Raw genomic sequence first — 72089 nt, forward strand, 5'->3', positions numbered from 1 at the left:
TAAGAGGGATGGCCGAGCAGACAGGTAGACGAAGCTCCCATAATCCAGCTTTGATCGGACTATGGACCGATACAAGCGAAGCAGGACAGTGCGATCCCCTCCCCAAGATGAACCACTAAGAACTCTGAGGACATTAAGGGAACGTGTACAACGGGCCGCCAAATAAGAGACGTGCGGAGAGCAACAAAGTTTCCTGTCCAATGTGAGCCCTAGAAACTTAGTTGTTTCCACAAATGGGAGAACAACGGGACCGAGATGTAAGGATGGCAGAAGGAATGCTTTATATCGCCAAAAGTTGATACAAACCGTCTTCTCTTCAGAGAACCGGAAGCCATTTGCCACGATCCATGAGTATAGGCTGTCTAGACAACGCTGAAGGCAGCGCTCCAGGAGGCATGTTCTCTGGGCACTGCTGTAGATCGTGAAGTCATCGACAAAGAGAGAACCTCAGACATTAGGTGGAATGCAATCCATAATTGGATTGATCGCTATGGCAAAAAGGGCTACGCTCAAGATGGAGCCCTGAGGCACTCCGTTCCCCTGGAGGAAGACGTCTGACAATACGGAACCAACACGTACCCTAAACTTTCGATCTGTTAAAAAGGAATCAATAAAAAGGGGCAGGCGACCGCATAGACCCCACCTGTGCATAGTGCGGAGGATACCTCCTCTCCAACAGGTATCACAAGCCTTCTCCAAATCGAAGAACACGGCTACCGCTTGGCGCTTTCGCAAAAAGTTGTTCATGATGAATGTCGGCAAGGTCACAACATGGTCAACAGCGGAGCGGCGGCGATGAAAGCTGCATTGAACCTTGGTAAGTAGCCGTCGAGTTTCAAGAATCCAGACTAACTGAGCATTAACCATGCGCTCCATCACCTTACAGACACAGCTTGTAAGAGAAATGGGGCGGTAACTAGAAGGAAGGTGTCTATCCTTCCCGGGTTTGGGTATAGGAACAACGACGGCGTCACGCCAACGCATGGGGACCTGACCTTCGGTCCAGACGCGATTGTAGGTACGAAGAAGGGAGGTTTTGCCCGCCGGAGAAAGTTGTGCCAGCATCTGAACGTGAATGACATCTGGCCCCGGAGCAGAGGACAGGGACAGTGCAAGCGCACGTTCGCGTTCCCGCATAGTAAAGGGGGCATTATAAGTTTCCAGATTCAGCGAGTGGGAGGAAGGTTGCCGAGCCTCTTCTGCCTCTTTCCTGGAAAGGAAGGCAGAGTGGTAATGGGCGGAGCTTGAAACCTCCGCGAAAAACCGGCCGAAGGCGTTGGAGACAGCCACAGGATTAACAACGACCTCATTACCTGAGGTCAGGCCAGGTACCGAGGAGTGTGCCTTAATGCCCGACAGCCGGCGCAGGCCACCCCAAACGACAGAAGAGTGAGTAAAACTGTTAAAGGAGCTGGTGAAAGAGGCCCAATAAGCTTTTTTCCTGTCTTTGATGACTCTACGGCATTGCGCTCAGAGTCGTTTGTATCCAATACAATTCGCCAACGTAGGATGGCGGCGAAAGGTGCGTAAAGCACGTCGTCGAGCACAGATAACGTCTCTACAAGCCTCATTCCGCCAAGGGGACGGAAACGCGACGTGAAAAAGAGGTAGTATGAGGAATGGAACGTTCGGCAGCATTGATGATAACAGCCGTGAGGTATTCGACCTGACTGTCACAACTGAGAAAATCGTGGTCCGGAAAAGTCGCCAGGGAGGAGTAAATTCCCCTGTCAGCTTTCGGTATGTTCCAGCTCGAAGGACGTGGGCATGGGGTGTGGTGCAGGAGAGGAACGACACAGGGGAAGTGGTCGCTCAAATAGGTATCAGAAGGGACATACCACTCGAACTGATGGGCAAGAGTGGTAGAACAGATCGAAAGGTCCAAGTGGGAGTAGGTATGAGTAGTGTCCGAGAGGAAAGTCGGGGCGCCAGTATTGAGGCAGACAAGATTGAGATGGTTGAAGGCATCCTCCAAGAGGGAGCCTCTTTGACAGGATGCAGGAGAGCCCCAAAGGGGATGATGGGCCTTGAAGTCGCCAAACAATAAAAACGGCGGTGGAAGCTGAACGATCAGGTGCATCATGTCAGCCCACCTAACTGCGGATGACGATGGAGTGTAGACAGTGCAAACAGAAAAAGTAAAGGCAGAAAGAGTAATATGGACAGCTATTGCTTGGAGTGGGGTGGTCAATGGGATGGGATGGTAATAGAAATCGTCCCGAACGAGCAACATCATCCCAGCTGGTATACCATCCACAGGGGTGAGGTCATACCACTCCGAGGTATAGTGGGTAAAGGCAATACGGTCAGTTGGGCGCAACTTGGTTTCCTGGGGACCAAGGACGAGTGGACAGTGCAGGCGGAGGAGCAGTTGTAATTCGTCCCAATTAGATTGAATACCTCTTATGTTCCAATGTAATAAGGCCATTGCTAGTCAGAAAAAAGGGGGGAACGAGATCACGGAAGAGCTGGTCACCTCGACGGCCGCGGAGGGCCAGGTTTCGAGGGAGCAACGGATCCTGTTCCATCAAGTCGTCGCCAGCTGCGGCTGCTGTCCGGGTTGCATAGGAGGGGCAGCATCATTTGCCGACTAGAGGCCAGCTGAGCACCCGGCAGCAGAGCATCCCGGCGAAACCGAGGACGGCCGGGAGCAGCGACTCACAGATGGAGCATCAGACGAAACGCGCCGGGGTGGAGAGGGGGATAGAGACTACTTCTTAGAGGCCTTCATGGAAGTCCAAGGAGGCATGGGGATGGTTGGCTGGACCCAAAGAAGGTCCTCACACGCGGGGTCCGTTTTGGAACGCCGGACCTCGGAACCCGGGATCCGGAACGTTTCCCCGATGGATGCCTGAGAAGAGGATCGCTTCTCAGGCGGCAGGGGGGGGGGGAGGAGGGGGAGGAGGAGGAGGAGGAGGAGGAGGAGGAGGAGGAGGAGGAAGGGTGGCCCCTGGGGCAGAGGGGATGGGGGCCGCGGGGGAGGAGGATTTGGAAGGGAGGGATTTGGGAGGCAGAAGCATAGACCCCGGATGGGGGGAGGAGGTGGAGGGGGGACAGGATAGGGGTGAGGATACTGTGGAAGGAGTTGACACGACTGAGGCAAACGAAGTTGTCAATGTCACGGGATGGAGGCGGTCATATTTCTTCTCGGCCTCAGAATAAGAGAGACGATCCAAAGTTTTGAGTTCTTGAATCTTCTTCTCCTTCTGATATGTGGGGCAGTCTAAAGATCTAGGCGAGTGGATGCCAGGACAATTAAGGCACCGAGGTGGGGTGCATGTATGTTCTTCATGATGAGGATGTCCACAATCGCCACAAAGGGGCTCAGCCTCACACCGTGACGACATGTGCCCAAAGCGCAAACACCGAAAGCAGCGCACAGGAGGCGGGACGTAAGGTTGCACGTCGCACCGGTAGCACATCACCTTTACCTTCTCCGGGATAACGGCCTCCTCGTAGGCGAGGATAAAGGCCCCGGTGTCGATGTGACGGTCTTTGGGGCCGCAGTGGACCCGCCGGATGAAGTGCACGCCTTGGCACTCCAGGTTGGCCCTGAGCTCCTCATCAGATTGCAGCAGGAGGTCCCGATGAAAAATAATCCCTGCGTCCTATTCAGTGCCAGATGCGGGACAATGGACACTGGGATGTCTCCTAGTCGGTCGCACGCCTGGAGCACCGCCGAATGTGTGGCGGAGGTGGTCTTTATAAGAACGGACCCCGAACGCATTTTGCTGAGAGCCTCGATTTCCCTAAAGATGTCCTCGATGTGCTGAACAAAGAACATAGGCTTGGAGGTTGCGAACGTCCCCCCCCCCCCCCCCCCATCAATCCGAGAACAGACCAAATAGCGGGGGAAGTACTTGGCCCCAAGCCATAGTGCCTGTCCTTCATCCCATGGCGTGGCCAAGGGGGAAAGGGCAGGAGAACCAGAACCGGAGAGAGTACCTTTCTTTTTAAAAAACTCAGCCGCAGAGCGACCTGATACATGTTGACGTTTCATCTGTGAAACGTCCGCCCCGATACCACCCACTCCGACCAGGGGCTCTCCCCACGGGTGCCACCCACCCTCAGCAAGGGCCACCTGGCAGGATGACCATTGACGGGAGTCCTGATGCCCCAAGGTGACAGGCATCTACTCCTTGGCCGACGTGGGGAGGGTGCAGCTCAGTTATCAGCCGTACGATCCCTGTGTTGTCAGGGGGCTACAAGCTAGAGGGTACATGACGACCCCACCACAACGGGCTGGCTACCGTGCTGGATTTCGGGTGCCATGGAAAGTCCATCATGATCGTAGGTGCAGATGGGGATGCACTATGGGCGTAACTTGTACAACCCATCAGGCATTTAGGCCCAATTTGAGGAATAGTGGGTATGGTTACAACACTGTTACAATGCTGAGTGCCAAGGTCTTAGTGCACAGAGGACCAGGGTACAGCACGTGAGGCGTACTTCCCCAAAAGGCTCGTACTTCTGTAGAATTTTGAAAAATGGAGGTCAAACCCCATGGGGGACCATCACATGGAAGGCCAAAATGATTGAAACTCCTTTTAGTCGCCTCTTACGATAGGCAGGAATACCTCGGGCCTATTCTTACCCGCAGGGGGGAGGGGGTACTCGTATGCTGCTAATGAAACTCACCATTAGTGCTTCTCTTTCTTCTTGTCGTCCCCTGTGAACACCAGTCTCCTCCATAACTGGTATTGTGGGTCCTGGTTGTCAGGAAGAAAGATCAATTTAAAGTTACTGTCAAAATTTAGGCACAAATATAAGACAACTATAATACACGTGAAAGAGGGACAAAGGGTTTTTAATCATGGAATGAAAATGGCGCAAATTAAACAATAGAAAACCCAGGTTGGAATATTAACAATATTATGAAAATAATAGATTTATACTCACCATAAAGATGACATGTTGAGCTGCAGACAGGCATGAGCAAAAGACTATTGTGTCAGGTTGCATGAACTTACGAACATGTATGCCTGTGCATGTGGGGGGACTTACATCCATTTCAAGAGTCACCAGGTGCATTTTCTTTGGGATTTTCCATGCATTAGTGATACTGAGCCATAGATGCCACCATAAAGAAGTATTTCTTGTGGGACTAGTCAAAAGTGTAGTTCCTTAAAAGGGCACAGCATCCTTTTCAGTAGCACATAAATAAGCCACTATAAGTAACTGATGTGGCCTTGTGACAACTTAAATGGTCTTTCTGTGCTGATACAGCGAACATCTCAAAGCAAGAGGAAACTACAGCCATTATCTATCAAGGACATGAAGCTCTACTGTTTGGTTAAATGATGGTATCCTCTTTAGGAAGAGACTCCAGAGCTAAAAATGATCCCCCATTTGGATTTCCAGGGAAGGACAACTCAGGAGTTTGTTGCCATATCAGGAGAAACAAAACTGGAATCATACAAGTCTGAGCTGGTAAATTGTATCATTTAATCTTTCAGGGACCCTAGAAAATGTATAAAGGGAAATGTACAGGTTGAAGTTAGATGTCATGGGAATTAGAGTAGTTTGATGGTAGGAGGAACAAAATTTCTCGTTAAGTGAATATAGGGCTGTGGAAAGGAACTAAATAGTAGTAATGCAGGAATAGGTGTAATAATGAACAAGAAAATAACAATGCAAGTAAGCTACTAAGAACAACACTGTAACATTATTGCAGCCAAGATATGTGAAGCCAAATCCCACAGCTGTGGTACAAGTTTACAATACAGCTGGCTCTGCATATCGAAAAATTGAATGTGTTGAGACAAAATACAATATGTGGATAGTTAAGGAACACAGAAATTTAATTGTGACAGCGGTTGGAAATTACATAGTAGGAAAAGAAAGAGGACATATACACTCCTGGAAATGGAAAAAAGAACACATTGACACCGGTGTGTCAGACCCACCATACTTGCTTTGGACACTGCGAGAGGGCTGTACAAGCAATGATCACACGCACGGCACAGCGGACACACCAGGAACCGCGGTGTTGGCCGTCGAATGGCGCTAGCTGCGCAGCATTTGTGCACCGCCGCCGTCAGTGTCAGCCAGTTTGCCGTGGCATACGGAGCTCCATCGCAGTCTTTAACACTGGTAGCATGCCGCGACAGCATGGACGTGAACCGTATGTGCAGTTGACGGAATTTGAGCGAGGGCGTATAGTGGGCATGCGGGAGGCTGGGTGGACGTACCGCCGAATTGCTCAACACGTGGGGCGTGAGGTCTCCACAGTACATCGATGTTGTCGCCAGTGGTCGGCGGACGGTGCACGTGCCCATCGACCTGGGACCGGACCGCAGCGACACACGGATGCACGCCAAGACCGTAGGATCCTATGCAGTGCCGTAGGGGACCGCACCGCCACTTCCCAGCAGATTAGGGACACTGTTGCTCCTGGGGTATCGGCGAGGACCATTCACAACCGTCTCCATGAAGCTGGGCTACGGTCCCGCACACCGTTAGGCCGTCTTCCGCTCACGCCCCAACATCGTGCAGCCCGCCCCCAGTGGTGTCGCGACAGGCGTGAATGGAGGGACGAATGGAGACGTGTCGTCTTCAGCGATGAGAGTCGCTTCTGCCTTGGTGACAATGATGGTCGTATGCGTGTTTGGCGCCGTGCAGGTGAGCGCCACAATCAGGACTGCATACGACCGAGGCACACAGGGCCAACACCCGGCATCATGGTGTGGGGAGCGATCTCCTACACTGGCCGTACACCACTGGTGATCGTCGAGGGGACACTGAATAGTGCACGGTACATCCAAACCGTCATCGAACCCATCGTTCTACCATTCTTAGACCGGCAAGGGAACTTGCTGTTCCAACAGGACAATGCACGCCTGCATGTATCCCGTGCCACCCAACGTGCTCTAGAAGGTGTAAGTCAACTACCCTGGCCAGCAAGATCTCCGGATCTGTCCCCCATTGAGCATGTTTGGGACTGGATGAAGCGTCGTCTCACGCGGTCTGCACGTCCAGCACAAACGTTGGTCCAACTGAGGTGCCAGGTGGAAATGGCATGGCAAGCCGTTCCACAGGACTACATCCAGCATCTCTACGATCGTCTCCATGGGAGAATAGCAGCCTGCATTGCTGCGAAAGGTGGATATACACTGTACTAGTGCCGACATCGTGCATGCTCTGTTGCCTGTGTCTATGTGCCTATGGTTCTGTCAGTGTGATCATGTGATGTATCTGACCCCAGGAATGTGTCAATAAAGTTTCCCCTTCCTGGAACAATGAATTCACGGTGTTCTTATATCAATTTCCAGGAGTGTAGAAGAGGAATGTGGACTGGGAAAAGGAATGAAAGAGGAAGCTGCCTGGTACAATTTTGCACAGAACAATTTAATCATCAGTAACACTTGGTTTAAGAATCATGAAAGAAGGTTACACACATAGAAGATCTGCAGCCACAACAAGGTTTCAGATTGATTATACGATTTTGGGAGAAGAGAATTAGAAATCTGTGTCCAAATTCAAAGATATACCAAGGTGCAATGCACAATGATCATGATGTACTGGTTATATATTGTAGATTAAAATTTAAGCAATGTCAAAAAGTAGGAGGACATATTACCTGAATAAGCTGAAAGAGCCAGAGGTTGCTGCAAGTAATGGAGGGAGCATTATGCAATGACTGACAATACCAGGAAAAAGGAACACAATAAGACAAGTGTGGGCTAGCAGCCCACCAGTGGTTTTTGTGAGGTCTGCCAATACAGTCAGAATTTTTTGTAACAATTTATAACTTTCTTGAAATGCAAATTAAATTATTGCATGCTATCATTTAAGAACGGTGACCCTCTGCTAACCTCTGCCTACGCAAAAATGGCCCCAAAGCCAATGATATTGCCCATTACCGCAGTAGCAGAGCAATAGGTACCTTTGAGGGCTGGAATTATGAAGGCAGAAGAGGACCAATTATGTGAAAAGAAAAGACTCAGTAGAAATCATTTGACAACACAGGAGATCAGAATTCAGTTGTTGAAAAAATATAAAAATGCAGCAAATGAAGCATGCAAAAGTGAATAAAAGTCAATGAGTGACAGGCAGTAACAAATTGCTAAGCAAGAAAGGCTACAGTCCAAATTTAAGGATCCAGAAGGAGATGTCACTAGGGGAAACTGAAGAGGCCTTTGGAGGTAACAGAAGCAGAAGTATGAATATCAAGAACCGAGATAGACAGCAATTTTTAAATAATGAAGGAAAAGCTGAGAGTATATACACTCCTGGAAATTGAAATAAGAACACCGTGAATTCATTGTCCCAGGAAGGGGAAACTTTATTGACACATTCCTGGGGTCAGATACATCACATGATCACACTGACAGAACCACAGGCACATAGACACAGGCAACAGAGCATGCACAATGTCGGCACTAGTACAGTGTATATCCACCTTTCGCAGCAATGCAGGCTGCTATTCTCCCATGGAGACGATCGTAGAGATGCTGGATGTAGTCCTGTGGAACGGCTTGCCATGCCATTTCCACCTGGCGCCTCAGTTGGACCAGCGTTCGTGCTGGACGTGCAGACTGCGTGAGACGACGCTTCATCCAGTCCCAAACATGCTCAATGGGGGACAGATCCGGAGATCTTGCTGGCCAGGGTAGTTGACTTACACCTTCTAGAGCACGTTGGGTGGCACGGGATACATGCGGACGTGCATTTTCCTGTTGGAACAGCAAGTTCCCTTGCCGGTATAGGAATGGTAGAACGATGGGTTCGATGACGGTTTGGATGTACCGTGCACTATTCAGTGTCCCCTCGACGATCACCAGTGGTGTACGGCCAGTGTAGGAGATCGCTCCCCACACCATGATGCCGGGTGTTGGCCCTGTGTGCCTCGGTCATATGCAGTCCTGATTGTGGCGCTCACCTGCACGGCGCCAAACACGCATACGGCCATCATTGGCACCAAGGCAGAAGCGACTCTCATCGCTGAAGACGACACGTCTCCATTCGTCCCTCCATTCACGCCTGTTGCGACACCACTGGAGGCCGGCTGCACGATGTTTGGGGCGTGAGCGGAAGACGGCCTAACGTGTGCGGGACCGTAGCCCAGCTTCATGGAGACGGTGGCGAATGGTCCCCGCCGATACCCCAGGAGCAACAGTGTCCCTAATTTGCTGGGAAGTGGCGGTGCGGTCCCCTACGGCACTGCGTAGGATCCTACGGTCTTGGCGTGCATCCGTGCGTCGCTGCGGTCCGGTCCCAGGTCGACGGGCACGTGCACCTTCCGCCGACCACTGGCGACAACATCGATGTACTGTGGAGACCTCACGCCCCACGTGTTGAGCAATTCGGCGGTACATCCACCCGGCCTCCCGCATCCCCACTATACGCCCTCGCTCAAAGTCCGTCAACTGCGCATACGGTTCATGTCCACGCTGTCGTGGCATGCTACCAGTGTTAAAGACTGCGATGGAGCTCCGTATGCCACGGCAAACTGGCTGACACTGACGGCGGCGGTGCACAAATGCTGCGCAGCTAGCGCCATTCGACGGCCAACACCGCGGTTCCTGGTGTGTCCGCTGTGCCGTGCGTGTGATCATTGCTTGTACAGCACTGTCGCAGTGTCCGGAGCAAGTATGGTGGGTCTGACACACCGGTGTCAATGTGTTCTTTTTTCCATTTCCAGGAGTTTTTTTTTTTTTTTTTTTGTTTGTGGTTTTAGGGCGCAAAACTTCTATGGTCATTAGCGCCCAGCCCGTGACGTAGAAAACAGGAAAAAAACGAAATTTAAAATCAGCAGCAATGGAAACAAAGTCAGAAAATTTGAGAAACTAAAGGCAGAAGGAATGCTTAAAAGTCCACTATAGAAAGGGGTTGGTTGTCCCCAAAAAAAAAAGGTTCAAATGACTGACGTCATTTCACTGTCACTAATAAACTGTAGAACGCGGTCAGCTGAGCGCGTGTCATCTGCTAAAATCAACGATAGATCAGGCGATAGCTGTAGACGGGAGCGTAACGGATTAAAATAGGGGCATTCAATTAAAAGGTGTCTGACCGTCCACAGCTGAGAGCAGTGGGGACAGAGTGGGGGAGGATCACCGCTTAAAAGATGTCGATGACTAAAAAGACAGTGCCCTATCCGGAGTCTAGCTAAAATTACCTCCTCCCGACGACGCGTTCGGGAGGAAGAGGTCCAAGCGCAAGGAACGGCTTTCACTTCCCGCAATTTATTGTGGGGAAGTGTTGACCAATGCGCATGCCATAAATGAGTAACTTGGCGACATAAACCGCTCCGTAGATCGCTAAACGGAAGAGACTGAAGAGCTGGCCGAGGAAGAGAAACTGCAGCCTTGGCCGCTATATCGGCCGCCTCATTTCCACAGATACCAGCGTGTCCCGGGAGCCAGAGGAACGCCACTGAGACGCCCCCCAGGTGGAGCAAGCGCAGACAGTCCTGAATCCGGTGGACCAGAGGGTGCACAGGGTAAAGAGCTTGGAGACTTAGGAGAGAGCTGAGAGAATCTGAGCATATTACGTACTGTATCCGCTGATGGCGGCGGATGTAGTGGACAGCCTGGAGAACAGCGTAAAGCTCCGCAGTATAAACCGAACACTGGTCGGGAAGCCGAAAGTGATTTGGGGTGTCGCCAACAATATAGGCACTCCCTACACCTAACGATGTTTTCGAGCCATCGGTGTAAATAAATGTGGCTTCCGTCATTTGTGCACATAGAGCAGCAAATGCCCGACGGTAAACAAGTGTAGGGGTACCATCCTTGGGAAATTGACATAGGTCTCTGAGCAAGTCGATCCGGGGACGGTGCCAAGGCGGTGCTGTACCCCAAGTTGTCAAGAAGGTTTTAGGAAAGCGGAAGGAAAGAGAATGGAGCAGTTGACGGAAGCGGACTCCCGGGGGTAGTAGGGAGGAGGAGCGGCCTGCATACCCGACATCAAAGGAGGCGTCGAAAAAAAGGTTATGGGCTGGATTAGCAGGCATGGAAGACAGATGGCTAGCATAACGACTCAGAAGGACTGCCCGCCGATTGGACAGCGGAGGTTCAGCAGTCTCAGCATAAAGGCTTTCCACAGGGCTGGTGTAAAAAGCTCCAGACACTAAACGTAATCCACGGTGGTGGATAGAGTCGAGACGCCGAAGAATAGACGGCCGAGCAGAGGAGTAGACTATGCTTCCATAATCCAATTTCGAGCGCACTAAGGCGCGATAGAGGCGGAGAAGGACCACCCGGTCCGCTCCCCAAGAGGTACCATTCAGGACACGGAGGGTGTTAAGGGAACGCAGACAGCGAGCCGAAAGATAGGAAACGTGGGAGGACCAGCACAGTTTTCTGTCAAACATAAGACCCAAGAATTTAACGACGTCGGAAAACGGAAGGTTGACAGGACCTAGATGTAAGGAGGGCGGAAGAAACTCCTTACGTCGCCAAAAATTAACACAAACGGTCTTACTGGGTGAGAAACGGAAGCCGGTTTCGATGCTCCACGAGTGGAGGCGATCGAGACATCCTTGAAGACGTCTTTCAAGAAGGCTGGTCCTTTGAGAACTGTAGTAGATCGCAAAAACGTCCACAAAGAGGGAGCCCGAGACATGAGGAAGGAGACAATCCATAATTGGATTAATGGCGATGGCAAACAGTACAACACTCAGCACGGAGCCCTGGGGTACCCCGTTTTCTTGGGAGAAGGTACGGGAGAGAGTAGTGTTCACCCGCACCCTAAATGTGCGCTCTGCCATAAATTCGCGAAGAAAAAGGGGCAGCCGGCCTCGAAAGCCCCAAGAGAACAGTGTGCGGAGGATGCCTGTCCTCCAACAGGTATCGTACGCTCTCTCCAGATCAAAAAATATTGCTACCGTTTGGCGTTTCCGGAGAAAATTGTTCATGATATAAGTGGAGAGAGCAACAAGATGGTCAACAGCAGAACGATGCTTTCGGAATCCGCATTGGGCTGGTGTTAAAAGACTGCGGGACTCCAGCCACCAAGCTAAACGGTAATTCGCCATACGCTCCAAAACCTTACAGACACTACTCGTGAGAGAAATGGGGCGATAGCTAGAGGGGAGATGTTTGTCCTTTCCAGGTTTCGGAACGGGAACGACAATAGCTTCCCGCCATCGCCTGGGAAAGGTACTGTCGGTCCAAATTCGATTATAAAGGCGAAGGAGGTGACGCAGGCTATGGGTTGATAAATGCAGCAACATTTGGACATGGATACCATCCGGTCCTGGGGCGGAGGAGCGAGAAGTAGAGAGTGCATGTTGGAGTTCGCGCATGGAGAAAACAGTATTGTAGCTTTCGCGATTTTGAGAGGAGAAAGCAAGATGTCGCACTTCCGCTGCACGTTTCTTCGGGAGAAACGCTGGCGGGTAATTTGAAGAGCTCGAAATCTCAGCAAAGTGCTGACCCAATGAGTTAGAAATTGCGACGGGGTCCACTAAGGTATCATGCGCGACAGTGAGCCCAGAGACCGGGGAGAAACTAGGCGCGCCTGAGAACCGTCGAAGCCGACTCCAAACTTCCGAGGAGGGAGTGAAGTTGTTAAATGAGCTAGTAAAGAATTTCCAGCTTGCCTTCTTGCTATCGCGGATGACGCGACGGCATCGCGCACGGAGCTGCTTATATCGGATACAGTTGGACAAAGTTGGATGGTGACGGAAAATGCGAAGAGCACGTCGCCGCTCACGTATTGCGTCACGGCAGGCCTCGTTCCACCACGGAACTGGAGGGCGCCGGGGCAATTCGGAGGTGCGTGGTATTGAACGTTCCGCAGCTGTGAGAATAACGTCGGTAAAATGTGTGACCTCATCGTCGACGCTGGGAAAGCGACGGTCATCGAATGTTGCTAGAGACGAAAAAAGTGTCCAATCGGCTTGGGCAAACTTCCAGCGTCGCGAGCGCATATATGGCAGTTGAGGCTGCAGTCGAAGAACACATGGAAAGTGGTCACTCGAGTGTGTATCATCAAGGGCGAACCATTCGAAGCGCCGAGCTAGCGGAACAGTACCGACCGCAAGGTCCAAATGGGATAAATTTGCCGTGGAGGCAGACAAAAATGTAGGGACCCCAGTGTTGAGGCAGACTAGATCCGCTTGGTGGAAGACGTCTAGCAATAGTGAGCCACGTGGACAAGGATGTGGAGATCCCCAAAGCGGGTGGTGGGCATTGAAGTCCCCAACCAGCAAATAGGGGGGTGGAAGCTGATCAAGAAGATGAAGGAGATCAGCTCGTGCCATTGGTGTAGACGATGGAATGTATACCGTACAAAGAGAGAACGTGTATCCAGAAAGGGAAAGACGGACGGCGACAGCTTGGAAGGAAGTGTTTAAGGGGATTGGGTGATATTGGAGAGTATCATGGAGCAGAATCGTGAGTCCTCCATGGGCTGGAGTGCCTTCAACTGAGGGGAGGTCATATCGGACGGACTGAAAATGAGGGAGAACAAAGCGGTCATGGGGACGCAGCTTTGTTTCCTGAAGACAGAAGATGACCGGCGAGTAGGATCGTAAGAGGATCGACAATTCCTCCCGATTGGCGCGAATGCCGCGGATATTCCAGTGGATAATGGACATAGGGTGAACAGAAAATGGAGGAACGGCACCAAGGGTGCTGTCAACTCAACGACTGCTCAGAGCTTGCGACCGACAGCATGGAATGGCATTCAGTCGAAGGCAGAAGATCCTGATCCATAGGTTGGTCAGGAGCAGCTCCTGCCACCAACGATCGGCCAGTTGACCGGCCACCAACAGTGCGCCTCGGCGACACGGAAGATGGCCGAGGGCGATTTCCGCCAGGTGGTGCTGTAGATGGGACACGCCTTGGCGGAGAAGGAGAGGAACTGTGTTTCTTCGTAGCCTTCTTGGAGGTATGTTTAGATGAAGGAGGAACCGATGGTTGTGAAGTTGCAGTACGTAAAAACTCTTCACGAGAATGCTCTTTTTTTGTAGACTTGGCGTCTGACTTTTGGGCTCGAGATTTAGCAGAACCCGACGAAGGGTGAGCCATAGAGTGGGCAGGCGAAAGAGGTGAGGTTGAACGGGCGATCTTTGCGCTGGCCGATCTGACGACCGTGGTACTAAATGTGAGGTCGCAAGTCTGCGTGGCCGCCTCCTTTGTTGGCCGAGGAGAAGCAAGGACAGCGCTGTATTTTCCTTTCTGAGGCACGGTGGGCTGTCGACTGGCGAGTAACTTTCGAGCAGCAAAGGTCGACACCTTTTCCTTCACTCTTATTTCCTGGATCAGCTTTTCGTCCTTAAAAACAGGGCAATCTCGAGAGGAAGCAGCGTGGTCACCCATACAGTTGATGCAGCGAGGGGATGGAGGTGGACAAGCACCCTCATGGGCATCCCTGCCACACGTAACACATTTGGCCGGATTGGAACAGGACTGGCTGGTGTGATTGAACCGCTGACATCGATAGCAACGCGTAGGGTTTGGGACATACGGGCGAACGGAAATTATCTCATAGCCTGCTTTGATTTTTGATGGGAGTTGAACTTTGTCAAAAGTCAAGAAGACAGTGCGGGTTGGAATGATGTTCGAGTCAACCCTTTTCATAACCCGATGAACAGCGGTGACGCCCTGGTCAGACAGGTAGTGCTGAATTTCTTCGTCAGACAATCCATCGAGGGAGCGTGTATAAACGACTCCACGCGAGGAATTTAAGGTACGGTGCGGTTCCACCCGGACAGGGAAGGTGTGGAGCAGAGAAGTACGCAGCAATTTTTGAGCCTGGAGGGCACTGTGTGTTTCTAACAACAGGGTACCATTCCGTAATCTGGAACAAGACTTTACAGGACCCGCAATTGCGTCGACACCTTTCTGAATAATGAAAGGGTTGACCGTGGAAAAGTCGTGACCTTCGTCAGACCGAGAAACAACAAGGAACTGTGGCAACGATGGAAGAACCGTTTGTGGCTGAGACTCAGTGAACTTACGTTTGTGAGCAGACATAGTGGAAGGTGAGGAAACCATTGCGGAAGAATCCCCCATGATTACCGGCGTCTCCGATGGCGCGCTCCTCCCTTGTGGGGGCCCTCACCGAGGGCACACCCGCCTTAGGTGATTGTTCACACCTCAGGTCACACCTCCCGACATACGGACGGAGGGACCAATCGGCACTTTCGGAAGGTATCAGCTCGGGTAATCACCCCTCCCTGGGCCTGGCCTTTACCAGGGGGTACGTACGTGTCCTACCTGTCTACCCGGGGCGGGGAATTACGCGTTACCCCGTCACCGGCTACGCATGGAAGTGCGTGGGTCGGCCTTCAGACACGCACAGGGAGGAAGAAAGAGAAAGGGAAAGGAAAGAAGAGGGGGTCTCAAACGCCGCAGCGGAGAAAAGGGTAAAGAGAAGAGGTAAGGAAAGGAGAAGGACAAAGGAAGGAAGAAGACAGACAAGCAAGGAAGAAGAAGAATGCGGTACATTTACAAGCGTCCGTCTCCGGACGTAGGCGCAAACCATGCCCCCAGAGGGGGAGAAAGTAAAGGAAAGAGCAAGAGGTGAGGGGGGGGGGGTGAAGACAGGGGATGGGGAAGGATGCGGAAAGGGAAGGTATGCAGCCCGGAAAGGAAGGAAGGCCACATTAGCTCGGGGCCCCGTGCTCGCTACGCACGTATCCACAAAAGAGATGTGGATCCCCTGGGGGGATTTCCAGGAGTGTAGACGATCTGTACATAGGACGTCAACCTGAGGGCAATGTTATAGAAATGGAAGAGGATGTGGACAAAGATGAGATGGGAGATATGGTACATCAAGGACCTGAAGGATCTGAGTCAAAACAAGGTTCATGGAATGGGCAACATCTTGTCATAACTACTAACAGCCTTGGGAGAGCAGCCGTAATGAAACAGAACTATTCCATATGGTGTGAATACGTATGAGACAGATGATAGTTAGATGATTTACAGGTGGGATAAGGGACCAAATTACAAGGTCACTTATTTGTTCCCAATAAAACAATGCCACAAGGGTGAGAATAAAATGGACGAAACATATAACACAAAACGGAAAGAAAGGAAAAGCCACAAGAACAAAGGGAAGGCAACGAATATTAAAAGGAACAAAAGAGAACAAGAAAAAGAGAGAGAAGCTAGAAACAGAAGGGAGTAAAACATGAAAGCAAATTACAGTGGCTTGCCAACCACGAGAATAAAAAGGGAAAGTCAGACACACCACAATACATTGAAACCTCCACCCTAAAACCATTAGGTTGGAGGACACTGAGGGATGAAGGACATGTGCTAAAACCTACACAGAAGTATAAAACCCACTCTCATGGACAAAACTTAAAACTAAAGCTGATGTGGAGGCATTGTCACCCAACACTGAAGACAGCGTGCTGGGAAAGTTAGAAGTCAACCGCAGAGCGGCTAAAAGTGGGCAGTCCAGCAAGAGGGACGACTGTCATTTGGGAGCCACAGCGACACTGAGGTGGGTCCTCACAACAGAGTAGGTAACCATGCATTAGCCACGTTTGGCCAATGAGGAGCCAGCAGAGGACAACTGCCTCCCTGTGAGAGGCCTGCATGGATAACTTCCACACATTCATTGTCTCCTTAATGACACACAGTTTTGTTGTGTGTGCTGTTATGCTATTCCATCACACAAAGCCGGAAAACCCATGCAGTGTAAGACAGAACGCAGGCCAGCTTCAGAGATACTGATCTCCAGAAGTAATTTCTGTGTCACCTGTTTGGCCAGCTTGTCGGCAATTTCGTTGCCAGGGATTCCGACGTGTCCTGGGGTCCACAGACACATCACGGGATAGTGGGACTGTTCCAGGGAATAGATGGACTCCTGAATGGACACTACCAGAGGATGGAGAGGGTAGCATTGGTCAATAGCTTGCTGGCTGCTCAGTGAGTCAGTACGCAGGAGAAATGACTCGCCAGGGCACGAGTGGATGTACTCAAGAGCACGATATATGGTCGCCAGCACTGCAGTGAAAACACTGCAGCCAACTGGCAAGGTGTGCTGCTCAACATGTCCTCCATGAACATATGTGAAGCCCACGTGACCATCAGCCATTGAGCTGTTGGTGTAAACCACTGCAGAGCCCCCTAACTCGTCAAGAATCGAGAGGAAGTGGCAGCAGAGAGCGGCCGGGTTAATGGAGTCCTTAGGGCCATGCAAAATGTCCAGATGAAGCTGTGGTCAAGGCATACACCATGGAGGTATACGTTGGTTGGTTGGTTGGTTGGTTGGTTGTTTGAGGTTTAAGGGACCAAACAGCAAGGTCATCAGTCCCTTGTTTCAGATAGGCTCCATTCCGCTAATGGAACATCTCAGTATAGTCAGAAAAATAAAACGGAAAAAGGTAAAACGTAAAAGGGCAGTCATGTTGTCACTGGTAAACAACAAAAAGAGGGAAGTCAGCAACAGAACGAACACTATGCTGAAGCAGCATAGGAAAGACCACCTGTGACGAAAAGGTACAACTGCTAGAATGTAGAAAGTACGTATGGGAATAAAAAGACTAACCAAGCCGGAAAAAAAGGGTAAAAATAGAGTAAAAGGGGAAGAAAAGAGGATGTCGGTCAGGGAGGGGAATCGGGAATCTCCAAACACTGCTTACAGTGGGAGACACCCAAACAGTCACCGCCCTGCCCCAACACCAGAGAGAGATTAAAAACCTTAAAACTGAGAATAAAAACCACTCTCCCGGAGGAAACCGAGAACCAGAGAGACCATTCGGGAATCGTCAGCCAACATCAAAGGTAAAGTGCGGGGGAGTCTGTACTTAGCACGCAGAGCCAAAAGAAGGGGCCATTCAACCAAAATGTGGGCTACTGACTGGAAGGCTCCACAACCACATAGTGGGGGTGGCTCATCACGCAAAAGGAAACCATGGGTCAGCCTGGTATGGCCAATGCGGAGACGACACAGTGTGGTCGAGTCCTTTCAGGAGAGGCGAAAGGAAGAACGCCACGGCCCTGGTGCCACCTTAATTGCACAAAGTTTATTAGACAGGGGAGTAGCCTCCCAAGAATTGGCCCATGACTGTGCGAAGTGGGATTTGATGTGAAGCCGTAAATCCGCTGCAGATGGTGTTACAGAAAACGGAGGGTAAGTAACTGCTCCCCCAGCCAAACGATCAGCGAGCTCATTTCCCAGGATACCCACATGTCCAGGGACCCAAAGGAAGCCAATGGAACAAGCAGCACGGTGAATATCAGCGAGATAGTCATGGATGGCAGAGACCAAGGGATGGCGCGAAAAACACCAGTCAATAGCAAGAAGGCCACTCATCGAGTCCGTGCATAACAAAACGGGGTTGTGTTGGGACTGTTTAATAAAGGTAAGGGCCTGCGAAATTGCCATCAATTCTGCAGTAAACACCCCACATGTAGGTGGCAGCAGATGACTTTCCGTTCCAACAGAGGACGTGAAGGCATACCCAACACGATCAGCAGATTTAGAGCCATCAGCGTAAAAAACAACAGCATCCCGAAACTCCCACAAATTTTGGCGGAAAAAGGAACGGAACACCACCGGGGGGATGGAATCATTCGGACCGCAGCGGAGATCCATCCGAAGTCGAGGCCGAGGAACTAATCAAGGAGGGGTGGAGGGGAGGGAGCGAGGAAGACAGGACAAAGAAGGAAGCTGAAAATCACGGCAAAGAGACGTAAGGCGCAGCCCAACCGGTAAACCCGTCGGATGGGTGACGTCTATGGTCTGGGAACAGGATGGAATAGGAAGGATGAGTGGGAGAGGAACGGATAGTGAGTGCATAAGACACCAGAAGCTGTGACCGCCGAACAGAAAGGGTGGGGGATCCCAGCTTCAACCAGGAGACTATCAACAGGGCTAGTAGGGAAGGCACCGGTGGCTAAACGGATACCACGATGGTGGACTGGATCCAGCACGTGCAGTGTGGAAGGAGCAGCTGAACCATAAACTTGACAACCATAGTCCAAGCGAGACAGAACTAGAGCACGATAAAGACGGAGGAGGAGGGAACGGTCCACACCCCAAGACGAGTGGGCAAGGAAGCGAAGGACATTGAGTTTACGGAAACATCCTACCTTCAGGAGTCTGATATGGGGCAGGCAAGTGAGCTTGTTGTCGAAAAGAAGACCCAGGAAACGAAACTGTGGGACCATAGGCAATCGTTGGGCAGCGAGATAGAGCTCTAGATCAGGGTGGATCGTAGTACGGCGACAGAAGTGGACCACTTGCGATTTTAAAGGAGAGAATTGAAACCCGTGTGAGAGGATCCACGCAGAGGCACGCCATATAGCTACCTGGAGCTGCCGCACTGCAGATGCCATCGGGGAGGAACTAACCCAAATGCAGAAATCATCCACATACAGGGCAGGGGCGACCAAGGGACCGACAGAGGCCACAAGTCCATCGATAGCAATGAGGAAAAGAAGGACACTGAAGACAGAACCCTGTGGGATGCCCGTCTCCTGGGTCCGTGGAGAACTAAAAGCAGTACCAACTCGAACTCTGAATGACCGATGGATCAGGAACTGGCGGATAAAAATCGGGAGGGGGCCCCGAAGACCCCACTGATGAAGGGTTAGTAAGATGTGATGGCGCCAGGCCGTGTCATAGGCCTTGCGAAGGTCAAAAAACACTGCAACCAAATGGCGGCGCTGGGAAAAAGCCTGCCGAACTGCGGATTTCAAGCGAAGTAAATGATCGATTGAAGACCATCCCTCTCGAAAGCCACACTGGTAAGGCGACAATAGATCCCGAGATTCGAGGTCCCAATTGAGCCGACGGGCTACCAGCCGTTCAAGTAACTTACAAACAACATTGGTCAAACTAATTGGCCGATAGCTGTTAACAGATAGGGGGTTCTTACCAGGCTTAAGGACAGGAACCACAATGCTATCCCTCCACTGAGAAGGGAAGTCACCCTGGAGCCAGATACGGTTAAACACCCGAAGAAGATGGTGCCGTTGTGGAGCACTGAGATGTTGAAGCAGCTGGTTATGAATGGAATCCGGGCCAGGGGCCGTATCATGAGAAGAAGATAGAGCAGAAAGAAATTCCCATTCAGTGAAAGGTTCATTGTAAGATTCTGACTCACAAGTGGTGAAACATAAGGTGACAGCTTCAGCCTGCTGTTTTTGATGAAGGAAAGCAGCTGGATAGGAGGCCGACGCTGATGCCACTGCAAAATGGGTCGCAAGATGTTCTGCGAGAACTAATGGGTCCGTACAAATGCCATCTGGGAGGTGACGCCCTGGGAGGGTGGACTGCCGATGGCAACCTTGGAGAGAATGAAGTGTAGCCCATACCCGTGACAGAGGGACAGTAGAACCAAGGGAAGAAACGAATCGTTCCCAACATATCGGCTTACCCTGTTTGGTTAAATAACGGGCTTTAGCACGGAGGCGTTTAAAGGTAGTAAGGCTGGCGACGGATGGGTGCCTCTTAAAGTGTTGCATAGCTCGACGGCGATCACGGATGGCAATGGCAATGGCTGTACTCCACCACGGGACTTGCCGGCGATGAAATGGTCCAGATGAGCGCGGGAGAGCAAGGTTAGCAGTGCGAACAATCGCGTCAGACACGTCACGTAGGACGTCATCAATACAACCCGACAAAGAGGGAGAAAACTCGACCTGTGCAGTGTATAGAGGCCAATCAGCGCGGTGGAAAGACCAACGAGGTAACCTGTCCATCGGGGAGCGGGAAGGGAGCGCATAATCAACGGGAAATGATCACTATCACAAAGGTCGTCGTGTGGCGACCAGTGTAATGAAGGGAGGAGAGAGGGAGAAGAAAGAGAAAGATCAATGGCAGAAAAGGTACCATGACTGGCACTGAAATGAGTAGGGGAGCCATCATTAAGAAGGCACAGGTCGTGGTCTGCAATAAATTGGTCTATAAGAAGACCACGTCTAGATGGAAAGGCACTGCCCCACAAGGGATGATGAGCATTAAAATCCCCAAGGTGGAGGAAGGGAGAAGGAAGTTGCTGAAAAAGGGTGGTTAAGGCAGCAGGTGTAGGAGTCCTGTCAGGAGGGAGATAAAGATTGCAAACTGTGACTGCAGAGTCTAAGTGGACCCTAACAGCAACCGCTTCCAATGTAGTTTGGAGAGGAATCCACGTGCTAGCAATGTCTGTACGGACCAATGTACAAACGCCACCAGAAGCCCGCAAGGGTCCGACCCGATTTCGACAGAAAACACGGAACCCACGGAGGGTCGGTGAGTGAGCATCAGTAAAATGAGATTGCTGGAGAACAACACAAGCTGCAGAGTAGGACGAAAGAAGGGATTGCAATTCCGGAAGGTGACTTTTGTGGCGGTGTTCGTAGCGACAAACACTTGGCTGTAGAAATGGCTTACGAAGTCACCGCCACACTTTTAATAGTGGGCCGACCGGTCCGCTGGAACAGTGAACAGAAAGATGAAAGCCCAAACACTCATATTAAATAAAAGTCGGTACTTATCTTTATTACTGAAGATACAGTAACACAGTAGTGAACTCGGTGTCTACAGAAATCTGTCTAGTTCGTGTCGGAGCGGCTAGGTCAGCGTTGGCTGACGACAAACAACAACTCTGCTGCGATGAACACCCAACTGACTAGCAAGTACACAATTCGGTGGCGAGTATACAACTGAGCGGCGAATCCAGAACTGTCCTAGCGCTCGCGACTCCAGCGCTTAAGAAGCCAGAAGCCAGCGGTGGCGCGCGCAGACTTGCGGCGATTTCCTGCATCGCTGGCGCTGCTTATACGGACGGCGTCCGAACTTTGATGCTGCCAACCTTTTGGCAGCGGGCTCGGGTGGCATTACTGGCTAGGACATAACAGTGACGATAGTATCCATTACAATTCCATTGGAGAACCAGAGAACGATGGTTTAAATGAGGGCTGAACACGCTAAATCCAGTCATACCGCCGGGTCCCCACCCTTCACCGACAAGGAGGGGGCGACATCCATGAACGACAGGTCAGAATCCGGTTGTGAAGTCGGGGAAGGGACCTCTGGTGACACCAGAGTCTCTTTGTCCCGGGACTTACGTTTCTTCTTCTTTTCAGGCTGAGATCGAGGAGGGCTGTGTGGCATAAAGGAGCCAGCTGCAGCAAGATCAGAAACAGAAAGAGACCGGGCGACCTGGGGGCCGACAGACCGCGGCTCTCGCGGTCGCCGCGCTGCAGCAGACCTTTGGCTTGGAAGGTGCCGGGAAGGGGCATCCCGGGAGAGGCGCCCTTGACCGGCAGACGCCGAAGGAGTGGGACACTTCTCCGGCTGGGGAGGGGGAGCAGTGCCCATAGAAGAAGGTGTGGGAGCCGCAGGGGAGGGGGGGGGAGGAGAGGTGTCCGTGATGGGGGTAAGGAAGGGGGAGGAAGGGGTGAAAATGTAACCAAGGCGTAACTAGATGTCATGGACACAGGGTGCAGTCATGCATATTTCTTACGGGCCTCTGTGTAGCTTAAACGATCGAGGGACTTCTACTCCTGTATCTTTTTTTCTTTCTTATATACTGGGCAATCTGGTGAACGTGGAGAATGACTACCATGACAATTTACACATACAGGAGGGGGAACACAGGGACTCCCCTCATGGAGTGGACGTCCACAGTCACCACAGAGAGGGTCCTGGGAACAGCGAGAAGACGTGGCCAAAACGCAAGCACTTAAAACACCTCATAGGAGGGGGGATGTACAGCTTCACATCACAGCGACAGACCATAATCTTAACTTTCTCAGGAAGGGTATCCCCTTCAAAGGCCAGGATAAAGGCACCAGTATCAATACGATTATCTTTAGGACCCTTCTGAACACGATGAACAAAGTGAACAGCCCGCCGTCCGAGATTGTCCCGAAGTTCCTCATCAGTTTGAAGGATGAGGTCCCTGTGAAAAATCACACCTTGTACCATATTTAGAGACTGGTGAGGGGTAATGGACACAGGAATTGTGCCAAGATGGGTACAGGCACGAAGGTCCGCAGATTGGGCAGCTGAAGCAGTTTTTATCAGCAACGAACCCGACCGCATCTTGCTCAGGGAGTCCACTTCGCCAAACTTGTCTTCAATGTGTTCCACAAAGAATAAAGGTTTGACACTGGTGAAAGTATCTCCATCAGTCCTGGTGCAAACTAGATAACAGGGGAAAGGTTTTGCCCCTAGATGACGGGCCTGACCCTCTTCCCAGGGGGTAGCCACGGAAGGGAAGGCCGAAGGGGCAAGAGAAGCAGCACTTGAGGAATCAGTACCACGCAGAGAGACGGCCGCAGAAGAATGGCCAGAGTTTTGGACCCGTATGCGTTTCATCTGCATAGCGTCCGCCCTGATACCACACACTCCGATCAGGGGCTCTCCTCACGGGCGCCACCTATCCACAGCAAGGGCCGTCTGGCACGGCGGCCATTGCCGGGAGTTCCGATGCTCCAGAATGACGAGCAACCACTCCAAGGCATGCATGAGGAGGTCACAGCTCAGGTATCAGAAGTGTGATCCCTGTGTGTTCAGGGGGCTGAACCAAAAGGGTACATAGCGACCCCACCACACGGGCTGGCTACCGTGCTGGCTATGCACCCTAGCATCAGACAACGACGTGAAAGAAAAGGTGGAATATACTAGGAGGGCACACGTCGGAGACACTAGGTAAGGTGCTCTTCCCCAAATGGCTCACACTACGGAAGAGAAATTTTGGAATGGAGGTCAAACCCCAGAGGGGGACCAAGGAATGCCAAAAGGAGGAGATGATTACGCAACAAAGCCGGAGTGTAAAACCAACGGAACCAGAAGGATAGCGGGGGCCAACATAAGCAAGGACACCAATAGAGGGAGAGGAGAGGGCGAGGGGAAAGGAGCATGGAGGGAAAAGGAGGGGAAGGGAAAGGAAATGCAGCCCGGGAGAGAAAGAAGGCTGCAATGGCTCGGGGCCCCGTGCTCGCCACGCACGTATCCACAAAAGCGTTGTGGACCCCCTGGTGCGGGGGGGGAGGTACACGTGAATGGACCGCAAGTAGAGGTGGTAAAGGGAAGGACTCCAGTTCAGAGAGAAAGGACCGCATGCAAACCACCAACGTTGGACTCGATCTGGGCCACTGATGTGGGAGATGGACCACCACAAATGGGAAAAGGAGACAGTAATTCCGATGGTCAGGGCAACTATGAATGTGTGCTGTGTAACTGGTGAGCAGTTGTGCACGTCTGATCTGCAGTGGAGGGACACCAGCCTCCACCAGTATGGTGGTCACCGGACTCATTCTAAAAGCTCCTGCCTGTAATCCAACCCCACAGTGGCGCACAAGGTCGAGTAATTGCAATGCTGAAGTCGTTTCAGAACCATGAACCACACGCCAATAGTCAATTCGGGATTGGGCAAGGGTTCAGTAGAGCTGCAGCAGTGTACAGCGATCTGCATCCCAAATAGTGTTGCTCAGGCAACAGAGGGAATTGAGGTGCTGCCAGCACTTCTGCTTAAGCTGACAAAGATGAAGGAGCCAAGTCAATCGAGCATTGAAAACCAATCCTAGAAACTGATATGTCACCACTACAGTGAGTGGATCGTCAATAAGGTAAAGTGCGGGTTCCAGGTCAATGATACAACTCCGACAGAAGTGTATGACGCACGACTTTGCGGGTGAAAACTGGAAGCCGTGGGGTGGAGCCTGTGACTGCGCCTTATGGATGGTCCCCTGGAGGCGCCGCTCAGCAGCAATAGTACTGGAGCAGCAGTACGAAATGCAAAAGTCGTCTGCATATAGAGAAGGTGAGTCTGAGGGCCCGACAGCTGCTGCTAGGCCGTTAATGGCCACGTGACTCCAGAACCCAACCCAACTGCCGACATACCATATGTTCCAGCAGCTTACAAAGAACGTTGGTGAGGCTGATGGGGCAATAGCTATCCACATCAAGCAGGTTTTTACCGGGTTTGAGCACCAGAATGATAGTGTTGTCCCGCCATTGCGACAGAAAGACACCATCGCACAAAATCTGGTTGAAGATGACTGGAAGATGTCGCTTGTAGTCAGATGAGAGGTTTTATCATCTGGCTGTGGATCCGATTAGACCCAGGAGCTGTGTCGGGGCAATGTGCAAGGGCACCAAGGAGCTCCCACTCCGTAAATTGGGTGTTATAGGATACACTGCTGCGTGTAGTGAAAGGGGGCGTTCCCTTCCAGCAGCCGTTTGAGTGTGCTAAAGGCTGGGGGGTAATTCTCTGAGGCAGTGCCCGGCATAGTGCCCGGCATAGTGCCCGGCATAGTGCCCGGCATAGTGCCCGGCATAGTGCCCGGCATAGTGCCCGGCATAGTGCCCGGCATAGCGAGACGTTTAAAGGCTGTGTGGTGCTCCAGGGAAGGGTGCCGCTTATGCCGCTGTAGAGCTCGCCAACTCTCTTTAATTGCTTCAGCGATTTCCAGCGACCACAAACGGACTTCCTTACACTTTGGGCAGCCTAAAGAGCGAGTGATTGCGTTTTCTGCCGCAGAAACAATTGTGCTAGTCATCTGCTCAACCATCACATCAATGTTACCATGTGGGGGAGATTCAGCAGTGACAGTAGAGGCGAAAGCTCCCCACTTGATCAAAGCCAATTCGGGCAGGCGTCCATGTGCCTGACACTGGGGCAGTGACAGGAAGATGGGGAAGTGGTCACTACCACATAGGTCGTCATATGCTCTCCAGTGGATAGATGGGAGAAGTCCTGGGTTCCAAATTGATAAGTCAATGGCCGAGTAACTAACATGGGGCACACTGAAATGTGTGGTGGTCCCAGTATTTAAGAGGCAGAGGTCGAATTGCGACAGTAAAGTTTCGACATCTCTGCCTCGGCCAGTAATCTTGGTACCACCTGACAAGTGGTTATTGGCATTAAAATCTCCCGAAAGTCGGAAAGGTTTAGGGGGTTGTTCAATCAGTGCAGCTAATGCATTCAAGGGTACTGCACCCTCTGGAGGAAGATATATATTACAGATAGTTATTTCCTGTGTCGTCCTTATTCTGACAGCCGTAGCTTCAAGAGGGGTTTAAAGGGGCACAGTGTCACTACAGAATGAGTTTAGGACATAGACGCAAACTCCACCAGACAGTTTTACAGTTGCTACAGTTCTTTTAATATCCCTTATAGCCACTTAGTACAGGCGTCCACATTGCTGGGAACCAGGTTTTCCTGGAGGGCAATGCAGATAGCAGGTGTAAAGCTTAACAGTCACCATAGGTCAGCCATCTGGTTGGAAAAACTGCTGCAATTCCACTGGAGGATGACATGAGACTGGGAAGCAACATTTAATGAGGCAGTTTACGCCTCATAGTCACCTGCTGCCACCGATTTATGGCCTGCACAGTCTATATCTGTAGTGTGAGGGTATGGCGAGATCTAGGTCCTCAGCAGACGCCGAAATTTTCCATCCCATCCTCAGTCACACAGCTTGTAGGTAGCGATGGTGTGGGTGCCACTGCAATTTCCTTGGCATTAGGAGGCTTCTGGTTGGAATTCTCTCGCTGCTCCTTGGGTTCCTCTGGTCGGGAGGACTTCACTGGCTCAGTCTCTGGGACTGAAGCCATATGACCTGCTGCTTTTGGGCTTTTCAGCCACTGGTTGGTGTCATCTTTCCCACTAGAAGAAAGCTGGGAAGGGAGTGACCCACAGGACCCCATCCTAGGGAAAGTAACTGAAGAAGACTTACACTTCTCTGGCTTAGAATTGGGGACAGATGTCCCCGACGGTTGGGGGGGGGGGGGGGGGTGTTTGTTGCTCCTAAAGTAGGTGGTGCAGGATCAACAGGGAAGAAAATTCTCCCACCATCGCAGGGGCAGGTGTAGTCTTCCGGCTCTGAGAGGTGACCTGGGTTGTCGGAGCTGATCATGCCAGAACTGTTGTACTGGTGGCTTAAGACAATGCCATATGTACAGGAAGCAGGTGTTCAAATTTTCTCTCAGCCTCAGTGTAGGTCAGTTTGTCCATGGTCTTGTACTCCCTGACTTTCCTTTCTTTCCTGCTCATCCTGCCCAGCCTTGGTTCATGGGAACAAAAACAGTCTTTTATTCATGGTCGTAGCATCCCAGTTGTCAGCATCTTCACACTGTGAAACGATTAGCAGTCTATCAACAATGGCATCATGATTCATGGGTGTTTTGTAATATGGTATAGCACAACCATCAGGTTTTGCTTCTATTTCAAATTTTTTTTTTATGTTTCCTGTAACTCTCCACTGAAGGTACCACAAAATGTTCAATAATACTTTTTTTATATCAATGCTGAATGGCACAAAGTACTTTTTATTCCAAGTTAAATCTCGTTTTCAGAAAAAGATTAACTGTATTGAAAATTAAATTTACGTAAGTTCTTTAACTAGCACAAAAATACCAAAACTATACAATATTACTTTCATTTTGAATTGTGTTCGAGAATTTCACTTGAAACAGGTTCAGAGAAGTCTTAGAATAATGTGTTTTTATTTTATTATAGTAACTGTGATTCAAAGAAACAAAGTGTCTACTTATGACAGCTGTGAGATTGTAGAAGATTAACTCAATGTCCATGTTAGGTTACACTAAAATGAACTCTCACAAAAAATAATGTTTCCTGTTTTCCAAATCGAAATGGAACAGCCCATATGTGCCCCAGCCGTTGGCAGAGCGGGGAAGTCGCATGTGGTACACAGCTTAGTGTGGATGAGTGTGATGGGACAAAGTGTGGTGGGAGGGGGGGGGGTGGGGGGGGGGGGCAGAAAATGGAAGGATGAAGTTGGAGAGAAAGTTTAAGTGAAGAGAATGAAATACAAGAAACAGGGCAGGGGTGGATATGTCTGTGTGCATGGGACAGGAGCAAGTGATTATTGAGGCTTGTGGGACAAAGGTATGATATAAGGCAACACCCATGAACTTCAATCAGATAATCTGATATTGGAGACAATGGCAGTGGTGAAGTCACAATTCTGGGAACCCATATGCTGTGAGTCATGAAGCCAGGTAGTAGCTGAGCATCTCTTTCTTGGCAGCACATTCTGCCCATGGGTAGTCAATTGTGCTCTTCACTGCGATTTGAGATGGTCATCATGTGCCAGTTCAGGTAAAATATCATACAGAAGTTACAGTAGAGCTGGAATACATTTTGATTGTATGGATGGCCCTGCCTCTGATAGGGTGAGATATGACTCTGAAGCATGGTAAATTCCTCTAAAGGAGCTGTAATATTATCAGTTGTATTGCTGCATATGGCTAGCCTTGCATTTGGTTCTTCCACAGGCAGATGATTGATGTGGAAAGGGACTGGGAGGAAGTATGGCATAACAATGGACCAGGTTACTTAATATGTCAGGTGGCAAATTTTCACTTTGGGAAAGAGAGAAGATGCCAGAGCCAAGACTAAGAATGCAGTTAAGTTGTCCTGTCTGTGGTAATACTGGGAACATTCCTTAACAAGTGACTGAAGGATTAGAGTCACGAGTGGTACACGAGATATGTTTGGGAGTAGAGTGCTCATCTATCATGTCCTTACCAAGGTCTTCAGGATATAAAGAGGAATTGTGAGTCACTTCATGTACAATGTCAGTGTGACCATGCTGAGTAAGAGGGGATGGCAGCTATCTAACTGAACATACTGTCAGTACAAGTAGTCTGTAGTTCAGCAACACGCAACACCATTCTGGAATTAAAAATTACCCTTGAGCAGTCTAATATGCCACACTACAAATCTTAATGGTGTACAAACTTTTGGTGGTATGAACTTGCAAAACATGCTCTGTAAGAATTCAGCACAGAAGAGCATTATATGATTATAGAGGAAAGAACTGCCAGTTATCACAGAAAAGCAGAGGCAATAATTACAATACAGAGATAGAGGGCCTAGTGCACAACAGGGAGATTTGGGTGGTCAGGGCACCTCAGCTCACGCAGTAGAGAGAGTTTTCGCAACTGTAATTTTGACACACATTCAAATAGCCCACTCTGATCACCAGGAACTCACAGGCATTCATCCTTCATGAAAGTTTACAGTTGTCATTCTGACACAGGAAGCTGAACACTGGTTTTTAGGTAAGTTGGTGTGTGACATGAGCAGCCAGTCCCATTCTGAGGACACAAACCAGCAAAACGACTGCCCACTGAACTGCAAAAGTTGGCGATGAAAAGCTGTGTGTTGAGATGACAGTAGATATGATGGATCTTCTTCCAGGATATATCACACTTGGCTGCAAAATTCCCATTTCAAAAAATTTTCTTTGACAAATAATTGAGTCCTCTGATGTCTTCCACATGAATCAAAGCTTTTTCTTCTGAACTGAGCCTCTGGGTTATATGTAACTCAAGGCAGTGATTTGGGTCACTAGTGCAGTCAGTTATTTTTGGAAAAGTTAAATTTAATTTGAGTGTCAAGAATACAACCAACAGGAAAATTTGATCTGGAAAGAATCATTGTCCACTTACCAATAAAAAGATGAGGGAAATAAGTACTGGTGTCAGTGGTGTTGAGTAAGAGCTTACATTATTAAAACTGAATGAAGCTCCAGGCCCAGTGGAATCCATTGATGATACTATACTGAATTTGGAGCCGAATTAGCCCCTCTTTACTATCATCAATCATAGACTCCAGGAAGAAAAAACAGTGCCCAGAAGTCTATGTCACACCTGTCTAGAAGAAGGGTAGTAGAATTGGTCCACAAAACTTATGTCCAATATTCATGACATTGATTTGTTGTAGAATGTTAAAACATATTCTCAGCTCAAATATAATGAGGTACCCCTAGCAGAATGATCTCCATGTCAATCACACACATTCTGATAACACTCACCTGAACCTTAACTTGCATCTGATTGTTACCAAAGTACAATCATTAGGGGATATCATGCAAAAGATTTGACTGGATTAATTTCTTTTGGAGGGAGGACATGGCTTGTGTCATGAACCGATGTTGAGGTAACTTTGGGTGTGGCACAGAGAAGTAAGTTGGGACTATGTTTTTATGTTAATGACCTTGTAGACGTTACTAGCAGTGATCTCTCATTTTTGCATGTCTGGTATAGTGCAGCAACTCAATATAGCATCATTCAACAAGTCATTAGAAACCCCTGCAGAAATACTGAGCCATGTTTCTTCTATAGCCATCCATAAATCTAAGGGTTGCCAGTGCAAGATTTTAGGCATGAAATGGCCTCTCTATGCCCCATAAATGTTCAATGGGGTTCATGTCTGACAATATGGGTGGAAAAATCCTTCATTAAAATTGACCAAAATGTTTAACATGGCACACTGTCATCCATAAAAATTCTATTATTGTATTGGAATATGAAGTCCATAAATGACTGCAGATGGTCTCCAAGTAGCCAAACAAAACCATCTCCAATCAATAATCGGTTCAGTTGGACCAGAGAACCCATTCTACTATCATGGAGCCACCATGAGCTTTCACAGTTCCTAGTTGACAACTTGGATCCATGGATTTGGGGAGTCTGCATCACATAATAATCCTACCATATGCTATTACCAACTGAATTCTGGACTCATCTGACCAGGCCACAGTTTTCCAATTATCTAGTGTGCAACTTATATGGTCACTAGCCCAGGAGTGGTGCTGCAGGCCACACCATGCTGTTAGCAAACATGTCCTAATCAGTAATCTACTGGCATAGCTAATTAATGTCCTAATGGATGCATTTGTCACACATCCCACATTGATTTCTGCAGTTATTTCACACAGTGTTGCCTGTGTCAGCAATGACAACTCTGTGCTGCTCTCTCATTAAGTGAAGGCTGTTTGCCATGTTGTCCACGGTGCAAGATAAAGCCTGAAACCTGGTATTTCAGCATGCTCTTGACACTATCTTTTAATATTGAATCCCTAAATGATTTCCAAAATGGAATGACTAGCATGTCTAGCTCCAACTGCAATCAGTGTTTGAAGTCTCTTACTGTCATGCTCACAATCATGCCTTATACAATTTCACATGAACCACTTGAGCAAAAACAACAGCTCAGCTCAGCTCAGCCGATGCACTGGCCTTTTATACCCTGCATAAGCAATACTACTGCCATCTATATACATGCATATCACTATCCCATGAATTGTCACCTCATTGTAATGAAGTACAGTGTGACATAAGTGACAATCTTCAGTTTCATCATGTCAAGATTTAGAGCTGGTGCAAGAAAATGGCATCTTGTTTTAAATGTTGAGAAATGAAATACTGAACACTTCACAAAATGAAAAACTTAACGTCCTATGACTATCACATCAATAGTCAGAATTTCTGTTGTGAGTAATGCTGCTAGCAGATTTCAGTTTATTGGTAGTATACAAGGGAAATGCAATCAGTCTACAAAGGAGATTGCTGGCAAATCACTCTCTTAACCCATGCAAGAATATTACTGATGTGTATGGGACCCACATCAATTAGGGCCAACAGGTGATACTCAACGTGTACAGAGACTAGTGGCACAAATAGTCACAGGTTTGTTTAATCTGTGGGAGTGTCACAGAGATGCTGAAAAAACTGAAGTAGCAGACTCTTGAAGATGGACAAATTATCCTAAGAAAGCTTACTTGTGAAGTATAAGGAATTGGATTCAAATGATGACACTCAGAATGTACTACAACCCCTTTATGTATTTCTCCCACAAGGATTGCAAGGAGAAAGTTAAATTGATTAAAGCATGCATGGAGACATGCAAACAATTATTCTTTTTGCACCCTGTATGTGAATGTAACAAGTAAAAACCCTAATAACTGGTACAATGGGGTGCACCATTTGCCATGAACTTCACAGTTGCTCGCAGAGTATAGATTTAGATGTAGTGTGTAGATAGTGTTATTAGATGGGCAAATCAACAAGGAATGGTGTCAAGTAACCACCAGCAAATATATAGACTACCAAGGGTGATTTTAGATGAACAAAGTATTAAATGCCAAACATGAAAGTGAATTCTTGTGCTCTAGAAAATTCTGCTATTTTCTTTCCACTTATAGTGACCTCTGATTCCTTGAAGGCAGACAGTCACTAAATGAAATGCCCAATATGGACTTTTTACAACGTTTATGCTTGTTTCTTTCTGAGACAGTAGTTGAATTATCAAGTGGGTGGCAGGAGGCATGTATGTAATGGAGAATCACAATCTGGAAGACCAAATTTTACACAATTCTCACAACAAACAGATTACAGTGGGATGTAAACAGCTTACCTGCATCATCAGATATCCTCCTCTTTCTTCGAAAATCTGATGAATCAGAAGACCGCCTTTCCTGAAAGAACAAAAGTTCGGGACTTTAATAAACGTAAATGAACAAAATTTGAGTGCAAATCACTATCAGAAATACTGCAATACATCTACATTTATACTCTGCAAACCACTTGATTTTAACAGAAGAGGTTACATATCATACTATTTATTAGGGTTATGAGAGAAAATTAACTGTTACCATACAGATGTGGTGTCAAACAATAGACAGCAAGCCAAGACAGCATTTGGACAGTATACGCAGTGTGTTGTTTCATCTGCCTCTACCTTCCCACTTCATTTCCATTCCCCAACACCACTGACACTAGCTGGAAGAGGCCCTTTGACAGTGTAAAAAGGAACTATCTGTCTCCACATTCCATAGGTTAGCACACTTGGTTCAAGCAAATCTGAGAGTATTACTAAAAGACAAATTTATTACTTGCCCATTGGATAGTAGGCACTTTTGTGATAATTGTTGCAGAGCTTAAGAAGGTGACTTTAATGAAAAATATGTATGAGCATTCAATCATATGATAAATTAATGCACTAGGTAAATGAACTATGAAATTTTGGAAGGAGACTCATCAAACCAAGTAAAAGTAGCCCCTGGCTTGCACAAAAGGAGAGTGTTGGAACACTCATCATTCTTGTTTTATGTTAGCAAGCTGACCAACAGTACAAATAGCAACCTCAGACTTTTCACAGATGACACTTATCAGTGATTAATTATTGTCAGGACAGAAGTTGCAGGAATAAGCAACCGGATGTGGAAAAAAATCCAAGTGTAGCAGACTGGTACCAATATTTGATGTACAGAAATGTAAAACTAAGCATCTCAAAAAATAAGAAAGTACCCTACCCTATTACTACATTATCAATGATTCAATATTATAATCAATAAACTGAGGCAATAATTTGTAGGGATACAAATTGTATTAGCTCCATCACAGGTGGATGACTCCAATGCGTGTGTATGGCCAATCTTGGGTAACTGTTGAAGTATGAGGGACCAGGCCATTTGTTCAGCTGATTCTCAATGTATACAAAGAAGGATGGCACATATGGTCACAGATTTCCTTGACTGATGAGAGCCACTCTTCAAAAGATAGATACAAATTATTCCACAAAAGTCAACTTCTGAAAGTACAAGAACCAGTATTAGTGAATAACCTAGAAATATTCTTCAGCCTCATCCGTTTATCTGCCTTAGGAACTCCGAAAACAAAATTAGACTATTTACTGTACACGTTTTTTGTTTTGTTTGTTTTGTTTTGGTTTTAGGGCGCAAAATTGCTATGGTCATTTGCGCCCGGTCTGTGACTTAGGAAACAGTAAAAAACCGAAATTGAAAAACAGCAGCAATGGGAACGAGTCATAAAATTGGAGAAACTAAAAGCAGAAGGAAGGCTAAAAATTCACTACAGAAAGGGGTTGGTTGTCCCCAAAAAAAGCTTCAAATGACTGACGTCATTTCACTGGCACTAATAAACTTGAGAACGCGGTCAGCTGAGTGCGTGTCATCTGCTAAAATCAACGATATATCAGGCGACAGCTGTAGATGGGAGGGTAACGGATTAAACTAGGGGCACTCAATTAAAAGGTGTCTTACCGTCCACAGCTGAGAGCAGTGGGGACAGAGTGGGGGAGGATCCCCAATTAGAAGATGTCGATGGCTAAAAAGACAGTGCCCTATCCAGAGTCTGGTTAAAATTACCTCCTCCCGACGACGCGTTCAGGAGGAAGAGGTCCAAGCACAAGGAAGAGCTTTCACGTCCCGCAATTTATTATGGGGAAGTGTCGACCAATGCACGTACCATAAATGAACAACATGACGACATAAAACGCTCTGTAGATCGGCGTAGGGAATCTATTGAATAGCTGGCCAAAGAAGAGAGACTGCAGCCTTGGCTGTAATATCGGCCGCCTCATTTCCACAGATACCAATGTGTCCCGGGAGCCAGAGGAACGCCACCGAGACGCCCCCCAGGTGGAGCAAGTGCAGACAGTCCTGAATATGGTGGACCAGAGGGTGCACAGGGTAAAGAGCTTGGAGACTGAGGACAGAGCTGAGAGAATCTGAGCAGATAATGTACTGTATCTGCTGATGGCGGCGGATGTAGTGGACAGCGTGGAGAACAGCTAAACCTCCGCAGTATACACCGAACACTGGTCGGGAAGCCGAAAGTGATTTGGGGAGTCGCCAACAATATAGGCACTCCCTACACCTAACGATGTTTTCGAGCCGTCGGTGTAAATAAATGTGGCGTCCGTCATTTGTGCCCATATAGCAGCAAATGCCCGACGATAAACAAGTGAAGGGGTACCATCGTTGGGAAATCGACAAAGGTCATGGAGCAGGCAAATCCAGGGACGGAGCCAAGGCGGTGCTGTACCCCAAGTTGTCAAGAAGGTTTTAGGCAAGCGGAAGGAAAGAGAATGGAGCAGTTGACGGAAGCGGACTCCCGGTGGTAGTAGGGAGGAAGGGCAGCCTGCATACCCTACATCAAAGGAGGAGTCGAAAAAAATGTCATGGGCTGGATTAGCAGGCATGGAAGACAGATGGCTAGCATATGGACTCTGATGGACTGCTCGCCGATTTGACAGCAGAGGCTCAGCAGTCTCAGCATAAAGGCTTTCCACAGGGCTGGTGTAGAAAGCTCCAGACACTAAACGTAATCCACGGTGGTGGATAGAGTCGAGACGCCGAAGAATAGACGGCCGAGCAGAGGAGTAGACTATGCTTCCATAGTCCAATTTCGAGCCCACTAAGGCGCGATAGAGGCGGAGAAGGACCACTCGGTCCACTCCCCAGGAGGTACCATTCAGGACACGGAGGGCGTTAAGGGATCGCAGACAGCGAGCCGAAAGATAGGAAACGTGGAAGGACAAGCACAGTTTTCTGTCAAACATAAGACCCAAGAATTTAGCGACGTTTGAAAATGGAAGGTTGACAGGACCTAGATGTAAGGAGGGTGGAAGAAACTCCTTACGTCGCCAAAAATTAACACAAACGGTCTTACTGGAAGAAAAACGGAAGCCGGTTTCGATGCTCCAAGAGTTGAGGCGATCGAGACATCCTTGAAGACGTCGTTCAAGAAGGCTGGTTCGTTGAGAGCTGTAGTAGATCGCAAAATCGTCCACAAAGAGGGAGCCCGAGACATCAGGAAGGAGACAATCCATAATTGGATTTATGGCGATGACAAACAGTACAACACTCAGCACGGAGCCCTGGGGTACCCCGTTTTCTTGGGAGAAAGCACGGGAGATAGTAGTGTTCACCCGCACCCTAAATGTGCGCTCTGCCATAAATTCGCGAAGAAAAAGGGGCAGCCGACCTCGAAAGCCCCAAGAGAACAGTGTGCGGAGGATGCCTGTCCTCCAACAGGTATCGTATGCTCTCTCCAAATCAAAAAAGATTGCTACTGTTTGGCGTTTCTGGAGAAAATTGTTCATGATATAAGTGGAGAGAGCAACAAGATGGTCAACTGCAGAACGATGCTTTCGGAATCCGCATTGGGCAGGTGTTAAAAGACTGCGGGATTCCTGCCACCAAGCAAAACGGCAATTCAACATACGCTCCAAAACCATACACACAATACTCGTGGGAGAAATGAGGCGATAGCTAGAGGGGAGATGTTTGTCCTTTCCAGGTTTCGGAACAGGAACGACGATAGCTTCCCGCCATCGTCTGGGAAAAGTACTGTCGGTCCAAATTCGATTATAAAGGCGAAGGAGGTAACGCAGACTATGGTATGATAAATACAGCAACATTTGGACGTGGATACCATCCGGTCCTGGGGCGGAGGAACGAGGAGAAGAGAGTGCATGTTGGAGTTCCCGCATGGAGAAAACGGTATTACAGCTTTCGCTATTTTGAGAGGAGAATGCAAGAGGTTGCACTTCCGCTGCACGTTTCTTCGGCAGAAACGCTGACGGGTAATTTGAAAAGCTCGGAATCTCAGGAAAGTGCTGACCCAATGAGTTAGAAATTGCGACGGGGTCCACTAATGTGTCATGCGCGACAGTGAGGCCAGATAACCGTCGAATCCGACTCCAAACTTCCGACGAGGGATTAAAGGTGTTAAATGAGCTAGTAAAGAAGTCCCAGTTTGCCTTTTTGCTGTCGCGGATGACGGGACGGCATCGCACACGGAACTGCTTATAGCGGATACAGTTGGCCAAAGTAGGATGGTGTCTGAAAACGTGAAGAGTACGTCGCCGCTCACGTACTGCGTTACGGCATGCCTCGTTCCACCAAGGAACTGGGGGGCGCCGGGGCAAATCGGAGGTGCGAGGTATTGAACGTTCCGAAGCTGTAAGAATAACGTCTGTAAGATGAGTGACCTCATCGTCTACGCTAGGAAAGTGACGGTCATCGAATGTCGCTAGAGACGAAAAAAGTGTCCAGTCGGCTTGGGCAAACTTTCAGTGTCGCGGGCGCATATATGGCAGTTGTGGCTGCAATCGAAGGACACATGGAAAGTGGTCACTGGAGTGTGTATCAGCAAGGGCGAACCATTCGAAGCGCCGAGCTAGCGGAACAGTACCGACCGAAAGGTCCAAATGAGAGAAATTTGTCGTGGAGGCAGACGAAAAAGTAGGTTCCCCAGTGTTGAGGCAGACAAGATCCGCTTGGTGGAAGACGTCTATCAATAGTGAGCCACGCGGACAAGGATGTGGAGATCCCCAAAGCGGGTGGTGGGCATTGAAGGCCCCAAGCTGACCAAGAAGATGAAGGAGATCAGCTCGTGCCATTGGTGTGGACGATGGAATGTATACAGTACAAAGAGAGAAGGTGTTCCAGAAAGGGAAAGACGGCGATAGCTTGGAAGGAAGTGTTTAATGGGATTGGTTGATGATGGAGAGTATCATGGAGAAGAAGCATGAGTCCTCCATGTGCTGGAGTGCCAGCTTTGTTTCCTGAAGACAGAAAATGACCGCCGAGTGGGATCTTAAGAGGATCGACAATTTATCCCGATTGGCTCGAATGCCGCAGATATTCCAATGGATAATGGACATAGAGTAAACAGAAAATGGAAGATTGTGACCAAGGTTGCCCTCAACTCAACGACTGCTCGGAGCTTGCGACCGACAGCGTGGAACGGCATTCAGCCGAAGGCAGAAGATCCTGATCCATAGGTTGTTCAGGAGCAGCTCCTGCCACCAGCGATCGGCCGGTTGATCGGCCGCCAGTAGGGCGCCTCGGTGACAGAAGACGCCAGGTGGTGCTGTAGATGAGACACGCCGTGGCGGAGAAGGAGAGGAACTGGGTTTCTTATTAGCCTTCTTGGAAACAGGATGTTTAGATGAAGGAGGAATCGATGGTTTTGAAGTTGAGCTACGTAAAAAATCTTCACGAGTAGGCTCTTTTCAGGAAGTCCGGGTGTCTGACTTGAGGGCTCGAGATTTAGCAGAACCCGATGAAGCGTGAGTCATAGAGTGGGCAGGCGAAACTGGGGAGGTTGAACGGGCGATCATTGCGCTGGCCGATCTGACGACTGTGGCACTAAAGGTGAGATCACAGGTCTGCGTGGCCGCCTCCTTTGTTGGCCGAGGAGAGGCAAGGACAGTGCTGTATTTACCTGTCTGAGGCACAGTGGGCTTTCGACTGGCGAATAATTTTCGAGCAGCAAATGTCGACACCTATTCCTTCACTCTGATGTCCTGAATGAGCTTTTCGTCTTTAAAAATGGGGCAATCTCTAGAGGAAGCAGTGTGGTCACCCATACAGTTGATGCAACGAGGGGATGGAGGTGGACGAGCACCCTCATGGGCATCCTTACCACACATAACACATTTGGCCGGATTGGAACAGGACTGGCTGGTATGATTGAACCACTGACACCAATAGCAACGCGTAGGGTTTGGGATGCAAGGGTGAACGGAAATTATCTCATTGCCCGTTTTTATGTTCAATGGGAGTTGAACTCTGTCAAATGTCAAGAAGACAGTAGAGGTTGGAATGACGTTCGTGTCAACCCTTTTCACGACTCTGTGAACAGCTGTGTCACCCTGGTCAGACAGGTAGTTTTGAATTTCCTCGTCACACAGTCCGTCGAGGGAGCGTGTATAAATGACCCCATGTGATGAATTTAAAGTGCGGTGCACAGGGGAGGTGTGTAGCAGTGAAGTACACAGCAATTTTTGTGCCTGGGGGGCACCGACTGTTTCTAACAACAAGGTGCCATTTCGTAAATTGGAACAAGACTTCACAGGACCTGCAACTGCGTCGACTCCTTTCTGAATAATGAAAGGGTTGACTATGGAGAAGTCGTGACCTTCGTCAGACCGAGAAACAACAAGGAACTATGGCAAAGATGGAAGAACTGTCTGTGGCTGAGACTCAGTGAACTTGCGCTTGTGAGCAGACATAGTAGAAGATGAAGAAACCATTGTGGAAGTACCCCCCATGATTACCGGCGTTTCAGATGGCGCACTCCTCCCTTGTGGGGGTCCCTCTCTGAGGGCACACCCACCTTAGGTGATTGTCCACACCTCAGGTCACACCTCCTGAGAAACTGACAGGGACCAATCGGCACTTTCGGAAGGTATCAACTCGGGTAATCACCCCTCCCTGGGGCTGGCCGTTACCAGGGGGCACGTACGTGTCCAACCTGTCTACCCGGGGTGGGGAATTACGCTTTACCCAGTCACCGGCTATGCGTGGAAATTCGTGGGTCGACCTTCAGACACGCACGTGGAGGAAAAAAGAGAAAGCGAAAAACAAAGGAAGGGAAAGGAAAGAAGAGAGGTGTAAAACGCCGCAGAGGCGACAAGGGTAAAGAGTAGTGCTAAGGAAGAGTGTGTAGGGCTAAGGAAAAGAGTGTAGGGCTAAGGAAAAGAGTGTAGGGCTAAGGAAAAGAGTGTAGGGCTAAGGAAAAGAGTGTAGGGCTAAGGAAAAGAGTGTAGGGCTAAGGAAAAGAGTGTAGGGCTAAGGAAAAGAGTGTAGGGCTAAGGAAGAGAGAGTAGGGCTAAGGAAGAGAGAGTAGGGCTAAGGAAGAGAGAGTAGGGCTAAGGAAGAGAGAGTAGGGCTAAGGAAGAGAGAGTAGGGCTAAGGAAGAGAGAGTAGGGCTAAGGAAGAGAGAGTAGGGCTAAGGAAGAGAGAGTAGGGCTAAGGAAGAGAGAGTAGGGCTAAGGAAGAGAGAGTAGGGCTAAGGAAGAGAGAGTAGGGCTAAGGAAGAGAGAGTAGGGCTAAGGAAGAGAGAGTAGGGCTAAGGAAGAGAGAGTAGGGCTAAGGAAGAGAGAGTAGGGCTAAGGAAGAGAGAGTAGGGCTAAGGAAGAGAGAGTAGGGCTAAGGAAGAGAGAGTAGGGCTAAGGAAGAGAGAGTAGGGCTAAGGAAGAGAGAGAAGGTGTAAAGGAAGAGAGAAGGTGTAAAGGAAGAGAGAAGGTGTAAAGGAAGAGAGAAGGTGTAAAGGAAGAGAGAAGGTGTAAAGGAGAGAGAAGGTGTAAAGGAGAGAGAAGGTGTAAAGGAGAGAGAAGGTGTAAAGGAGAGAGAAGGGGTAAAGAAGAGAGAAGGGGTAAAGAAGAGAGAAGGGGTAAAGAAGAGAGAAGGGGTAAAGAAGAGAGAAGGGGTAAAGAAGAGAGAAGGACGGAAGCAAGGAAGAGAGAAGGACGGAAGCAAGGAAGAGAGAAGGACGGAAGCAAGGAAGAGAGAAGGACGGATGGAAGCAAGCAAGGGAGCAAACAAGGAAGGACGAAGCAAAGAAGGGCGAGGCAAGGAAGGGCGAGGCAAGGAAGGGCGAGGCAAGGAAGGGCGAGGCAAGGAAGGGCGAGGCAAGGAAGGGCGAGGCAAGGAAGGGCGAGGCAAGGAAGGGCGAGGCAAGGAAGGGCGAGGCAAGGAAGGGCGAGGCAAGGAAGGGCGAGGCAAGGAAGGGCGAGGCAAGGAAGGGCGAGGCAAGGAAGGGCGAGGCAAGGAAGGGCGAGGCAAGGAAGGGCGAGGCAAGGAAGGGCGAGGCAAGGAAGGGCGAGGCAAGGAAGGGCGAGGCAAGGAAGGGCGAGGCAAGGAAGGGCGAGGCAAGGAAGGGCGAGGCAAGGAAGGGCGAGGCAAGGAAGGGCGAGGCAAGGAAGGGCGAGGCAAGGAAGGGCGAGGCAAGGAAGGGCGAGGCAAGGAAGGGCGAGGCAAGGAAGGGCGAGGCAAGGAAGGGCGAGGCAAGGAAGGGCGAGGCAAGGAAGGGCGAGGCAAGGAAGGGCGAGGCAAGGAAGGGCGAGGCAAGGAAGGGCGAGGCAAGGAAGGGCGAGGGAAGGAAGGAAGGAAGGAAGGACGAAGCAAAGAAGCAAGGAAGGAAGGACGAAGCAAGGAAGGAAGGAAGCACGAAGCAAGGAAGGAAGGAAGCACGAAGCAAGGAAGGAAGGAAGGACGAAGCAAGGAAGGAAGGAAGGACGAAGCAAGGAAGGAAGGAAGGACGAAGCAAGGAAGGAAGGAAGGCCGACGAAGCAAGGAAGGAAGGAAGGAAGGACGAAGCAAGGAAGGAAGGAAGGCTGACGAAGTAAGGAAGGAAAGAAGGACGAAGCAAGGAAGGAAAGAAGGACGAAGCAAGGAAGGAAAGAAGGACGAAGCAAGGAAGGAAGGAAGGACGAAGCAAGGAAGGAAGGAAGGACGAAGCAAGGAAGGAAGGAAGGACGAAGCAAGGAAGGAAGGAAGGACGAAGCAAGGAAGGAAGGAAGGACGAAGCAAGGAAGGACAAAGACTTGCAAGCAGAGAGGGCAAAGAATGTGTTACATTTTCGAGCGTCCAAGTCCGGACGTAGGCACAAAACATACTCCCAGAGGGGGACAAAGGGAAGGAAAGAGGTGGTTGCGAGGGGGGGGGGGCAAAGATGGGGGATGGGGAAGGATGCAGAAAAGGAAGGTATGCAGCCCAGAAAGGAAGGAGGGCCACATTAGCTCGGGGTCCCGTGCTCACAAGCACGTATCCACAAAAGAGGAGGGGGGAGGGGGGGTGGCTGCTGGTTGTGTAACTGCTGACTTCACCCCATTAAGCGGAAGTTTGGTGGCATGTTGCACAGCTGGAGGAGCAGATGGGGGATGCTTCTATGGTGCAGGGCAATTTCACAATCATGGTGCTAAATTTAAGGTCACATGCCTATAAGGCCACATCCTCCATGGAACGAGATGTAGCAACACAGGTACTGTAAGTGCCAGATGGTAGAACACAGGGTTTCCCACTAGCCAACAACTTGTGAGCGACTGGGTGAGGCACTTTTCCTTCGCCCCGATCTCCAGGAGGGCCCGCTCATTGAGATACTTTGAACAGTCATGGAAGGAGGAGCATGGTTGCCATTGCAGTTGATGCAGTGGGCAGAAGGAGGTGGGAAATCACTCTCATGAGAATCCGTACCACATATTACACTTTTGGATGGGTGTTGGCAGGACTATAATGTTATTGTTACAATTACACTCATACGATTGCATTGGATTTGAAATATATGGTCTGACTGTGATAACTTCATAACCTGCTTTGATCTTTAATGGAAGGATCACTCCACCAAAAGAGAGCGAGAGTGAGTGTGGACACTTATGAGGTGTCTACTTTTTCGTCACCTGATGTACTGTAATGTATGCCTGATCAGAGAGAGATGTTTGTATGTCTGCCTTTGTCAGATCATCTAGCAGCCCAGTATAAATAACACAGCAGGAAGAATTTAGTGTTCAATGGGCCTCAACATTAACAGGATAGCCATGCAGGAGTGAAAAGCTGCAAGCAGTTGTTGCTTGAGAATCATAAGTAGTCTCAAAAGCGAAGTGCCACTCTGTAAAAAATAGCAGGATTTCACAGGGATGGCAATTGCATCGACACCTTTCTGAATAATTGGATTTACCATTGCGAAGGACTGGCCATCTTTAGTACATGATACAACTAGGAATGATGGTGGAGTTTGAAGGTTCTTTGAATTGGTTGCTTCATTCTGTTTACGTTTTGTAGATATTGATTGTGAAAACAATTGTTTCATTGGAAGAAACTCACCCATGATTGCCACCATCTCCAATAGTGTGCTCCTTGCATCTGGGTCCTCCCTCACCAGGGGGTGCACAAGGGTGATTGTTCACACCTCAAGTCACACCTCGCAAACACCTGACGGGGGGTGGGGGTGGGGGTGGGGGGGGGTCCAATTGCCAATTTGGGAAGGTGGCAGCTTAGGCATATCACCATTCCCTGGGCCTCGCCTGTATCAGGGGTTATGTGTGATCCCTACCTGTCGACCCACGGCTGGGATTTACATGTTACCCAATCACCTGTTATGTGTCAGATGCATAGTAGGCCTTCAGGAGTACACAGCGAGGAAGAAGGCAAAGAGGAACCCCAAATGCCAAAGTGGAGGAAGGACAAGAGTAAGGAAACAAAGAAAGGAAACAAAGAAAGGAAAAGGGAATGAAAAACTGGGAACAAAAAACCGTGGTGAGACTGTTCTTATGTCAGCAACAGACAGTGCAGAACATTCCCAGTAACATACCTGACATGTCCCCAAGGGAGGGGAAAAAGAATAGCAAGGGGAAAACATGCAGCATGGAAGGGAAAAGATCCTGCAAAGGCTGGGGCCACATGGTAACCAAACAAAAACCATCAAAGTGTGGCGAATTGCAAACTGACCACAGAATCCAAGTGGACCCAGATAGCAAATTCTTCCAGTGTAGTATGAAGTGGGATCTGTGTACTAACAATGTCCATATAGACCAACATGCAAACACCACCAGAAGCCATTGAAGGGCCAATCTTATTCCAAAAAAGCACAGCATCTCTGAATGGTTGGTGAGTGAGCATGAGTAAAATGAGATTCCTGGAGAACAGGACAAGCTGTCAAAAGGCAATAAGGGATTGCAGCTCTGGGAGGTGACGATAGTTTCCATTACAGTTCCACTGAATAAGCACAGAGTGGGTATCTAAATGGATGGTGAACAGACGAGCCAATCACATCACCAGATCACCACCCATTACTGATGAGGACAGGTGGCATTCATTAATAATTGGACAGACTCAGGTTGTGAGGGGAAGATGGCACATCTGGAAGTACCATGGGGACATAGTTCTGAGACAGATGTTTCTTTTTCTTCATCTTTATGAGCTGAAAGCATGTGACCATGGGGAACACAGACTGTGTCCCATGGCCAAGTTGTGATACCAGGCCTCCGACCAGGAAAACGCCAGGGAGAGGTCCCAGAAGGGAACCCAATCACAAGTGGTTTGCCAAAAACTTAACACTTCTCTGCCCAGTAAGAGAGAGTGGCTCGTGGAGGGGAGGGCGTGGGAACTGCAGGGAAGGGAAGAGGAAAGGGGGGCGGGGGAGAGGACTAGGGTACAGAGAAAGGGGAAAGGATGTAACAGACAAAGGCAGAAGCCATCGACACAGGTGAAGTCTCTCATATTTTTTGACGAACCTCAGTGTAAGATAAACAATCAAGGGACTTTTCTCCCTTTTTCCTTCTTATAAAACAGGCAATCTGGTGAACATCGAGTGTGTTGGTTGGAACAATACACACACATGACTGGCAGAACGTAAGGGCTCCACTCATGGGGTGGGTGTCCATGTTCTTCTAATAGAGCGGGAAGATGTGCCTGAAACACAAGCTGCATAAACACCACATGTGTGGCAAAACATATGGCTTCATGTCTCACCAATAACACAAAAGCCTTGCCCTTCTCCAGGAGCATATCTCCCTCAAATGCCAGCATAACTGCATCAGTACCACTGCAATTTGCATTACAACCTGAACGATATTCAAAGACTGGTGGGGAGTAACGGACAGAGGGATGTTCTTATGTTGCCACGATACGCAGAAGCACAAAAGGCACTGAGTGGCAGAAATAGTTTTTATGAACAGTGAAGCCAACCACATCTTACCAAGAGAACCCACATTGCCAAATTTATGTGATATTTTACGCAAACAATAATGGTGGTGTGGTGGTGGTGGTGAATGTGTGTATATGAGCATGCAACAGCTCAGCATCAGCGGTCAGGTCACTGTGTTGCCAAGGGGCTTAGCCAGATGGGTACATATTAGTCCCATCACACTGACTGGCCACATGTGCTGGTGGTGGAGTGAAGGGAGAGGCGGCGAAAGGGAGAGGCGGCGAAAGGGAGAGGCGGCGAAAGGGAGAGGCGGCGAAAGGGAGAGGCGGCGAAAGGGAGAGGCGGCGAAAGGGAGAGGCGGCGAAAGGGAGAGGCGGCGAAAGGGAGAGACTTCATTGAACGCCCATGTGTTCTGCTCATGGTTCAATGTAATTCAAGACCAATGGTGGAGGAGTGACATTATATGCTACAATTTACATTTCTGAACAATATGATGCAATCTTCTTGCAACTGTGAAGAAACCACAAAAGTACATTTCTGGACAAATTAAAGAAGCATATAAAACACTTATTAAAAACTTGAATTCAAAGTATAGATGTTCCACAAAAGCAAGGAAAGATGCCAATTAGTATTTTGCATATTGTGATGAAAGCTTCAGTTTCCCAAATTCTCTTAAATTTTTCACACTGGGGCAAGTGTAACTCATTTTCAAAGAAAAATTATATTTTTTGAATAGTTTTATAGTGCAACATCAATACCACATATTTAAGTTTTTAATTAGTGTATTTTGTTCACAGTACTGACTTAATATCCCACAGAAACACTTACATCATCTGATGAAGCTAAAACATTCAGCTCCAGGCCTTTTCTGTGTTCCATGATGGGACTGTAACAAATGAACACACATTGCGCACTGGAATAATGTAATTTAGTTCTACTGTCTCAAATATAATTAAAGATAAAATTAAGATAATATCCCTGGTACTGATGTGACATAGGATTTAATTTCCAATGCAGTTGAAAATTTTTCGTACTGAGAGAAATTTAATGAATTCTAATAAACTAAATTTACAAATGAAGGTGAAAACAATTTGTTACGAAAACACCACATTTTCATGATGATATAAAAAATGGTCATTGATGTCTGTTTGCAGAGTTTCATAGGTAAACTGCCCTCTGAAACTGATTTTCATTGTGTATAGATGACCAGTAAATTGTCAAGTATATCTTATGAACTAAACCCTAGGTGCCCAGTGTTCAAAATGTTAATATCCACTTCCTTTCACTGCATGTCTCTACACAGGAGGAAAATTCATTTCAAAACAAAAAGACCATAAGGTGTGATACCTTCCATGACAAAGAAAGGTGGGGCACCTGTTACAATTATTGCACAATCTACCAATGCTACACAGGAATCTGGTTGCTTGAATTAACACCATAGTTACAGAAATATTACGTACTTACTATATGCACTAATGATTCTGAAAATTCCATCCCCAAAAATACTCACATGAGTGAAATGCACTTTGACTGTACATGGGACAGTAGTGTGTGTTTTAGCTTTGAAGGGATATGCATCTCCAGAGAACAGGTGTTATCAGTACACAATTTAAATGTGCAACAGTACAGCAGTGTGTTTTCAGCTGAGATAATCTGACCTCAAAGTCTAGGATACCATAAGGGGTTGTCAAATTGCATATCCAGTGTCAGATTACCCACTTGGCCAGTTTATATTCAAGGTCACCCACAGTCCCCCTCTCCCACATAGCCACTGGGAATTCACCAAGATCAGATAAATTGATTTCAAAGTGAGTTAAAAGTCTTGTTAGATAAGGCTAACAGGGAATTCAATTATGTAATTGTAATTAGTGATCTAAACATTAACACACTGAAATACAATTGTTATACAAGGTGTTCTTAAGATCTGATTAAAACCTATGGACTTAATTTAGCAGTAGGCAGCCCCATGAGGTGCTGTGAAAATACAGAAGCGTTTCTAGATCATGTAATCATTAATACACAACAGAGCAGGCAGACAGTACAGTTCATGTACATAGCCATTGTAGACCATTATAGGGTATTAGTTAAATCAGCAAACAGCATAGGAAGGTCAGAAAAAATGTTTAAAGACCTTAGACAAACTAAGCATACAAACATATGTAGGCTAGAAAGGCTATTGCAAATCCAAGATTTTAGTGAACTATACTTAACAGAAAACCTAGATGAAGGATGGCAATCCCTCTGAAATACATTAGGCCATTACATAGATTTTTCATGACCACTAATACAGAGGGAAATAAATGAGAAGTATAATGAAAGTAGAGGTAAAAAGGAAGAGGTGGAAATTGTGTACAAAAATTGTTGGCTAAGACCAACCCAAATGAATAGGGATGCATGCAGCAAAAAGGAGAAATCATACACCCAACTGATGAAAAACTATTGACATATTATTCAAACAAGACAGCAACCTCAACAAATGTCACTAAAATCATAGCGTCTCTCATAAATGAGGAGCGGGAAGGTGAATGTGTGGAAATGATGACTTAACACTGGAGGTAAATCTGAGGGAATTCAGGGATGCACAAAATGTCATCAGTACTTCAAACAAACATACTGAAGTTGGGGACCCATTAGTAAATCAAAATTATACTTCCAAAATAAAAACCAACATTCCATATGCTTATTCCTGACCCCAACTAATAAATCAGAACTTGCAAGAAAAATATATAGTCTAAAAACATAAAACACTGTGGGACTAGATGGTATATACACTAAACTAATTAAATGCTGTTTACAGTGGGTAGTAAAGTCATTAGCCAGTCTGATAAACTTATCTTTAAAAAAAGTATATTTCAAATGTCTAAAAAGGAGTAAATTAATCCCTATACATTAAGAAGGTTGCAAAAAAGACCCAGGAAATTACAGACCTGTAACTATTACATCTCTCCTTTCTAAAATAATAGAAACCATAATAAAAGACAATATTAAATTTTATACAAACATGCAATATTCTCAACAATGATCAACATGGGTTCAGAAAGGGCAAATCCATCAAAACAGCATTTGCTGAATTCATAACACTTATCTACAGCACTTTGTGGACGGAACTTCTGCAATATGTTTCTGGACCTATCTGAAGTATTTGACAGTGTACACCATAATAATCTATTATAAAATCTCCATTGTTATGGTGTAAGAGGGAAAGCAGTATACAACATTCAACTGTTATAGGAAATTAGTAACTGGTGTGCTGAAATAAAGTGAAAAGTGAAAATAATAGTGTAAGTGTGTTTTCAAATTTTGAAATTGTGAAGCACATGATTCCTTTGTCCACTATTCATTCTGTATGTCAATGATATGACCAAAACTGTATCTGATAGTGTAGTCATGTTGACTCTATATTTGTTATTACCAGTTCTACAACAAATGACCTGCAAGAGAAGGCTTCGCTAAATATAAAAATTGTAAACAATTATTTCAAGGAAAACAGATTTTATAAAGGGAAACAAAATAACATATCTGCAGATACATCAGACAAAAAACCACACTGTTGACAATATTACTGTCAGGCTTGGAAACACAAAACTGAAGGAGAGACAGACAGCTATAAATTTCTAGGTTTAAGAATTGATAGGTATATGACATGGGAGAATCATAAGTAACATTTGTAGCAAAACAGGATCAAGCACATTTCTGAAGAGAAAAATGTCAAAATCAGAAAATAGACACACACTACAAACAATGTACTACAAACTAGCCCATTTGCATCTCTCATATGGCATTCTGCCTTGGGGGTAAGGCTGCAAATGTGCACACACAGATTATTAAGTTTACAAAAGAGAACTGTACAACACACTGCAAAAGTATCCCCTAGAGAATCCTGCAGAAATAAATTGAGGTAGCTAAAGTTTTAACAGTAGCATCAGTGTTTGTATATATGTATGTATATGAAACAATTATCTACCTAAAAACTGTGCTGCAATGCTGAACAGAGGTTACAATGAACATAATACAAGAAGAAAAAATGACTATCATGCAGAACAAAGTAGGCCAAAATTAACAGAGAACATGTAAATTCTGGACACATATTGTACATCAGTTTACCATAGTGTATCAAGATGGTACAAAATATGCCTCTTTTTAAAAGAAAATTAAAAAGCCATCTGGTCAATATTTGCCTTTACAGTGTTAAAGAATATCTTGAAATAAAAAATTAAATAGTGTGTCAGTATCCACTGAAAAGAGAAACTGTAACAGATTTGAAACTAAATATAAAATCACTTCAATTATGAATGATGTACCTAATAATATTTCATGTCAAAATGCTAATTCGACTATACTTTTTCTCTATTTTTCTTGAGAGTTCTGAGTGAAGATCACATAATTACATTTTGTAAGTAGCTAATATGAAGTCAGGTTATGAATGTGATTATACACTGATATATATCACAGTATTTTTGCTACGTATATGTAAGCTTTATGTAAACATGGTGTCTAACATTATAAGAAATGATCCATGGACATATACAGAAAGAAGAAGTCATCCATGGGAACTCCCACACACCCTAGGCAATTGTGGAACCTATATTCAATCTCCTGACATAAATCAAAGGTCACATGATACACCCTAAAATCGTGAAGTAACCCCTCCACATGCCTCAGTCAACTGAAGCACAATAAAATGGCAGGAATCCTATCTAACAAATAAGATCAGAACTCGCCCTCCTCCATTACTATAATCCTCAACTGTGTTAAGCTTCTGCCTTTGAGGTCTGAGTATTTATGGGGAGATCTTCAGGCCTGCTATAACCAATAATTATCTAGTGGAAGGGATTGGAACTGATTATTATATAACAAATTCAGTAACAGATTATGAACAACTGTTTTCACAACACATGCTTATCTTTGTTGTTTATTAATATTTTTCATTTTTATTTACAATGTTATGCATTTGATGTAGACGTATTTTTATTTACTATCTTTTGTTATTGTTTATTAATAATATTTCTTTACAAAACTGTCACATGCAGTGGTTTCCTTACAAAGCTAATTTTTCTTACAAATAATACTCAAGTTTTCTTGTTTTATTTGCACATATGTATGCACACTATATTTATTGACCAAGTACTTTTCTGGATGCCTTATTACTCTCCAGTACATGAAAGCTAGGGAAACTACTTTAATACTACATTTTCCATTTTGTTTCTTTATATAATACCACATTAATTTTCTTTCTGATCATTATATACTCAGTACTAACATTTTAACAGTTAACAGTATATGATGATGATGATGATGATGATGATGATGAGTCCCACTATGCTGCTGATATGGTTGCACTGTCAGAGGATGGCATTCACATATCAAACAGCACTTATTGTGCCTTCTGTGACCACCAATGGCGTACACTAGCCCCACATAATGGCACCCCAAAACCGCAAGGAACCTCCACCTTGCTACAATTGCTCGATAGTGCATCTAACGAGTTCAGGCTAACCGGGTTGCCTCCAAACATGTCTTCATAAGTTGTCTGGTTGAAGGCATATACAACATTCATCGGTGAATAGAAAATGATGCCATTCCCAAACGGTCTATTCAGCATGTTGGGCCCCACCTGTACCACGCTGCATGCTGTCTTGCTGTCTTGGTTGCAAAGATGGACCTCACAATGGTGGTCGGGAGTGAAGTTGCACACCACGCAGCCTATTGCGCACAGTTTGAGTCATAGCAAGACGTCCTGTGACTGCATGAAAAGCATTATTCAACATGGTGGCATTGCTGTCAGGGTTCCGCAGAGCCATAATCCATAGGTAGCAGTCATCTGTTGCAGTAGTAGCCCTTGGGCGGCCTGTGTGAGGTATGTCATCAACAGTTCCTGTCTCTTTACCTCCTCCATGTCTGAACAACATTGTTTTGGTTCACTCAAAGACACCTGGACACTTCCCTTGTTGATAACACTTCCTGGCACAAAGTAACAATGCAGACAACACGAGCAATGTACATCCTTCCTGGTGGAATGACGAACTGATCGGCTGTTGGACAGACTCCGTCTAATAGGTGCTGCTCGTGCATGGTTGTTTACATCTTTGTGAGGGTTTTGTGACATCTCTGAACAGTTGAAGGGGCTGTCTGTGATACAACATCCACAGTCCATGTTTATCTTCAGGAGTTCTGTGAACCTGGGTGACAAAACTTTTTGTCGTGTGTACACATTTACAAGACAATGCCATCTTATGATATAAAAAGTTCCAATTGTGGTTCTCTTCCTGAAACAATAAATTCTATGCATCTACTCTTCCTGGCAATAGGACAACCAATGTCATGATGAGTGTTCAACAGAGCTAAGCCATTAAGTTGATCCTCCTCCATTATCGACCTCAGCCATGTTTTTGTATACTGCAATGTTAAAAAACTTCTTTCTACTGTATTGAAATCACTAGAATTACCGTGACTTTTCTCACAGATGTGTGTTAGCTATCGGTGTGTCAGATAGAAATGTATAAAATACAATAATGTGGACACGCGTGCTACATAGGTAAGTACAACCAGTTGATAACTCATTTCAGTTGAGCTAACTGACTGAAGAAACGAATGAATGAATAGCATGCGGACTGACTGGCGGGGGTGGCATGGATTGCAATATGCGTGGCTCCACAATTGGGGGAGGGGGGGGAGGGGGAGGGGGGCACGTGCCCCCCCCCCCCCCCGTATGTGCCACATCACCAGATACAATTAGTGTGTCAGTTCTCATAGATGATGCGCCAGACACACACAGCCAGACACACACAGCCAGACACACACAGATAAGGGGGGCGGAGGGGGGGGGGATTGGTGGTAGGGTGGCTGGTTCTGGGGTTTGATAGGGGCAAAACATCGAGGTCATCAGTCCCCTGCTCCAAACAGACATACTTGTAAAATGCCTATACAGTAAAAGCGTAATCTCTGGACCCAGAGGGAGGGAACACCAAGGATTACAGAGCTAAAATGAACACCGCAGTAAGACAAAATAGAGGACACTTAAAAGGACCAAAGCAAATAGTTGACTAGAGTAAAACCGACTACAGTGGTTGATGGATCAGGTAAAAGGTCAACCACTCAACTACAAACGAAGAACCTCCAGCTGGAAAGCGTTGATAGAGGCACCAACACAACTTTTTACCATAAAAGAAACTATTTTGGTATCCACGTCACGATTAAAAGTCGCTGGAGTGGGTGTAGCCTGAGAAATCATGCTAGAGCGCCCACACTAGAGTGAGTGATGAAACCCAGCTGCAGGGATAAAACGTTAAACTGAGTCAGCTATAGAGGCATCATCACCTAGAATTATAGGAAGTGCAGCTGGTAAATTAAAGGACTGCCGCTAGGGGGCTGAAAGGGGGCAGTCCATCAGAAGATGGACCATCGTCAGCCCTGCATCACAGCGACACTTGGGTGGGTTCTCAAGGAGATAGCTGTGGGTCAATCGCCTATGTCCAACTCGGAGACGTCAGAGAACAACTGGGTCCCTACGCGTGCTCCTCAAGGATGAATTCCAGACGGCCGTGGACAACTTTACCACGCAGAGTTTATTTGGCGTTTTCAAGACAGACCATTCAGAGCTCCAGGCATCGCGGACCTTGCGATGTAGTGCTAACCGGAGGTCTCTTTCCACGAGACCAAGCTCCAGCGGTGGCGAAGCGATGGCGTGGTGGCCTGCTTGGCCAACTGATCGACACGTTCGTTTCCTGGAATTCCGATATGGCCCAAGGTCCACACAACCGTCGCTTTTTTTGTTTGTTTGTGGTTTTAAGGCGCACAACTGCAGTGGTCATTAGCGCCCAAGCGAAATTATAAATGCACTGTGAGGCACAATGTTAAAAAAGCAACTAAAAAGGACAACACTATAAAAGGCACATTAACAGGCAAGGGATTAAAAGAAAACAGCATAATCAAATGTCCTTAGACAGGTTTGTCAACTGGATAAAACGAAGAATGCGAGCAGCTGCTCCTGGGTCATTCGCTAAAATTCATCCAGAGTATATGGCAGGCCAAGATCAATGCGCGGTGTATTAAAATTCGGACAGGACGTTAAAATGTGGCGTACCGTCGCAATTGCCCACATGGGCAGAACGGCGCCGGCGCAGCTGTCAGCAGACAGTGGTGGTTGAACCGGCAGTGTCCAATCCGTAACCGGGCCAAAACGACCTCCTCCCGCCGAGAAGGGCGTGAAGACGTCGTCCAAGCCGTGGGGAGAGGTTTCAAGGCCCGAAGCTTGTTTTCAGTAAGTGTAGACCAATCGGCATGCCACAGCGATAAAATGCGCTGGCAAATGACCCTGCTAAAATCAGATGAAGGCACACAACGAGAAGCTGTCCGAGGCTGGAGGACCGCAGCCTTGGCCGCGGCATCTGCAGCTTTGTTCCCAGGGATACCGACATGGCCAGGAACCCACATAAAGGTAACCAGAGAACCGTCGTCCGTCAGCTGCTGAAGAGAGCGTTGGATCCAGTGCATGAAAGGGTGAACCGGGTACGGATCACTGAGGCTCTGGATGGTGCTCAGGGAATCGGAGCAGATGACATAAGCAGAATGTCGGTGGCGGCAGATGTAAAGAACACCCTGGTAGAGGGCAAATAGCTCAGCTGTGAAGACCGAACAATGGCCACGGAGCCGGTATTTGAAACTGTGTGCCCCGACAATAAAAGAACAGCCAACATAGTCATTGGTCTTAGAGCCATCTGTATAAATGAAGGTCATATTAATGAACTTCGAACGAATTTCGACAAAATGGGAGTGGTATACCGAACCGGGGGTGACCTCCTTTGGGAGTGAGCTGAGGTCAAGGTGAACGCGGACCTGAGCCTGGTGGCGTGTGGCTCTCGCTCACTCTAAAGGTTGCAGGGAGTGAAAAATCAAGGTGTTGAAGGAGGCGACGAAAGCGAACTCCAGGGGGTAGCAGGGCAGAGACATATAACCGGTATTGACGGCCGAGAGAGTCGTCAAAAAAGGAACGATAAGACGGGTGGTCGGGCATTGACAGTAGCCGACAGGCATACCGACAAAGCAGCATATCGCGCTGGTAGGTTAATGACAATTCACCGGCTTCAGCATGAAGACACTCGACGGGACTAGTATAGAACACTCCTATCGCAAGACGTAACCCCCAATGTTGTATAGAGTTGGGGAGGCGTAAGATGGACGGCCGTGCAGAGGAATATAGAGCGGACGATCGACCGATATAGGCGAAGGAGGACTGTTTGATCCACTCCCCACGACATACCACTGAGAACACGGAGGACATTTAGAGAACGGGTACAACGGTTAGCCAAATATGACATGTGGAGACCAGCTAAGTTTCCTGTCAAATGTAACACCTAAAAATTCTGTTGTCTCCACGAATGGGAGAGCAATGGGAACGAGTCGTAAGGACGTTGGGCGCCAGAAGTTAACACAGACCGTCTTCTCGGCAGAAAAACGGAAGCTATTGGCGACACTCCAGGAGTAAAGACGGTCAAGACAAAGCTGAAGACAGCGCTCCAAGAAACATGTACGCTGCGCGCTGCAGTAGACGGCAAAATCGTCCACAAAAAGGGAGCCCGATACATCAGCTGGGAGGCAATCCATTATTGGATTGATCGTTATGGCGAAGAGCGTCGCTCAAAACTTAACCCTGTGGCACATTCTCCTGACGAAAGTTGTCAGACAGGACAGAACCCACACGTACCCTGAACTTTCGACCCATTAAAAACGGACGATTAAAAAGAGGGAGGCGACCGCGAAGGCCCCATGTATGCATGGTGTGGAGAATGCCCGCCCTCCAACAGGTGTCGTAAGCCTTCTCCCAATCAAAGAACACAGCCGCGGTCGGGCGCTTCTGCAAGAAGTTATTCATAATGAAGTTCGACAAGGTAACCAGATGGTCAACAGCAGAGTGGCGCTTACGAAATCCACATTGTACATTGGTAAGTAGGCGTCGAGATTCGAGCAGCCAAACCGATCGCGAGTTAACCATTCGCTCCATCACCTTACAGACACAGCTGGTAAGGGAGATAGGTCGGTAACTGGAAGGCGAGTGCTTGTCCTTCCCCGGCTTAGGAATTGGGACAATAGACTCGCGCCAGCATGTGGGAACATGACCCTCAATCCAGATGCGATTGTAAGTACGAAGAAGAAAATCTTTACCCGCAGGAGAAAGGTTCTTTAGCATCTGAATATGAATAGAATCAGGCCCTGGAGCGGAGGACCGTGACCGGGCAAGTGCATTTTCGAGTTCCCGCATGGTGAATGAGTATTATAATTTTCATGATTCGAGAAACGGAAGTTATGTGGCCTTGCCTCCTCTGGCTGTTTTAGGGGGAGGAAGGCAGGGTGGTAATGAGCGGAGCTCGAAACCTCTGCGAGAAGTCAGCCGAAGGCATTGGAGACATCCTCAGGGGCCACAAGGACGTCATTTGCGACCGTCAAGTCAGCAACTGGTGAGTGGACCTAAGTGCCAGATAGCCGGCGCAGGCTACCCCAGACAACAGAAGGAGTAAAACTGTTGAATGTGCTTGTGAAAGCAGCCCAGCTGGCTTTCTTTAATAACGCGACGACACTGCGCACGTAATCGTTTATAATACAATTCGCCATTTTAGGGTGGCGTTTAAAGCTGCGTAGAGCACGTCGACGAGCACGTAAAGCGTCTGTACATGCTGCGGTCCACCAGGGGACCGGTACGCAACATAGAGAAGTAGTAGTATGAGGGATGGAACATTCAGCAGCAGTGAGAATGACTTCCGTGAGGTGTGCGAACTGACTAACGCAGCTTGCGAAATTTTGATCCTGAAATGTCGCCCTGGAAGAGAAGAGCCCCCAGTCTGCTTTGGAGATGTTCCAACTAGTTGAGCATGGAGAGGGGGTATGTTGCAGGAGATGGATAACGCAAGGGAAGTGGTCGCTCGAATATGTATCAGAAAGGGCGTACCACTCAAACTGACGTGCAAGTTGGGTAGCACATATAGAGAGGTCTAAATGGGAATAGGTGTGAGCTGTATCCGAAAGAAAAGTAGGGGCGCCAGTATTGAGGCACACAAGATTGAGGTGGTTGAAAAGGTCTGCTAACAGGGAGCCTCTCAGGTAGGATGATGGAGAGCCCCAAAGGGGATGGTGGGCATTGAAGTCTCCAGTCATCAAAAATGGTGCAGGTAGCTGAGCAATAATTTGCATCATGTCTGCCCTAGTAACGGCAGACGACGATGGAGTGTAAACAGTACAAATGGAAAATGTGAAAGTGGGGAGAGTAATTCGGACGGCAACTGCATGCAGATCGGTGTGCAATGTGATGGGATCATGGTAAATATCATCCCGGACCAGGAACATAACCCCTCCGTGAGCCAGAATACCTGCCACAGTGGGTATGTCAAAACGCACAGAGTTATAGTGTGCCAGGTCAATATAATCGCCAGGGCGGAGCTTCGTTTCCTGGAGAGCTACTACGAGCGGACAGTGCAAGCGTAGAAGCAACTAAGTCTTCTCGGTTGGAGCAAATGCCGCGAATATTCCAACGAAAAAGAGCCATCGTGAGAAGAAAAAGAAAAAGCAAGAAGGGGTCACCTCGAAGGCCGCTGAGGGCCTGGCTTCGAGCGAGCACTGCTGCCGCTATCAATAGGCGGAGAGTCATCTTCCACTTTTTCAAGAGGATCGTCGACCACCACGTTAAGATGGTCGGGATGGGGAGCTTCCTCCGACGGCCAGATGTTCGGCTACCAGCGGTGCGGCCAGGCGAAACGGAGGACGGCCTGGGGCGACAACCGCTGGGTGCCGCAGTAGAAGAAACTCGTCGTGGTGGAGAAGGAGAACTTTTCTTCCTATGAGCCTTCTTGGAAGAAGGCAGAAGATGATGAAGGTGCTTGTCTCTTAGGGGTGACGGGAGGAAGAGGAAACGTTGACTGGGCGATCTTAGCACTGGCCGGACGGGCGACGGTAGCGCTAAAGGTCAGATCGCATGTCTGTGTCGATATCTCTCTGGTAGGCCGAGGAGAGGCGAGGACGGTACTGTTTTTCCCCGGTGGGAGCAGCGTGGGCTTCCTACTAGCAAAAAGCTTGCGAGCAGCCGACGTGGACACTTTGACCCGAATTTCCTGTATACAGTGTTCTTCCTTGTAGACGGGACAGGCGCGACAGGACACTGCATGGTCACCCTGACAGTTCACGCAACGAGGAGACGGAGGTGGACAGTCGCCCTCATGGGCGTCCCTGCCATAAGTGACACATTTAGCCGCATTAGAACAAGACTGGCGGGTGTGGTTAAAACGCTGACACTGGTAGCAGCGCGTAGGTGTTGGGACATAAGGGCGAACAGAAATAACCTCGTAGCCCACTTTGAAGCGCGACAGCAGCTGAACACTATCATAGGTCGAGAAGTGTCTGGGTCGGTACAAGGTCATTGTCGACCTTTTTAATGACCCAATGCACAGCCGTCACGCCCTGCTCAGCGAGGAAAGAATCTCCTCGTCAGTCAATTCGTCGAGTTATCTAATATATACCACACCATGCGACGAATTCGAAGTGCAGTGAGCCTCCACCCGGACAGGGAATGTGTACAGGAGTGTGGCCCGAAAGAGTTTTTGTGCCTGAAAGGCTCTCAGTTTCCAACAACAAGGTAACGTTACACATTGACAGGTCCGAATATGGCATCTACGGCCTTCTGAATAACTAAAGGGTTGACAGATGAAAAATCCTTTCTATCCTGATCTAGAAACTAAGAGGAACTTTGAGGTAGGCTGTAGTACTTTTGTCACTGGTGGCTAGTCAAATTTCCGTTTTTGGGCAGAACTCGAGAGAAGAACGGAAATCCACTGCAGACTGCCAGTGTCTCCGATGGCGCGCTCCTTCCTTGTGGGGAGCCTCTCAGAGGGCGCTCCTGCCTCAGGTGAATGTTAACACCTCAGATCACACCTCCCGAGAAACGGACGGAGTGAAAAATCGGCATGGTCGGAAGGTGTCAGCTCGGGCAATCACCACACCCCGGGCCAGGCCTTTACCAGGGGGTACGCACGGGCCCTACTTGTCGACCCAGGGCGGGGAATTACGCTTTACTCCGTCAGCGGCTACGCGTGGGTAAGCCTTCAGGCACGCACAGGGAGGAAAGAAGAACAAGAAAAAAAGGGAGGGAGGGAGGGAGAAAAAGGACATACTGTCTCGAACGCCAAGGCGTAGAAAATAGGGTGGATAAGGAGGCAAGGAGGAGGAGGGGGGGGAGAGGAGAGGAGGCAAGGAGGAGGAGGAGAGGAGAGGTAAAATCGTTGGACAATTTACGAAAGTTTAAAACTAGCTACTTTCGTTTGATCATTACCTAAAATAGGTTGCAGATCCGTTGGCAAATCAGCTGCAGTCCACCGGCTGTAAAATGAAACTATCCAATAAAACGTGGCGCACAGTTTTTTTTTTTTTTTTTTTTTTTTTGTGGTTTTCGGGCGCACAACTTCAATGGTCATTAGCGCCCTGACTACTCTAAGAATGCACCGCGAGGCACAAGTTGACAACAACAACTAAAAGGGAAAACACAATAAAAGACAGACTGACAGGCATAGGATTAAAAAACATCATCAAATGTCCTTAGCGAGGTGTGTCAAATTGATAAAACAAAGAACACGAGCAGCTGCTCGTGGGTCATCCGCTAAAATGGCATCGAAAGTATTAGGCAGGTTAAGATCGAGGCGCAGTGTGTTAAGATCAGGACAGGACATTAAAATGTGTCTAACCGTCAGCAAGTGCCCACATGGGCAGAACGGCGCCGGCGCAGCCGTCAGCAGATGGCGATGGCTGAACCGGCAGTGTCCAATTCTTAACCTTGCTAAAACGACCTCCTCCCGCCGAGAAGGGCGTGAGGAGGACGTCCAAGCCACGGGAAGAGGTTTTAAGGCCCGAAGCTTGTTGTCGGTAAGTGCAGCCCAATCGGCATGCCACAGCGACACAACGCGCCGACAAATGACCCTGCTAAAATCGGACGAAGGGACACAACAAGAAGCTGTCCGAGGCTGGAGGACTGCAGCCTTGGCCGCGGCATCTGCAGCTTCGTTCCCAGGGATACCGACATGGCCAGGAACCCACATAAAGCTAACCGGCGTACCGACGTCCACCAGCTGCTGAAGAGAGCGTTGGATCCGGTGTACGAAAGGGTGAACCGGGTACGGATCACTGAGGCTCTGGATGGCGCTCAGGGAATCTGAGCAGATGACATAAGCAGAATGTCGGTGGCGGCAGATGTAAAGAACAGCCTGGTAGAGGGCAAAGAGCTCAGCTGTGAAGACCGAACAATGGCCATGGAGCCGGTATTGGAAACTTTGTGCCCCGACAATAAAGGAACACCCGACCCCGTCATTGGTCTTAGAGCCATCTGTATAAATGAAAGTCATGTTGTTGAACTTCGAACGAAGTTCCAAAAAACGGGAGTGGTAGACCGAACCGGGGGTGACCTCTTTTGGGAGCGAGCTGAGGTCGAGGTGAACGCGGACCTGAGCCTGGAGCCAAGGTGGCGTGCGGCTCTCGCCCACTCGAAAGGTTGCAGGGAGTGAAAAATTAAGGTGTTGAAGGAGGCGACGAAAGCGAACTCCAGGGGGTAGCAAGGCAGAGACATACAACCCGTATTGAAGGTCAAGAGAGTCGTCAAAAAAGGAACGATAAGACGGATGGTCGGGCATTGACAGTAGCCGACAGGCATACCGACAAAGCAGTATATCGCGCCGGTAGGTGAGTGGAAATTCGCCAGCGTCAGCATGAAGACTCTCTACGGGACTGGTATAAAATGCTCCGATCGCAAGTCGTAAACCCCGATGTTGTATGGAGTTGAGGCGGCGTAAGATGGATGGCCGTGCAGAGGAGTATACGAAGCTCCCATAATCCAGCTTGGAGCGGACGATCGACCGATATAGACGAAGTAGGACGGTTCGATCCGCTCCCCACGACATACCACTGAGAACACGGAGGACATTTAAAGAACGGGTACAACGGGCGGCCAAATATGACACATGTGGAGACCAGCTAAGTTTCCTGTCAAAGGTAAGGCCTAAAAATTTGATTGTCTCCACGAGTGGGAGAGCAACGGGACCGAGTCGTAAGGACGGTGGGAGAAACTCTTTGTAGCGCCAGAAGTTAATACAGACCGTCTTCTCGGCAGAAAAACGGAAGCCATTGGCGACACTCCAGGAGTAAAGACGGTCAAGAGAACGCTGAAGACAGCGCTCCAGGACACGTGCACACTGCGCGCTGCAATAGATGGTAAAATCGTCCACGAAAAGGGAGCCTGATACATCAGCTGGGAGGCAATCCATTATTGGATTGATCGCGATGGCGAAGAGAGCGACGCTCAAAACTGAGCCCTGTGGCACCCCATTCTCCTGGCGAAAGGTGTCGGACAGGACAGAACCCACACGTACCCGAAACTGTCGATCCATTAAAAAGGAATGAATAAAAAGAGGGAGGCGACCGCGAAAGCCCCATGTATGCATGGTGCGGAGAATGCCCGCCCTCCAACAGGTGTCGTAAGCCTTCTCCAAATCAAAGAACACAGCCGCGGTCGGGCGCTTCCGCAAGAAGTTATTCATAATGAAGGTCGACAAGGTAACCAGATGGTCAACAGCAGAGCGGCGCCTTCGAAATCCACATTGTACATTGGTAAGTAGGCGTCGAGACTCGAGCAGCCAAACCAATCGAGAGTTAACCATTCGCTCCATCACTTTACAGACACAGCTGGTAAGCGAGATAGGTCGATAACTGGAAGGCAAGTGCTTGTCCTTCCCCGGCTTAGGAATCGGGACAACAATAGACTCGCGCCAGCATGCGGGAACATGTCCCTCAATCCAGATGCGATTGTATGTACGAAGAAGAAAACCTTTACCCGCAGGAGAAAGGTTCTTCAGCATCTGAATATGAATAGAATCAGGCCCTGGAGCGGAGGACCGTGATCGGCCAAGTGCGGTTTCGAGTTCCCGCATGGTGAATGGGGCATTATAACTTTCACAATTCGAGGAGCGGAAGTCAGGTGGCCTAGCCTCCTCTGCCTGTTTGCGGGGGAGGAAGGCAGGGTGGTAATGAGCGGAGCTCGAAACCTCGGCGAAAAAGCGGCCGAAGGCATTGGAGACAGCCTCAGGGGCCACAAGGACTTCATTCGCGACCTTCAAGCCAGAAACTGGGGAGTGGACCTTAGTGCCAGATAGCCGGCGCAGGCTACCCCAGACAACAGAAGAAGGGGTAGAACTGTTGAAGGTGCTTGTGAAAGCAGCCCAGCTGGCTTTCTTGCTTTCTTTAATAATACGACGACACTGAGCACGTAATCGTTTATAATTAATACAATTCGCCACTGTAGGGTGGCGCTTAAAGGTGCGTAAAGCACGTCGACGAGCACGTAAAGCATCTCTACATGCTGCGGTCCACCAGGGGACCGGTACGCGACGTGGAGAAGAAGTAGGGTGAGGGATGGAATATTCAGCAGCAGCGAGAATGACTTCCGTGAAGTGTGCGACCTGACGATCGCAGCTTGTGAAGGTTTGATCCTGAAAGGTAGCCCTGGAAGAGAAGAGCTCCCAGTCTGCCTTGGAGATGGTCCAACGAGAGGAGCACGGAGAGGGAGTATGCTGCAGGAGATGGATAACACACGGGAAATGGTCGCTCGAATATGTATCAGAAAGTGCATACCACTCAAACCAGCGTGCAAGTTGGGGAGTACATATAGAGAGGTCTAAATGGGAATAGGTGTGAGATGTGTCCGAAAGAAAAGTAGGGGCGCCAGTATTGAGGCAGACAAGATCGAGCTGGTTGAAAAGGTCTGCTAACAAGGAGCCCCTCGGGCAGGATGCTGGAGAGCCCCAAAGGGGATGGTGGGCATTGAAGTCTCCAGTTAACAAAAATGGTGCAGGTAGCTGAGCAATAAGTTGCATCACGTCTGCCCTGGTAACGGCAGATGACGATGGAGTGTAAACGGTACAAAAGGAAAACGTAAAAGTGGGGAGAGTAATGCGGATGGCAACTGCCTGCAGGCCGGTGTGCAACGTGATGGGATCGTAGTAAATATCATCCCGGACCAGCAACATAACCCCTCCATGAGCTGGGATACCTACCACAGGGGGTAGGTCAAAACGCACAGAGGTGTAGTGTGCCAAGGCAATTTGATCGCATGGGCGTAGCTTCGTTTCCTGGAGGGCTACGACAAGCGGACGGTGCAAGCGGAGCAGCAACTTCAAGTCCTCTCGGTTGGAGCGAATGCTGCGAATATTCCAGTGAATAAGTGCCATCGTAAGAAAAGAAAGATGAGAGAAGTGGTCACCTCGAAGGCCGCTTAGGGCCTGGCTTCGAGCGAGCACTGCCGCCGCTATCAGTAGGCGGACAGTCATCGTCCATTGGGTCTATAGGGTCATCGGCCATCTCGGGAGGATGGCCGGGAGGGGGAGCTTCCTCCGCCAGTGAACGGCCAGATGTACGGCGACCAGCGGTGCGGCCAGGCGAAACGGATGACGGCCTGGGGCGGCAGCCGCTGGGTGGCGCAAGAGAAGAAATGCGCCGTGGCGGGGAAGGAGAACTGTGCTTCCTATGCGCCTTTTTGGAAGGACGTGTAGTGGAATTACCGGTCGAAGGCTGTGAGGTCGAGGTACGGAGGAAGTCTGCACGGGATGGTTCCTTCTTGAAGGCCCGTGCATCTGACTTCGGTGTCTTCGTTTTAGCAGAAGCTGAAGAAGGTGCTCGTGTCTGTGGGGTGATGGGAGGAAGAGGAGACGTCGACCGCGCGATCTTAGCACTGGCCGAACGGACGACCGTGGTGCTGAAGGTCAGATCGCATGTCTGGGTTGCTACCTCCCGGGTAGTCCGAGGAGAGGCGAGGACAGTACTGTATTTCCCCGCTGGGAGCAGCGTGGGCTTCCTACTAGCCAATAGCTTGCGAGCAGCCGAGGTGGACACTTTCTCTTTGACCCGAATTTCCTGGATACAGCGTTCTTCCTTATAGACAGGACAGTCGCGGGAGGATGCTGCATGGTCACCCTGACAGTTCACACAACGAGGAGACGGAGGTGGACAGTCACCCTCATGGGCATCCCTGCCACAGGTGACACATTTAGCCGCATTGGAACAAGACTGTCGAGTGTGATTGAAACGCTGACACTGGTAGCAGCGCGTAGGTGTCGGGATATAGGGGCGAACAGAAATAACCTCGGAGCCCGCCTTGATGCGCGATGGCAGCTTAACACTATCGAAGGTCAAGAAAATTGTCCGGGTCGGTACAAGGTCATTGTTGACCTTTTTCATGACCCTATGGACAGCCGTCACGCCCTGCTCAGCGAGGAATGATTGAAGCTCCTCGTCAGTCAATCCGTCGAGGGAGTCAGTATAGACCACACCACGAGACGAATTCAAAGTTCGGTGGGCCTCCACCCGGACAGGGAACGTGTACAGGAGGGTGGCCCGAAGCAGTTTTTGTGCCTGAAAGGCATTCTCAGTTTCCAGTAATAAGGTGCCGTTACGCAACCTGGTACAGGATTTGACAGATCCGGCTATGGCATCTACGCCCTTCTGAATAACGAAAGGGTTGACAGAGGAAAAATCCTTTCCGTCCTCAGTTCGAGAAACTACGAGGAACTGTGGGGCAGGCGGTAGTACTTTTGTCACTGTTGGCTGGTCACGTTTCCGTTTTTGGGTCGAAGTCGAAAGAGATGGAGTAGAATCCATTGCGGAGGAATCCCCCATGATTGCCAGCGTCTCCGATGGCGCGCTCCTTCCTTGTGGGGACCCTCTCAGAGGGCACTCCCGCCTTAGGTGAATGTTTACACCTCAGGTCACACCTCCCGAGAAACAGACGGAGGGACCAATCGGCATGGTCAGAAGGTATCAGCTCAGGCAATCACCCCTCCCCGGGCCTGGCCTTTACCAGGGGGTATGCGCGTGCCTTACATGTCTACCCAGGGCGGGGAATTACGCGTTACCCCGTCACCGGCTACGCGTGCGAACGCGTGGGTCGGCCTTCAGACACGCACAGGGAGGAAGGAAGGAAGAAGAGGAAAAAGAAGAGAGAGAGGGAGAAAGAGGACAGACTGTCTCAAACGCCGAGGCGGAGACCAGAGAAGGCAAGGAGAAGAAGGCAATGAGAAAGCAAGGGGAAGAAGGCAATAAGAAGGCAAGGAGAAGAAGGCAATGAGAAGGCAAGGAGAAAAAGACAATGAGAAGGCAAGGAGAAAAAGGCAATGAGAAGGCAAGGAGAAGGCAAGGGAAAGAGTAAGGAAGACAGTGAGGTGGAGAAGAGCAAAGAAAGGAACCAACAAAAGGAAGGAAGAAACGAGAAGTGAAAAAACCAAAAGGACCACGATGATAGGTCGTGGAACCGTCCGTCTCCGGACGCAGGCGCGAACTACCCCCGTGAGGGGGATGGACTCCTTTTAGTCGCCTCTTACGACAGGCAGGAATACCGCGGGCCTATTCTAATCCCCGGACCCGCAGGGGGGGTGGCGCACAGTGATATGTATGCAACAAGCGCCACACATCGGAGGGTCCTCTCGCTGGAGCAAGAAACCATGCATCATAGGGCTGCAGTCTATATGAAAACGAGTGAGGAGGACCTCGTCATGTCAATGTAGCTGGAAGGAAGTACGCCACTACCATGTTGTGGGCTTTACTACACGGAGCGGATTGGATTGGATTGACAGTCACTTCCAAGCCATTCATCGTTCCAATACCGCAAGACTCTCGAGCGCCACAGCATGGTGATAGGAAGCACGGGCTAACACAGTTAATTACCTGAGGGTGAAGACATGCCTCATTGGCTGCTAGATCTGCTCTTTCATTCCCCGCAATTCCCATGTTACCTGGTCCCCCGCAGAAATACAATTCATTCTACAGTCATGGTAGTTGGAGGGGGCATCGTGGATAGTCTCGACTACTTTATCTGCCAGGTATGTACGTTTCAGCGAGTGAAGGGCAGTTACAGAATCGGAACAAACAAGAAATTTGGCACTGGAAAAAAGTCTTATCTGCTTCAGTACACACATGATTTAATGTAATTCTGCATCAATGACAGTAAAGCCTTGAGGCAGTCGGACCTTGATGACATGATACAGGAAAACATAGCAACCCACTGAATCCCTGTTTCGACCCATCTGTAAAAACAGCTACATAATGCTATCACACCAAATCTAAAATCACTCTGGGCCTCTGCAGTAACCTGGGGACCAGACTGTTGAAACGCTGGATTTGGGGTCGCTCTTGCCCCACACCGATCAACTCCAGCACACATTGCATTGTGGCTCGTGGAACATTCTAGAGATGGACGAGCCACAGTATGGTGTGTGGGCGAAGTCTGAGGAACTTACATGGCTGACACACTATGAGGAGCTGCTGCTGGATGGTAAGTGGTGATTCTGCAGGCTCGGTATGGGACAGTTCCTATAAGTACCCATGGCCAGCCAAAGCTCTTTATGGAGGACAATGACAATGATCCTCAAATGAGGCAGCCTCACTAATCCATACACCGTGCACCTGTAGTCCAACTACAGGCACACGAAGGCACTATAAAATTGGGAGACATGGCCTCTCTGCCCCCACATGACCTGCGGCTAAGGCACTTCATGTTCAGTGTCTTCAGGGTTCTGGCTTCCAAGTCCTCAGGTGAGGCAAACACGACAATCTGGAATCAAAGAGGCTCAGAAACCTCACCGAGTCTCAAATTCGGGATGGTGTCCCTCATATGTAATCCAGGTAAATTGAAAATACTGTGAGACAATTAAACTCAGGCACACGCACACACTTTTATGCAGAAAACTAAACGCCTCTTTGAAGCCCACTCCCGTAATCTCTGCACTAAGTTGCAACTGACGGCTCAGTGTTACAACACCAGAGGAGGAACAGAAAACAGCAAAATCGCCCACAAATAAGTATCACTGTACAGTACAGTACAGTATCATAGACTTACGGTTTATGGCTATGGCAAAGAGGGTAACACTTTGAACACTGCTCTGAGTGATGGTATTCTCTGCTCGAAACTGACAGTGAGTGAACAAGTCTGCTCATAAAAACCTTCAGACGGTTAGGTGGCCACGAAAGCCCATTGATACAGTTGTGCAAGGATACAGTGTCTCCAAGCAGTATCGTTCACCTTACTGATATCTAAGAATGTGCCAATGCAGTGATGTTTATGTACGAAACCCCTGCCTATAGCATCACCCTGACCACAAGAGCAAGTATTGGTCGAACCCCACAAAGGACATGATGGGCGTTGAAGTCTCCCAGGAGGAGGAATAGTTGCTGGAATTGTGCGATAAGATCCGTGAGAGGCTCATAGTCTAGTACATCTTGCGGAGGTAAATACAGTGAGCAAACAGTAATCGTTGAACACACACTAATTTGAACTGCAACAGCTTACAGGTCAGCAGCGACGGGGATAGCAGAGTTGTGGTGCGCATTAGTGACTAACACTGAGCCACCTGCCTTGGCCCTTTGCCCTAATAGGTTATCGTTGCCGTATAGCGTGTATCCCTGTAGCACAGGGACACCTGTATCTTTAAAATGTGTGTCTCGTAAACAAAAGCACTAGGGACGTGCTTGTGCTATGAGTTTCAGTTCCTCCATAAGTCCCAAACCCATTCATGTTCCACTGTAGTGGGGAAGCCATGTCATCGGTGTGGTTTTAATTCATCCCTATCTTTGTTCTGGGGAGGTTAAGCACTTTAAGAGCGAGGGGGAGTGGAGGGGCTGCCTGGATACAAAGCATATAACTATGATATCCTCATCAGTCAGATGGTAAAAAATGACATCCGACAGGGCTCAGGCCAGCTTTCGAGCCAAACGTCATGAGCCTTTCCCTGCACCCTGTCCCTCTGAGGATGAGGGGAAAGGGGCCTTGAGAGGCACTCTGCTCTTCTTGTTCCTTCTGGGTACTCGCTGTGGAACCGTTGTTGGTCTTCCTGGTGCAACTGCCTGGATTGTTTTTCGTTACTCTTTTTCCCCTTGACATGTACACGTACAAGTACAGGTGTGTGTGGTGGATACAGGCACATCAGGTGTCGTCTGTGTCGATGTGTCCGCCTTAGAAATAGGTTTCTGCACCATGGAAGAATATGAGGAGGCATACACAGAGGGTTTCGTCGTCTCCTTTTTGTTTCGGCATAGGGGATCCGCTTACTCACTTATCTCCTATATTTTGTATTCTTCAGCGAAAGCAGGGCAGTCTTGGCTCCAGACTGGGTGGTTCCTACAGCAGTTGGTGCAGATTGCTGCAGACGGGCAGTCAGTACTAGCGTCATGAGCGTCTTTCCACAGTTCCTGCAGATCACTTCACGTCCACAATTCGTGACTAAGGCCGAAACGCTGGCATTTATAGCACTGCATAGGGTTTAGAATCTAAGGCCGAACATAAGTCGAAGGACTCCCACTATACAATGTTCAGGCAGTGTCCGAGAATTGAATGTGACAATGAAAGTAGCAGTGTTTTCAGTTGCTCTGTTATTCCTGCGTGTCTGTTGCTCCACATCGACTATTCCCTGCTTCATTTCTGCTATGTTCATGTCCATGATCTCTGGACATGTGACAAGGCCCTTACTGGAGTTGAGAGAGCTGTGAATCTCAACAATGGTGTCATAGTCACCCAGTTTCTTAAGAATGTCTACCTGCTTTGACCTATTAGTTTCGACCCATTATGCAAGCTTGTTTTAGATTTTAATGTTATAGAACTGCCTTCCAAAACCTTATGAATATAAAAGGGGGACAGTTTTTCAAACGCCCCTTCTTCCTCTATCACCAGAAATACGCCATTATTCACGACTCCACGAGACCTGTTACCGCAGTCCAAAGTATTATTAGGAGGACTAGCCTCTCCTCGTTTTGGATGAATGGGTGTGAATACTCCCAGGCGGTACACCCTTCCCGTTGAGAGGAGAAGATGATTCCGAGGGTTCCATGTCGGTCCCACGGGTAACTAGGGAAATAAGGGTCTACTCAGACAGAGCCCCACATGCCTGAGTAAGCCTTATACAACTGAGGTGATGCAGGTTTCCCGGCGATTGCCCACTAACGACTGTTCCATCTCAACAACCACGCATCCCATCAGCACACTACACACCTTGAGATAGAGGGTATTTTTGTAGAAGTTTATCCCGTCCTCGCAATACGGGCGATTAAGCCAAGATCATCATTCCCCGAGACATACAACATTCCATTGCTGCACCGCTTGGTGGTCCCTGAAGCATGACCAGAGCTTATGGTGACAGGGGAATGGTGGCGCTTACCAGTCCCCAGCTCAAGAACCCCAGTTTCGCCAAGCCCATACCCAGCAAATCAATGCTGAGCCCCTGAGGGCGGCTCATTCTGACTATATGACTGTCCCAGTCCATTAGCTCTACGGAAGAGTCAAGAGACGTCACACAGTAGGACGTCAACATTTTTACTTCGACTCTGTCGATGGTGGACGCTTAGATTTTATTTGTTGCCCTGGGTATCCTTTGGAGCCAAGGCCACAGCCGTGGTACTGGCACTGCTGGAAGGTGGACCAGACGACCTTTAGAGGAGGGAGCTCTGCACGTTAGCAATAACAGACTTGTCTGATGTTTTGGGAGTACACTTCAAAGGAACTGCAGAAGTGCACTGGCAAACGCAGATGCTAGCGCTGATACTAGCAAGCTCCATTTGGATAGCAGCATCGGTCTTCTGAACTGGTTGCTTCAGAGTGGACACAAAGGAGGTAGCAACCTTCGGAGGTTCCATGGCCTTACCGATATTTTTGGTCTCTCCATATGAGATACGTTTCTTTGCTTTGATTTACAGTACCTTCCTTTCTTCAAGAGACACTCTGCAGTCCGTGCTGCAGACTGGGTGATAGCCAGAGCAGTGTACATGATGTGGAGAAGTTGCACAACCTACACCTTCATTGACAGCCTTACCAAATTTTATCCCTTACAACCTGAGGTGGTGTGTCCAAAGTGCTGCCATTTAAAATAGGGCATCAGGTTAGGTAAATAAGGCCGCACACTGAGGTGGGGGAAATCATCCTTAATGTGCTCTGGAAGTTTTGTGCAGCCGAAAGTCAGTATAAATGAGTGACTTAACAAGCTCGCCATTCACCAATTTCATTTATGTTCTCTACATCAACGATGCCTTCCTGGGACCATGCACCTGTCAGCTCTTCTCAGGGAATGTCAACTAGATCCCTTCAAGTCACAACACCTTTGCAAAGATTTAAGGTGTTTTGCAGCTCAGTCTCAGGTTCTTGACTTGTTGGCAATTGGATGTTTCTCCCAACATGGATCCGTTTCACAAGCACTTCACGTATTTTAAGCTTTCAGCGATTCCCTCTAACCCATTCTGTATGTAAAAAGGCGGAACTTTCTAAAAGCTCCCTTCTTTCTGTTTAGTTGTAAGAAACAACTTATGGCCACCAGAACGAGTTCTATTACTCAATACCAAGCCCAAGTCTGGAGGACTAGTACCTGCCAGTGGCCCACCCTTTCCACTGGAAAGAGAAGATTTCGTAAGATCCATGCTGGTCGCACAAGACAGAGCCCCACATGCCTTCGTAAGTCTTATGCAACTGAGGTGTGACATGTTCCCCAGAGGTTGCCCACCAACAACTGTTCCACTTAAACAGCAATGTATCTCATCAGCATGGAGCACACCTTGAGACTGAGGGATTTTTTAGGGAGGTTTTTACTATTCTCGTGATCCAGGCAATCAAGTTGAGATCCTCATTCACTGTGACACACAACATTCTGAGGCCAAGCTGAACACTGCTCGCTGAAGCATGCCCGGCGCTTATGGCGACAGACGACAGGCAACGCTTGCCAGCCCCAGCTCAGGAACAACAGGGATCACCGAGCCCGTACTCGCCAAATGAATGTTGATCCCCTGACGGGAGCACCTGCTCGCAGCTTTGTGTAGGCCCCCCAATATTTTTTTATCACTTCTGGCGGTGTTTTTGAATGTCTCAGATTTCAGTGCAGGTGCACACATTGGTCCAAGTATCAGGTGTAGCTCAGCCCACTTCCACAGTAGTAACAAAAATTGAAGGTAGTGACATTAATTATATTATTTCATCAGCTTTGGCTCATGAGATCCTTGGGGAACATTCAAACACATCCAGCAGCTGCTATCCCATGTAGGAAATTAACGAGCCTGTTGCCGTTATCTGGAGGTAATGGAGCATGGCTGTATTCAGACGTAATTAGACTCTGGCGTGCGTTTTAAAAACAACGATGAAAAGCCGAATGGTTTTACCAGTAGCATCCTGCGACGAGTGTGTTATAAATCGTCGTTTGGTGTTTTATACGACCACGAGTTTTGGTCATTTATTTCTACCCTAAATAACCAGACTTGTATGCAGGTGTATAACACGGGGTGCCCACTCGAATAGGCCCCACAAACTTATAGTAGCTGCGATGAAATTGCGCCATGTTATTTGTAGTATCTGACGTGGTAATACTGCACTTTGCAGCATCGTTTGAAGCAAAAGCTTGTTTCCGTACATTCCTGTGACTGGAGCTCAACATTCTGTTTTTAGTGGCAATGTAAAATGCTTTCCAATGTAGAGCACGCTTTTCTTGTGAACTAATATTGGATTACTGGTTTTATCAAGACACGTCAGAAAATGTTTGTTGAATGGTTTGATAAGCAGCATACACCGCCTAAATTTTGCGCACATAATTTAGTGTACAAGATGGAGAGCAGTGGAACTGTATTAGATATTCATGGCAGAAGACTACCGTCATTATTGAAAGAAAAAGTGAAGTGAAACAACGATTGTTGGGCTCTCCTGCAAACTCTGTTCGACGTTTATCTCTGGAGTGTGGAATGTCCCACAGCTGTGAAGAAAGCCGTTATGTATCCATAAATATTTACTGTTCGTGGAGGTATGAACCATCTACGCAACTAAATGAAAGCTGTTTGTTGCCATACACGTTTCGCTTCTTTTATTATTGGAAGCACCATCAGTGGCCTGAAATCAAAGTTTCTTTTTATACATACAATAAACGTATTATGTGATACAGTATGCTGCTATATTACATTTTGTCGTGTTTCTCTTGCTTTTTTAAATTAGATGCACTTTTGTAGCCCAAGTTCCGCATTGTGAATGTATCGTACGGTGTTACGATTTAACATGCGTGTGGTTCTGGAGATGTATTTGTTAGTCTTTGTACTCCAGCTGGCCGATTTTGGCGTTCTTTCATCCACATTTGCCACATCGCATGTTTCACTTACGCTTTCCATTTGGTGGTCAACATATGCGGTTTTTGGTGTATAGTGTTGCCAACTGATGTGTGTGTCTTTTGATGTGTTGTGCTGTTTTTTTTTTCATAGGTCATATCCACCCAAGTCAAAACTATAGAGGAGTTAAATGACGATATGTTAAATGACGATATGTTCGTCCTAATGGAAAGGATAGGAACCATCTGAACTAGGCAAATAGAAAAAGGGCCAAAAAACACCATACAAACCTGGAGATCCAAAACTAAAAATTAAATGGACTTCACCACATTGCTTTGGCGGATAAAAAGTAGGTAAAACGCGGGCGACAGCCCTTATGACATTTGCTAAAACAGCTGATAAATCAGATGGCAAACCAAAGATGGAACGTAAATTAGTAAAAAAAAGAAAAGGCATTCCTGCAGGTAGTGGCGGACAGTTAAAATTTAGCCGCAATGCATACAAAGTGGTGGGGCAGCGAAATAGAGCAAATGACAATGGCTAAAAAAGGCTGTGCCCAAAAGGCAGCAGAGTTAAAATCATCTCCTCCCGGCAGGAGGGCCGAGAGGTGGTCGTCCAAGGTACTGGAAGAGGCTTTTTAAGCAGAAGCTTATTCCCATGAAGGGAGGACCATTGACGATTCCAAAGGTACACGACCTTCTCACAGACGACAATGCAGAAATCATCGGAGGGAATAGAGGTACTCACAGGCTGAGGTAAGAACTGCAGTCTTGGCAGCAGCGCCAGCAGCCTCGTTTCCTGGCAGACCGACATGACCAGGGACCCACAGAAACATTACATTGGCTCCGCCAAGAGTGAGCAAGTGGCAGTTTTCCTGTACACACTGCAGTAATGGATGAGCAGGTTACAGCGCACAAAGACTTTGGAGGGCGCTGAGTGAATCTGAGCAGAGGACACAATTCAGAAGGCTGTGTCGTCAGAAGTACTCCACGGCCTGATACAAGGTGAAAAGATCAGCTGTAAATACTGAGGAGTGGCCCAGAAGACGATATCAAACGACACAGATGCCAATGATGAATGCACACCCGACCGCATGGTCAGTCTAAGAGCCATCAATGTATACGAAGGTACTATCGCTAAGTTCCATGCGAAGATCATGGAACTGAAAGTGATAGAGCGAGGATGTAGTAGTGTCCTTAGGAAGCGAATGAAGACCAAGGTTAACATGGGCCGCTTCTAGAAGGCAAGGTGGTGAAGGGTTCACATCCACCAGGAAAGTAGCAGGTAGTGTCAAGTTAAACCACCAGAGCAACTGCAGAAAGCAGGTTACAGGAGGTAACAGAAGAGGGAGGGAGACACCCCATCTGGCGATCGAAGTAGTCATGGAAGGAGGCATAGAATGGGTGGCCACACATGTCAGGAGAAAGTGATGGTGGTAGGATAGTGGTAGGTCAGCAGCTTCAGCATACAGACTCTCAACCAAGTTAGTGCAAAAGGCACCCATGCCCAAACAGATGCCACGATGGTGGATAGTGTTGAGACGGCGTAAGAGGGATAGATGTGCACACACACATAAAGCACCCATAGTAGAGTTTCAAATGGACAAGGGACTGGTACAAATGGAGGGCAGTGGTTCGGTCGCCACCCCAGGAAGTACCATTGAGGGACCACATATAGTGGGCTGCCAGGTAAGACACATGGGAGGACCAGGAGTTTTCTATCGAGCAAGGGCCCTAGGAATTTCGTAGTTTCAACTAATGGAATAGCAGCAGCCCAAGATGGTGGGAGAAGCCAGTTGCACCGCCATAAATTCATACAGACTATTTCGCCAGTAATAAAACTAAAGCCACTGTCAAGGCTCTAGGTGTAAAGACAATCAGGACATTGCTGAAGACCACTCCATGAGGTCTGTGGAGAACTCCAATAGATAGCAAAATCATCAACAAAAAGGGAGCCAAAGATGACTGATGGGAGACAGGCCATTATATGGTTAGAGGAGTTAACAAAGAGGATGACACTCAGGACAGAACTCTGAGGCTCGCCGGTTACCTGAATAAAGGTATCCG

The sequence above is a fragment of the Schistocerca piceifrons genome, chromosome 3, assembly GCF_021461385.2.
Source record: "Schistocerca piceifrons isolate TAMUIC-IGC-003096 chromosome 3, iqSchPice1.1, whole genome shotgun sequence".
NCBI lineage: Eukaryota > Metazoa > Arthropoda > Insecta > Orthoptera > Acrididae > Schistocerca > Schistocerca piceifrons.